The 72,089-nt window shown below is 48.0% G+C and overlaps 2 protein-coding genes across 3 annotated transcripts in view; one reads left to right on the top strand and one right to left on the bottom strand.

The window, feature by feature from the left end:
• Positions 1-23,625: 23,625 nt before the first annotated feature.
• Positions 23,626-67,365, bottom strand: dipk2ab (divergent protein kinase domain 2Ab). Of its 2 annotated transcripts, XM_056299369.1 has the most exons (4): positions 66,848-67,365; positions 59,188-60,061; positions 32,171-32,474; positions 23,626-26,576 (listed from the first exon to the last, which is right to left on the bottom strand). In XM_056299369.1, exons 2-4 carry the CDS (start codon positions 59,839-59,841, stop codon positions 26,227-26,229), a joined length of 1,308 nt encoding a protein of 435 aa, XP_056155344.1. In that variant the 5' UTR covers positions 59,842-60,061; positions 66,848-67,365; the 3' UTR covers positions 23,626-26,226. The 2 variants fall into 2 exon arrangements, with proteins under 2 accessions (XP_056155344.1, XP_056155345.1); XM_056299370.1 differs by lacking the exons at positions 59,188-60,061; positions 66,848-67,365 and adding an exon at positions 37,125-37,315.
• Positions 67,366-68,643: 1,278 nt separating this feature from the next.
• LOC130130154 (sodium/hydrogen exchanger 9-like) overlaps positions 68,644-72,089 on the top strand; it is a 162,885-nt gene continuing 159,439 nt past the window's right edge. The window contains exons 1-2 of the mRNA XM_056299891.1: positions 68,644-68,788; positions 69,027-69,226. Of these exons, the coding sequence (XP_056155866.1) occupies positions 68,644-68,788; positions 69,027-69,226 (345 nt within the window). The remainder of the gene's footprint in view (positions 68,789-69,026; positions 69,227-72,089) is intronic.

The raw sequence follows: 72,089 nt of genomic DNA, 5'->3' as shown, positions 1-72,089 counted from the left end.
GAGAAATTACGGCGCTGCGATATCATCTCCCCCCCACTTTATCTTCTCCCAGCCACGGCGCCTGGATCCCACAACAGCATCCTTTTCAGCAGCATCGTCATCGCATCTGGGAGGACCTGATCTGGAAAAATACAGTAATATCATGTTTGTAAACAATTAAGGCGGGCGTGGGTGCCCCGGTCTTAGTTAGAAGATCCAGCTTTGGTGACAGCCCAAGTAAAGTTTGCGCGACCTGGGAATTTCATCTTGGCAGAACCCTCAGCATTATGATGCAACGGCATGTACACGATGTACCAAAGTCGAAAAAAAATCCAGCAGTGGGGGCGTCCGCATGACGTGGCAGTCTATTCCGTTGCCTACCAACACAGGGATCGCTGGTTCAAATCCCTGTGTTACCTCCAGCTTGGTTGGGCGTCCCTATAGACAGAATTGGCCGTGTCTGCGGGTGGGAAGCCGGATGTGTCTTGGTCGCTGCACTAGCGCCTCCTCTGGTCGGTCAGGGCGTCTGTTCGGGGGATAACTGGATCATCCCACGCGTTACGTCCCCCTGGTGAAACTCCTCACTGTCAGGTGAAAAGAGGCGGCTGGCGACTCCACATTTATCGGAGGAGGCGTGTGGTAGTCTGCAGCCCTCTCTGGATCGGCAGAGGGGGTAGAGCAGCGACTGGGAGGGCTCGGAAGAGTGGGCTAATTGGCTGGATTGTGGAGAAAAAGGGGGATAAAATCCAAAGAAAAAAAAATTCCAACAGTGAATCCCATATTTGGAAGACTACATTCTTTATAGTGGACACCTGGCTAAATATCTAACCTTACAGGTGGACGTAGTAGCGATGGTTGATGCTAGCTAGCTATAAATACACCATCAACCCATGTTCTCGACAGCTGCAGGGACTCTGTCACAGGTATCTGTTAAAGCGTCTCATGATATACTTCGGTCAATGATGCTGTACTGGTCTAACAAGGAGCACAGCGGCATAATCCGTATCTGCTGCTACTCTGGCAGACTTGGCCTCTCGCTGACCTGTCACCAAACGAAGGTCAAAGTCCTCCGTGGAGGAAACGCACTATTCTCCTGTTGACTCGAAGCCCGCACCCCAAGACGGTCACGGCCCGCGGCAAATTTCCTACCAGGCGCGATTTACAAGGGTGTGAAAGTGAGACGCTTGATGGGTTTCACGTTTCCCTGTGCACCGCCGACAGATGGTCCCAGTGAAGGCCGTATGACCCCGCATAACCCCAATGCACACACACCCTCCCCCTCCTTCTCCAGTACATAACCTGCACCATCCCAGACCGTCTGTGATGGATTACACGGAAAGGCCTTCATGCAGAATGACTGGCTGGTTTCACTATTTGCCATGTGTGACCCACATCCTGCTTTCCAGCTAATCCCTTTGTTCCTTGGTTCTCTTAGTACCTAGCCACATCTAATCCCTTGTCCAGCTTTATTTTTTTTACAATCAGCTCTCATCCTCGCCCAAACCCCCCGCTCTTTGGTTTTTCCCCTCCTTCATTCCTCTGACCAGCCTGTCTCGGATGCGCAATGAATCTTTAATTCGCTGCCTCAGAAAGAGAAGTAAAAGATAATGTGAGATGGGTTTTGCTAGAAATGAACTATTGAGAATTCTCTGGACTGTGCATTGAACCAGAAGAGTCGTTTAAATGAAGGAGAAAGAGAAATCTATGGACAACTGATTTACCTCTCTGCGTGGTATATCAAAATGAAAGATATTTTGAGAACGGGGGGGGGGGGGGCGGATTGAGGGGAGAAAACCAGTAAGTCCATCGCCATCTAGCTACGCCATGGTCAGAAACACCTCAAGTAAGTGCATCAGCAAAACGCAGCCAGTTTGTAAGCCTCACATTGCTTTCTCATCCACGCACCGTCATTTCCCGCCAAAATCATTTTCAGATGCTGAATCTCCTCTTTACTTCTCTCCAGTATCAGAGAAGCCACTTTATTTTCTCATTGTATTCTTACAACGAATTTGTTCACTGCATTTAACCCACCCTATTGTATAGGAACAGTGGGCCCGGGGACCAACACCAGTTCTTCTTTCCATTGCCTTGCTTAGGGGGCACAGGCAAGAGTATTAACTCTAACACACGCCCCCCCCCCCCCGAACAGGCGCCCCGACCGACCAAAGGAGGCGCTAATGCAGTGACCAGGACACATACCCACATCCGGCTTCCCACCCGCAGACACGGCCAATTGTGTCTGTAGAGACACCCGACCAAGCCGGAGGTAACACGGGGATTCGAACTGGAGATCCCCGTGTTGGTAGGCAACGGAATAGACTGCTATGCTACCCGGACGCCTCGTGCATGGGAGGAAACCGGAGCACCCGGAGGAAACCCACCGCAGACACAGGGAGAATATGCAAACTCCAAACAGGAAGGACCTGGGACGACCTGGGGTTTCGAACCCAGGACCTTCTTGCTGCGAGGCACCAGTGCTAACCACTGGACCACCGTGCTGCCCTACGTGTCAGTTCCCTGACCATAATGGCGCACTTCTGTTTTATTTTTTGAGTTGGGTCCAACGAATGTAAATGAGTGTGCAGCATTAATACTTCACGCTCCAGTGAGCAGCATCAGTTTATGCACTGGCTCAAACGCAGCATCAAGAGAACGCGTGAGACAACAATGTGACTTTATTCATTATTCTTTTACGTTCCACTGCTGTGCACAGGGCACTCGCCCATTCTTATATACATCTTTTTAATACCTTTCTCTCTCTCCCTCTCTCTCGCTCTCTTCCCCTCTCTCTCTCCCTCTTTCTCGTTCTCCCCCCCCCCCCCCACCTATCTCTCACCCCGTTGGCATGCTTGGTTCAGTGGCTATGTTTAGAGATGGACAGTAAGGGGGGAGGATGAGGAACTCTAATTGTTTCACGCGTCCGATTCCTGTACGTGGACAAAGGACAATGCGGTGATGAAGACTGGCATTGTGTTGACAGTCAACAGGAAACATCATTTCCCGCATAGTTTAAATACTGTAAAGAAAATAGGCCGACTCCCCCGTCATTTGCCCTTTCTTCCTCTCCCTATCCCTCCATCTCCCTTGCACACACTAGGATTAAATTGGTCAAATGCCCCCAAGCTATTTTTAGCCTCAAACTCACCCATCCCGGTATCTGCTGTGAAGATGTTAGAAATGCACTGTTGCCACATCTGCTGTGCATGATACGACGACCATGTGTAGGCGGTATGAATCACCTTCACTTCCGTCAGTGAGGAGTCGGCGGCTTCTACACTGCGGACGAGTTCAGAGTTAGCCGGCATGGATGCTGCGGAAAGGAATGCAAAACAACAGCACAAAATGAATAAGCAGATTCGAAGCCGCCAGGCCATCACACACACAGACAGACAGACAGACACACACACACACACACACCTAGGGACAAATTAGTGTGGCCGATTCACCTGACCTACATATCTCTGGACTGTGGGAGGAAACCGGAGCACCCGGAGGAAACCCACGCAGACACGGGGAGAAGATGCAAACTCCACACAGAACACGACCTGGAATGACCCCCAAGGTTGGACTACGCCGGGGCTCGAACCCAGGACCCTCTTGCTGTCAGGCCACCATGCTAACTACTGCACCACCGTGCCACCTAAGCATCTAAAAATGAAACTGAATATTTGCTATTTCTCTTTTCCTTTCATTTTTTTCCCCCGTTCCTCTTCCTGGCTTTGCTCTCTCAGGATTATTCTTAAACCAAGGAATATCCAAACATCTACCAGCACAGCAGCTTGGCTCTCATGCTTGCAGTCTTCTGTCTGTTGGTCAGGACAGGGGTCAGGGGTCAGGACTTGGTGATGTTGCTGATAAAAGCACATTTATTGTCGCAGCCTTTGTAGGTCACCCCGGATGAAAGGGTGTAGGCAGAATGGTTAAATGAGAAATGTTATGTACAATATGACCACGAAATGCTCTTGCTACACAACGGGGTAGGACACCTTGCCGTGAATTAATCAGCACGGCTTCATTCGCACCATGACAGCGTACGTCCAGGGTTTGCAGTCACCTACGGAATATTTTCCCCTCTCTCTGCCGCCATGCCCCCGGAGGCCGGTTAAAATCCAATCCACAGAGCATGTCCCCTTCAAGGTCAGCCCCGGCCCTCGTTTTAGTTCTTATTATCTCTTATTCCTGCCCATAGACCGGGTAGAGTAATGGAGGTAGACGTCACCCACTGGGTTATGGACTCCCCTTCTGAAGCCTCGAGCTTGGCATTTTCCCGTCGCCAAATTGATTTTTTTGTTTGTTAATAGCTTGTTTGCAGTCACGTGACTCTGATGACGCACTAGATTCAGATGGACGGCAGGAAGTGAAAAGCAGAATGGACGAGGTGGAGCTAGTTTAGCCCGAACTAGTTTAGACGATATTATGGGAGAACGGTATAGACAGAAAGTAAGACATGTTGGACATGATCCTTATGTTATGACGAAGTGGTCACTGCACACACGCGCGTTATCCGAATCCGCTCCTCCCGACCGCAGACGGCGACGGTTCGCAAACCATTTTTTCCGGAGTTTTCGGTCAATTTCTTGCTCCCCCCCCCCAATGAACAACAACCACCTTTGGTGCTCAATAAAAACTCCTTGTGGTTTCTCAGTTAATGACGCCCAACATAGGCATTTCGAAAGTTTGTGATAGTGCTTCCTATGTAGAAAATCACTTCCTGCCCGCCCATCTGTAGTTCGTGACGTCATATGCAAACAACCTATCACACGCGGCCATATATTTGGACATTTCTTTGGACTCCAAGTCACAAGCCGCGCGAACGGAGCATCAGATGCAGATGTGCAACTGTACCAGCTCCTGGCCAGAGATCCCCAATGAGGCAACAACACGTTGTATAGAGAAAAAAACAGCGTGGCCTACCAACACGGTGCTCGCTGGTTCGAATCCCCGTGTTATCTCCGGCTTGGGCGGGCATCCCTACAGACACATTTGGCCGTGTCTGCGGGCTGGAAGCCGGATGTGGATATGCGTCCTGATCGCGGGGGGGGGGGCGGAACTGGGGGGAATGACATGATCCTCCCACGCACTACGTCCACCTGGTGAAACTCCTCACTGTCAGGTGAAAAGAAGCGGCTGGCGACTCCACACGTATCGGAGGAGACATGTGGTAGTCTGCAGCCCCCCCCCCCCCCCCCGGATCAGCAGAGGGGGTGAAGCGATGACCGGAGCGGCTCAAAAGAGTAGGGTAATTGGCCAGATACAATTGGGGGGGGGGGTTACTAGATAAATAAATAAACAACGCTGTACAACAAAAACCTCAAGGAACTGCAAGTGTATATCCAATTCGAACTTTGAGACGACACAAAAGATAAACTCTTCTTTTCCATGGGGGGGTGTTGGCAGGAGGGGGGGGGCTTATGATGTCATATGGGCATGCATATTTCTCTCGTGTTGACAGAGATGGAGGCAACTGAAGAGCCGGTCAGTCATGGCCCCTTGAATCAGCCGAGTAAAGTGCAATGCTCTCACCCAAACACACACACACACACACACACACACACACACACACACACACACACACACTTGTCAGTGAACACAGCTCAACCAATTGCTGCCCTGCCTTGTTGTAGGCCTGTGTGCTTCATGTCTTGGCATTCACAGAACAGCTTGGAATCACTTATTATGCCATTCTCTGGAGTGCTCCGCTCGCACGTGCGAGCCCCAGTCTCAGCGCAGCAGCATCTGAGGGAGGGGAGATGGTGGAAATAATTGTCTGTCGTTTCTCGTTGTGCCGCCTTAACGGCTGGTGAGTCCCCTTTGTGGCACGCTAACAGAGTTGTGTGAAGTCTGTCAGTGTACTGGGGAAGTGGCATGGCTGGAGCATGCGCTATATGTAGCAGGTATATAATAAGCCACACCTTGTAGGGGTAGTAATAGTACTTATTTACCTTGAAAGATGAGGTTAATGAAGGGATCTGGGTCCCCATTGTCAATGCAATTAGTCTCAGTACCTACGTGGGTAAGTATGTGGATGCCTATCCTGCTGAACAGAGTGGTTAGTACGTTACACCCTATCGTGAGGTGGGCTTCAGGCTAAGGTATTTGACACGGCGGTCCCTGACGTGTAGAGTGTATGCTGCGCTATGGGTCCAACTCAGCATAACCCTCCCTCCCCAGAACCAACAGGACAGTTGAGACGCCCCTACTCCAAGTTAAGTACACAACTCCAAAATACTTATTAACCCTCAGGTAAGTATTGTAACAAGCCCTAAACTCCAAACACAGTAAAGATGAATCAATAGCCAACAAGTTTAGTATTAATTGAATGTAATACTATAGGATGACAATAGCAACAAAAAAAAAGAAAATGCAAAAAACATAGAGTTTGACTTTCTTTGTATACAAAGTATCTCTTGGCATACACAATATTGTAGCGAATTCGGGGGGCAGTCCGGGAACCGCCACAGCCGGGACGCGAACCCGTTTCTCCCTATCCGCAAGCGACAATGTTAACCAGTCGACTAAAGGGTCCGACCCGTTAGTCTAGGACCAACGTGTCTATCCATGCACGTTACAATATCAACACAACCTCAAATGAGAAACTCACTCTATATGTTGAGTATCAAAACCAATGAATGTTCAAACATAAACAGTTCAGTTGGTTTTTTAACACAGTCTAGTAATGAGCAATAACGAAACGGACACACATACCAGTCTGATGGATCCTGGACACACGAGATGAGCCGGGGGAGAGACGCCTGCACGGCAAGGCAAACCACGTGACGTGCGTGTAGTCTACGTGACTCACTGTAGAAGTCAGATGGCGCCAACAGCAATGCAACGCGTTCAGTGTTCACACTGTTCTTGAAATAACTTTCACTCAGGCAGCAACCTCCCGCCACAAAACTAAAAAACACCACTGTCCTCCGAGTCCTCTTCTCAGCCTCCAACAGTTCATCCGAACGTATCGAGAACTAACGAGCCACTACGACCAGTGAGCTAGCTAGCTAGCTTCACTGACAAACAGACTAACGTTAGCACTATAGGCTAATCCAGTGCGGTACTAAGCTAGTGCTGGAGAGAGTCCAATCACTAAACACTAATGTCTACTAATGCTGTCTAGAATCCTCTTCGTGCCTCATGCACACTACAACAATGACAAAGGTTCCTCTGAAACTCACGGCACCGACGAAGCACTGACGTCCACGTCCTCAGCCCAGGACCATTTCAAACACCCCACTGCTAGTCGGGGGAATTCATGCTAGCTGGTGGGCACTCGCAGCCTCCAAGCAGGACACCTTCTCCGACGCACCCCAGGAAACTCGAAGTCGTCCCAAAGGATTCTTGTGGACGGTAACACATCCACTCCGCGTACGCTACGTGTCGGTCTCTCTCTAGATTTCGGTTTTTTTTCCATTAGAAAAAAACTTTGTTCAGCGACCCACGCACAGCCGCAAAGCTCTCGCGCACCGCCTCTCTTCTCCCTTTTTCGCTTTTTTTCTTCTCTTTCCCTCGGTGTGTTAGAGAGCCTCGCTCTGATTGGCTACAACGGAGGACGCTTGCCTGATACTAACCCAATCATATACGACTATACTCCGAATAGTTGCATACCCTACATATACAAGCCAGCCGTTCACATTTGCCGACCATTTTCGACATGGAGCCAGACTGGCTGGAGTGCACGTGTAGGAGGGCAAAATTTGGTTTGTGCCAGAGGTGGACGAGGGAAGTTATTTTTCCCCCTTTTTCTCCCCAATTGTATGGCCAATTACCCCAGTCTTCCGAGCCGTCCCGGTCGCTGCAGACTACCACGTGCCTCCTCCGATACATGTGGAGTCGCCAGCCGCTTCTTTTCACCTGACAGTGAGGAGTTTCACCAGGGGGACGTAGTGCATTGGAGGATCATACTATTGCCCCCAGGTCCCCCTCCCCCTCGAACAGGCGCGCCGACCGACCAAAGGAGGCGCTAGTGCAGCGAATAGGACACATACCCACATCCGGCAACGCACCCGCAGACGCCACTATTTTTCCTGGGTTGAATCCGGAAAGATCCCGCCCTCATGCGCGAGGATTGGCCAGATCTGCCTGTCAGTCAACGCCGATGCGGCTGTTCTGGAACGTAACGTTGTTACCGTACACACAGTTAAGTTGGCACAGTTAGCTTGGTTGCAAACGTGGCTAATGGCTAACAGTTAGCTAGCAAACGTGGCTAGGGTTAGGATTGTTGTGCGTTCGCATCGGCCTTGAGTGATAAGCAGATCTAGCCAATCCTAGCGCCTGAGGGCGGGAACTTTCCGGATTCACCCAACATATTCGCCCCCGCAGACACGGCCAATCAGCTCTGTGCATGTGCTTTATGTGTACGTGTATTAGGTCAGGTTAAAAGTTATTATTTCATGGATGCAATTCATTATTTCACTGTATGTCGTCAAGCAAGTTTAAATAAATACTTCAAACGCAAAGGAATAATCACTCTTGGACCAAACAGACAAGTGGAACACGTGTCAGCCATAAGGCTCTTCTCTTTTATTTAGTTCATCAGGATAACTATAGCAGCCCTTACAGTTAAAATTTTAATTTTGCTGTCAGTTAGTTTCGCAACAGGCATTATACAACAGTTAGTTCAAACAAAGTTATTTGATTGGACAAGAGGCATTCCATGAGTGGCAATATTAAGTATAACAGCGCTGGGACTTTTAACTACATTGTAGCGAATTCGGGGGACAACGCAACCACAGAAACTGCCGCGGCCGGGACGCGAACCCGTATCGCCCGCACCGCAGGAGACCGCTAACCGCTCGACGAAAGGGTCAGACCCGCGAGCAAGTTGCCAGCGTGTCTACTTATCCATGCACGTTACAATATGTATCACTCCGCCGCACAGGCGTTCTATTAATAACCATTAATTAGACTACATCAACGGTCGTTAACAATATCAGATTGTAAGAACTTGCACGGAAAAGATGGATATATTTCCACAAATAACATCTGAGTTAGATTATGAATGGTCGTCAGAAGAGGACGGAGGGAAGGACAGCTTAGATAGGCAGGAAAATGTTTGCGTTCAGGTTGCCTGGCAACGGTCCAAGTTCAAGAGCGCAGTTGTGGAACTACTTGTTGGCGGAGCTAAATAAATGATTAAATGAACAAACAAATCATAATCTGTTGTCGCTTATTACTGTTAACTAATAAATGGCGACTGTAGAACTGCTGTATAAAAGCAATATCACACTCGTACCTACGACCGAATCACAGCAGTGCTGATATTCAGTATAACAGCACGACCTCGAGCGTGATATTGCTTAATTAACATATGCAATGCATTAATATCTCAACTAGGTATTTATCTTGACAGAGTAAAGAGTTTAAAAACCGGCGGTCATTTTGACCGGTCGTTTTAGGTAGGCGTGAAATCCCGGTCGTTCTAGTGTTAAAAGACTTAAGATGTTTTTAACCGTCGCGGTTTCCATGTTATGAAAGGAATGTAGGCGAACGACTTTCATTCATTCTAAAGCAATAAAACTGTAAAAACAAAACACAGCTCAGCCATGGGAATTGTTTTATTGCGGCTGCCGAGGTGATTTCCCGCTGTGACTGTGATTAATCCTACTCTTGAAATTGTATTTTATAGCGCAGTTTTAACATAGGAGTCTATAGCACTTCCGAGTCTAATCCCCCCTCGTGATGTCAATTAAACAAACATGGCAGTGGGGTGAATGAAGCAAAATATGTTTTGTTCATCCAGTGTTCCTCCATTTCTCCTGTGCTGAGATCAGAAGTGAATTGTTTGCCGATTTGTGAAATACGGTCGACGTCTTGTTCACTTTCAACACTCATACCCGAATACGTAATGGGCACTATTGCTGCCCAAGCTAAATCAGCTGTGCGCATGCGCGCGGCGAAAGCGAACAGCGTTGGTCGAGCGAGTTAGAGAGTGGATAGAGAGAGGGAGGGGCGATAGCGAGAACAAATCTTGCCTGTGAATGTTCTCATTCATCCAGGTCATGGTTATCCAAAGGAATTGGATCAAGTGCAACTAGACTTGGTATATATCCGTGAAGACGTTTCGCCTCTCATCCATGATGAAGCCTCTTGGATGAGAGGCGAAACGTCTTCACGGATATATACCAAGTCCAGTTGCACTTGATTCAATTCCTTCGGATAGCGAGAACAAACGTTTCCCGAAGTTTTTAATCACCACAACCAGGAGAGGTTCTTGATCCTACAGTCCCGGGCTGACAGGTCCAGTAGTTTGCGAGATTAGCTGCGGACACACACACACACGCGACTAAACGCATACCGCCTGGTGGAGATAACGAACAAGTTTCCACAGCTGATGAAGAGTTTGCCAGTCACTCGCGCAACTCCAACAAATTCAGTAAAGTAGAGCCGCAATAATATCAGTGCACTGCCTTCAATTAAATAAGAAAAATGTGCACACCAACCTGGAGTTGAAGTTCCACCTCGCTCGCGAGACTCGTGTCAGCCTTCTCTCGCAAAAATCACCCTGTTATTTTGGGACAACGTGTAAAGAACTGCAGACATTCCTACCAGATTCGCAAAAAAAACACGAAGTAGATCGGCAGCAAGATCATCGGCAGCTGTGAATGCGTCGGTGTAATGTCTTGAGTTGATGCAGTTGGAGGACAGTAGAGGGAGCTAGAGGGCAACTTAGGATGTAAGCGACTGTAAGAGGGGAGAAGGAATGTGACGTGGGTGGTTGAAGTAAAGAAGCGTATGCTAACAGACGTGTGTCTTCGAGTGGTCCCTTAGCAACACAACAGTCGGCCATTACGCTTAATTCGCTCATCACCCGCCGAAGCCTCAAGCTCAAAGTTGATGATAACGCCTGGGCTGGCACCGACACTTCGCAGGGCCTCTGTGGGCGTTCTCTCACCACACATCAAAATCTGATTGGCTGATGCGGTCACTCAAAGTTGTAATCAGTTTGCAGCTTCAATTTCATTTAAAAACAAAGACGTGCATGTAAGGGTTAATACTTCTGCCTGTGCCCCTGACCAAAGCTGTGGAAAGAAGAACTGGAGTTGGTCCCCGGGCGCTGCAGCTGCCCACTGCTCCTATACAATCGGATGGGTTACATGCAGAAGACAAATTTCATTGTAACCAAAACAACTGTACAATGACAAAAATAAGTTGGCTTTCTTTCTTTCTTTCTTTAGGCTTCAAGGAAATCCTAGCAATACCATTAGTGCTGGTCCAAGGAGCTGTGGTGTGTTTAGATGACATTGGAAATTCCTGCTAGGCCCCACGACAAAACAAGTAATTAAATTCAGACACATTTCAAGCACACTTCAATTATGAAAAACAAATTATGGTTTTGATTTTGACGGGCCAGCAGAGAAGACCCGGATGGCCCTGACAGGTGTTGATCTTGGATTTGCGTTAAAAGTATAGATTTTCTCCCTCGAAGTGGCCGTGTGCTGACTTGCTTTTCGTTGAAATTTTCACCAAGGCAAAAAAGTTCTACCATCCTTGACCCATACCAATATGTTTTCAACTCAAAAAATGTGGAGGAAAAAAAGTTTACAACTCCTATATTAAACTTTAAAAGAACTAAATGGCTCAGCCTTAGAGATAGGTTGAGGAGCTCAGACATCCGGATGGAGGTCGGAGTAGAGCCGCTGCTCCTTCGCATCAAAAGGAGCCGGTTGAGGTGGTTCGGGCATCTGATTAGGATGCCTCCTGGGCGCCTTCCTTTGGAGGTTTACCGAGCATGGCCAACTGGGAGGAGACCCGGGGTAGACCCAGAACTCGCTGGAGGGCCTACGTGTCCAATTTGGCCTGGGAACGTCTTGGGATCCCTCAGGAGGAGCTGGAGGACGTTGCTGGGGAGAGGTACGTCTGGAGTGCCCTACTTAGCTTGCTGCCACTGCGACCCGACTCCGGAGAAGTGGCTGATGATGAATGAATGAATGAATGAATGAATGAATGAATGAACGAACGAATGAACGAACGAACGAATGAATGAATGAATGAATGAATGAATGAATGAATGAATGAATGAATGAATGAATGAATGAATGAATGAATGAAACATGGTTTCTGGTAACCGTCCAACCAAACGTTTGTTCAATGTATTGGGGGCTACATTGCATTTCTCCACAAAGTGTTTGTTTCCACATATAGTTTCTGTTCCGGTGTATTCACGCTAAACGCGAAACCAAACTTGGGCACAGAGTCAATCAATGAAAAGTTAATGGACAGAGACAATATAGTGCGACAAGCTGCTGTTTCCCCTCAAGATACGCAAAAATCAAGGGGACGGTCACTTGCTTTGGGTTGAAAAATGTTTAATTTGAGTGACAACTGCAGTTGTAGGGAACCACTCAGCTTACAACAGGGCCGCTTTAAAGTCCCTCCCTCTCGAAATCAGTTGGGGGCCAAGGGACTCATTGGAGTTCCCATGAAGTTCCATATGTTTACTTGAAAATGTCGACTCGCTGTTGTTTTGTCAACTGCAAGACTAAAACAATACGCAATGCTGTGCTCTAGCATACACCTGGGAAAGATGATAATGTGCTTACTTTAGCATGCTTACATTAGCTCAGTAGCCACTGGTCAAGCAAACCCTCCTGATGGTCATCATACCGCCTTCACGCAGGCCGCGCTGTTTTCTATGTTGTTTGCGCAGCGTTTGGTTTGGTTTGAACGCACCATTAGGACTGGATGTATCATTGCTTGCTTGATTTTTTTTTTCATATACTTATTTTTAACTATTATTATATTAATCCCCTTGGGGAAATTCTTCTGCATTTAACTCATCCCAGCTGTGTAGCTGGGAGCAGTGGGCAGCCGCAGTGTGGCGCCCGGGGACCAACTCCAATTCTTCTTTCCATTGCCTTGCTCAGGGGCACAGACAGGAGTATGAACCCTAACATGCAAGTCTTTGGACTGTGGGAGGAAACCGAAGCACCCTGAGGAAACCCACACAGACACGGGGAGAACATGCAAGCTCCACACAGAAAGGATCTGGGACGGCCTGGGGTTCAAACCCAAGACCATCTTGCTGTGAGAAACAGTGCTAACCACTGGGCCACCGTGCTGCCTGATTGTTTTCTTTCACCAAGGTTCACTGAGCTATTAAGTATGAAGGGACAAAAGGTGCAGCTTGGCCTCCAGTTTCTTAATTGCATGTCAATCAGAGGGGGGAAAAAAGTCACACTCTCCAGTCAAGTGCCATTTAAGTGACGGATGCCTCTGGAGTGAGGAAGGCAGGGCAACAGCTCCATGGTGACCGAGTCGCCTGCAGGGCTGATATGAAGCACGCAGAGGATTTTAGCACCCCTTTTCACAGGCGTGGTGCAGATGCCATTTGAGATCACACGCGGGTAAATATAGCCCAGAGAGAGAGAGTGTCAAGGACCTCGCTCGGGGTCCAGGTATACGACGTCAGAGGTTAATGTCAAGAGACATGCCCCTGCAGAAAACCGGGAAACTAAGCATGTCATTAAGGTGCACCAACTCGAGGAGGACACGTAGAGGACAAGTACTAGGACTCACACCACAGCGAGTTATATCAATTTTTTTTCCGTGCATGCAGTCCATTCTGCTTCGAGGAGAGCTCTATGAGTGGCCTTATCTGTGATGGTGGCGCCTCCCCCTCCTCCAAGGCGACGTCCCCGTCTCTCAAATACGAGCATTAAGTGGAACAGGCTGCACCAATCACTGCGGACACCAACTGGCATCAGGCCTCACTTGCTAAGTTCTCGACTTAACGGTGGGTTGTTCAGAACACCTCACACCCAGTGATAACTGGAAAAAAAAACAAAAAGTGAATGCCCGCTGCAGTGCATTAAGACCAGGTAAATATGCACAACAAACAACCCGTCGTTTTGAACAGATGAGCATAATATGGATACGGTGGGGTGAGTAAATGTGATTTACATTTCCGGCTCTCTCCACCGCCGCCTGCGCCGATCTGTGTGCGCGCGGTGTCTTTAGCTGACGATGAATACAGGCCCAGATAAGCGAGTGTGCTGAATAAATGATATTTATAATCGCAGCTCTGGGTGTCTGCTAATGCGCCCAGGGAAGACTGTGGGTGGTGTGAGGTGGGGGTGGGAGTGTGGAGGGGGGGGTGCTCCGATCATCTGTCCACCCGACACCCCCTCCCCCCCTCCTCCCCAAGGCAGATGATAATGTGGGGCTAAACTGCTGCACGGGTGGGTAATAGGATTGCAAGTGCACTGCTGCCCCACCAGATAAACTCTCCTGATGGTGATGCTGACCTCCTCCCTGACAGCCAGGACAGGGAGTCGGAGCAGAGCTTCGTGGGTGTTGTGGTGGTGGTGGTGGTGGTGGGGGGGGGGGTACTGCCTGGAGCAAAGAGGGGGATGTGAAGCATGTGTGGGGGGGGGGCAGGGAAAGATGGTGGTGCACACAGAGAAGGAAGGAGGAAAATAGCACAGAAGGGGATGGTCTGGGGATATGAGTGGTGGGGGCGGGGGGGGGGGGGGGCGGCGACCGAATACGTTTCCGTGAGATTTCATCCAAGGTCACATCAGGGTCAACAGCAACCAACATTACCGAAGGATCCCCCCCCTCCCTCCCCCGTCTTTTTCACTTCTCTCTTTAAGCTCATTTGTTCCTGCGGCAGATGAGAACTCAAACAGATAAGGTGCTGATGTGAATGTAGTTGGGGGGGGGGGGGCTAGGCGTGAGATACTGGACTGTGGGCAGAGGGATGCAGAGCCCCCATCCCCCTCGTCCTCCCAGGGAAAGAATATGGAAGGGCATTCCTGAGTGGCGAAAGACCCTCAAGAATGGGCTCGGAACGCCCTTGGCCTTCTGCGATGAGATTGTTTTCACATCCTGCTGTTTTCCACACCTTCTCCCAGGTCACCGCGTGGAATTTCAGCACCCCCCTCCCCCACCATCAGCGAGGAAACCCTCTCTTGCCAAACCTTCCTCTAACCCCTTCATCCTCCTCTCTAGCTCGCTTGAAAACATGATCGAAGATCAGTGCCCTCCTCCTACCTTGTATGCAACTCTCATCCCTACTGACCTGGACCTGCTGGAGGTGACCAGATTAGTTACTATACATCCTCAATCAAGGTCATATTTGCTTTTTAGATGCAAAGAGTATCTTGGACTATCAGGAATATCAAATTAAAATGCACCACCTGATTGCAATTTCAAAGCAACTGTCTTAGAACTGTATATTTTTACTCATCCAGCACGTGCTGCATTAAAAAAGTTTAGTTCCACAAGCTGTCACTCAAATGAACGCTTAACACGGTCAATAAATCCCACCATTTTGTGTATACTGTACTGTACATCCAACTTCCTCAGGCTTGTATGTAAGTAACCTGCTAACATCTATTTCAGCATCTCTGAGATATATATATATATACACATACATACATACATACATACATACATACATACATACATACATACATACATACATACATACATACATACATACATACATACATATATGAAGCCGGGGGAATTTCACACGTTCACATTCAAATATAATTTTAGGGGCTTTATTCCAATAGTAAAAATATGGTTAGATAAAAGGGTAAGGGGTTCACAACATCCCACTTTAGCTCTGTGGGTGTGAGAGGGGTTTTTTGGAGGGGACAGCCGTTTCAATTCATGCAGCTCGAAATACAAAACACATACTTGTATAAATACAAATCCAAATACATTAAATACGGCAGTGGCAGCTTCTACGGATGAACATAAACAGTATTATACACCGTGTCTGTGAATGTTCTCATTCATCCGGGTCATGGTTATCCAAAAGAGTTGAATCAAGTGCAACTGGACTTGGTGTATATCCGTGAAGATGTTTCGCCTCTCATCCAAGAGGCTTCATCAGTTCGGGCCTTTCTGACTAGACCAAGCTAGTCTGACTGGCTGGCTGATGATGAGACTCAGAATGTATCCTCTAGGAGTCGTTGTCAGAGCTATAGATGTCCATGGCTCTTTGTGTCCCGATGTTTACCAACGCCCGTCGCTAACAGAGCCATAGATATGAGTGGCTCTTTTGTGTACCGATGTTTGGCCGCGCCCGTCGCCATCGGAGCAGTTGATTTGCATTTGTTTAGCAGCGACGGTCGTTGGGGGTGTTAGATTCGACTTCATTATTCAGTGGGCATGAGAGTTGTTGGAGCCGTTAGTGACCGACTGTTGTTCTTGGAGGCTAGGCTTCTGGAGTCTCCTGGGTAGAGATGAAAGGACGGCATTGTAAGTGGGAGATAGGTGGTGTCGCAGACCTCCTCCTCGGTTGAGGGATGGTTTTTCCAGTTTCACATAGATGGCTTCCTTCACCCCTCTTTCAAACCATCTATCTTCTCTGTCCAAAATGTGTACGTTGCTGTCCTCGAAGGAGTGAGTCTTCTCCTTTAGGTGTAGATCAGGGGTGTCAAACTCCAGGCCTCGAGGGCCGCAGTGTCTGCAGGTATTTGTTGCAACCGTGCACTACACCACCTGATTAAACTAGTTCCTTTCCCTCCTTGATCCAGGAGGTGAGCTAATTAGTTAAATCAGGTGGTGTAGTGCACGGTTGCAACAAATACCTGCAGACACTGCGGCCCTCGAGGCCTGGAGTTTGACATCCCTGGTGTAGATAGACTGCTGAGTCTTGTCCTGAGTCTCATCACCAGCCATTCTGAGTCTCATCACCAGCCAAGTCAGACTAGCTTGGTCTAGTCAGAAAGGCACGACCTGATGAAGCCTCTTGGATGAGAGGCGAAACGTCTTCACGGATATATACCAAGTCCAGTTGCACTTGATTCAACTCCTTTGGAGTATTATACACCACTCTTCGTATTCACAACTGAAAATACAGTGAGAACATTTAAAAATAAAACAATCTCCATTACACTGTTGTATTAGCATTAGCCTACTGTTGTACTAGCATTAGCCTATTGTCTTGAAGTCCACAACAGCGAAGTCAATTAGCTAACTCTTGTTCTTATGCACAAACACACATATGCGACTCAAAGTTATACAAACAAAACTCTAATCATCCGATTCACATTTGTAAACGGTTTTAACAAACCTCAAAGGTTGAAAGCTCTTATGGCGGACACAAAACCCTCGCCATCATCTGCTCTGCAATTGTTCGCCTTCTCTGCTCTGTATGGTCCAAAAAACGTGGCCACAGTGAACATAGTTCACTTCCTGGCAGCGTGATGGCGTCAGCGATACGCATCCCATTCTTAAAGCGACAGTAGCATAAATGTCAATATAAGAGAAATAGGGACTTGAATCGCGGTTTCCGAGTTTATAAGGATTTAAATGAATTTCTTTACATTCTACACTAATACTCCTTTACCACCGGCTTACACACACACACACACACACACACACACACACACACACACACACACACACACACACATATATATATATACACACGCACATATATATGTATATACACACACACACACACGTATATATACGTATATTGTAGCGAATTCAGGGGGCAGTCCAGAAGACCGTCGCCACAGCCGGGGCGCGAACCCATAGAACCCACAACGTTAACCAGTCGACTAAAGGATCCGACTCGTTAGTCAAGGACCAACGTGTCTACTTATCCATGCACGTTACACTACCCCCCACCTTCGGGAAGCGCCATATCAGCTCCCTCACGCCTCTGGGCGCACGTGCTTCCGACGGCCTTATGGTCCCACCACCCACTTCTGACACCAATGTAGCGAATTAGGGGGGCAGTCCGAGAACCGCCACAGCCGGGACGCGAACCCGTATCTCCCGCTCCACAAGCGACAACGTTAACCAGTCGACTAAAGGGTCCGACCCGTTAATCAAGCACCAACATGTCTACTTATCCATGCACGTTACAATATATATATATATATATACACTACCGTTCAAAAGTTTGGGATCACCCAAACAATTTCGTGTTTTCCATGAAAAGTCACACTTATTCACCACCATATGTTGTGAAATGAATAGAAAATAGAGTCAAGACATTGACAAGGTTAGAAATAATGATTTGTATTTGAAATAAGATTTTTTTTACATCAAACTTTGCTTTCGTCAAAGAATCCTCCATTTGCAGCAATTACAGCATTGCAGACCTTTGGCATTCTAGCTGTTAATTTGTTGAGGTAATCTGGAGAAATTGCACCCCACGCTTCCAGAAGCAGCTCCCACAAGTTGGATTGGTTGGATGGGCACTTCTTTGAGCAGATTGAGTTTCTGGAGCATCACATTTGTGGGGTCAATTAAACGCTCAAAATGGCCAGAAAAAGAGAACTTTCATCTGAAACTCGACAGTCTATTCTTGTTCTTAGAAATGAAGGCTATTCCATGCGAGAAATTGCTAAGAAATTGAAGATTTCCTACACCGGTGTGTACTACTCCCTTCAGAGGACAGCACAAACAGGCTCTAACAGGTACTATTTAATGAAGATGCCAGTTGGGGACCTGTGAGGCGTCTGTTTCTCAAACTAGAGACTCTAATGTACTTATCTTCTTGCTCAGTTGTGCAACGCGGCCTCCCACTTCTTTTTCTACTCTGGTTAGAGCCTGTTTGTGCTGTCCTCTGAAGGGAGTAGTACACACCGGTGTAGGAAATCTTCAATTTCTTAGCAATTTCTCGCATGGAATAGCCTTCATTTCTAAGAACAAGAATAGACTGTCGAGTTTCAGATGAAAGTTCTCTTTTTCTGGCCATTTTGAGCGTTTAATTGACCCCACAAATGTGATGCTCCAGAAACTCAATCTGCTCAAAGAAGTGCCCATCCAACCAATCCAACTTGTGGGAGCTGCTTCTGGAAGCGTGGGGTGCAATTTCTCCAGATTACCTCAACAAATTAACAGCTAGAATGCCAAAGGTCTGCAATGCTGTAATTGCTGCAAATGGAGGATTCTTTGACGAAAGCAAAGTTTGATGTAAAAAAAATCTTATTTCAAATACAAATCATTATTTCTAACCTTGTCAATGTCTTGACTCTATTTTCTATTCATTTCACAACATATGGTGGTGAATAAGTGTGACTTTTCATGGAAAACACAAAATTGTTTGGGTGATCCCAAACTTTTGAACGGTAGTGTATATATAAAGCGTTTGGGTGTCTAGAGAAGCGCTATATAAATGTAAGTACTGGGGCGTCCGGGTGGCATAGTGGTCTATTCCGTTGCCTACCAACACGGAGATCTTCGGTTCGAATCCCCGTGTTACCTCCGGCTTGGTCGGGCGTCCCTACAGACACAATTGGCCGTGTCTGCGGGTGGGAACCCGGATGTGGGTATGTATCCTGGTCGCTGCACTAGCGCCTCCTCTGGTCGGTAGGGATGCCTGTTCAGGGGGGAATAGCGTGATCCTCCCACGTGCTACGTCCCTCCTGGCGAAACTCCTCACTGTCAGGTGAAAAGAAGCGGCTGGCGATTTCCACATGTATCGGAGGAGGTATGTGGTAGTCTGCAGCCCTCCCCGGATCAGCAGAGGGGGTGGAGCAGCCACCGGGACGGCTCGGAAAAGTGGGACAATTGACCGGGTACAAATGGGGAGACAACGGGGGGGAGGGGTGTCCCTAAATAAATAAATGTTATTTTTATTATTATTATTATTATATTCTCTGCACAATTGCACCTTATCATCTCTTACAACCCGGTATCACGCCAAAGCGTGTAATACACCCGCTGGTCCAGCGTGTTAGTGTCACGGTTTGCCTTGCTCAGGCGTGAAAAGTACACGCGTGTATGAAGGTGCAATGCCAGCAGGGGGCGATGATTAAGAGGTGAAGGCAGGTTAGTGTTAAGGTTAGGGTTAGGGTTGGGTTAGGGTTAGGGTTCTTGTTAGGGTTGGGTTAGGATTATGGTTACGGTTAGGTTTAGGGTTGGGTTAGGGTTGGGGTTAGGGTTGGGTTAGGTTAGGCGAGGGATTTTGGAAAATGCTGTATGCTTCTTTTCCTCCGTGGGGAGTTGCTGGCGTTGAGTTAATCATCGCCCCCTGCTGGCACTGCACCTTCATACACGCGTGTACTTTTCACGCCTGAGCGAGGCAAATCGTGCTACTGACACGCTAGACCAGGGTGTATATTACACGCTTTGGCGTGATACTGGGCTGCTTATTTGCCTGTATATAGTCAGTCCTTGTGTATCTGAAGACTGTTGTGTTGTAATGTTGTTGTTCTATGTTAAGTTCACTGAGACAGCCACAAAACCGGGGTCACATTCCTTACATGGCCCATAACCATGATTCTGGTTATTCTGCAACCGTATTACCTAACAGTGTATGACATAGAACATACATGTTTTTCCCTTTCTATTCTTCTAGATGAGGTAAGCAGCGGCTCGAGGCCTTCCAACGTGATCTAGAGCGATCAAGCATAATAGAGGTTAAACGTGACATCACCACATTGGGGGGGGTAAGCAGTGTGATAGGAGAATTGCTTTTAGCAACTCTTCACGTTGCATTAGTGATGATTTTCCAGGAGGCGCTCACAAAAGAGTCTTAAGAGCGCTCCTCTCGGTCCCGCTAAGCCCGGAAGAGACCCCAAACAATGGGTCACGTGCACACGGCGAGCGCTAACAGACGCAGTTTCCTGCATTCATAACCCTCCCCACCACACACACACACACACACACACACACACACACACACACACACACACACACACACACACACACACACACACACACACACACACACACACACACACACACACACACACACACCATTTTAAAGGTCTGGAGGAAGGGTTGATGTATCACATATAAACCAATTCTAAAAATGGCTTCCTCTCCCCGGGGCTTGCCAGAGCATGAAATAGACTTTACATCATGTTAGCCGAGCAACGGCAACGAAGAAAACTTCTTCTTTTTTTTTTTTGTCGTTGCTCATTTTTCATCCCCTTTTTGTTGCTGTAATCTGACACAGGGTGGCCCCCTCACCCCCACTCCGTTTATGACCTGAATAAGATGTCTGCGGTTTTGCCGGGCTGGGGGAAATATGGCGGGCGATGCTGAAGTCATGTAGAGATTTAGATAATGTGGGTGCTGAGCACTTTACAGCGGTACCCACCTCTGCCTCTTCCCAGTTGATTTCAAACTGCGGAGGGTTTAGAAAGCGCCCGCTGATATGGCGGCGGTAGTCACGTGACAGACTTCCCACCCGTTTCTGATACTACCTACTCCCTCGACTTCTGACAAAGGGCTTGCAACAATATCCACCCTTCCTTTTGGGTGTAGCGGCTGCCAAGCTGCAAAACACCATATGCATGAAGAGAGCTGCTCTGACACTGGGGTTTATGTAAGCAAATTCACTCCAAACCACATGCCGCTGAAGCGAGTTCTTCCACTTCTTTCTTTGTTTGCTGCACTTTCAAATTTGCATATGTAGCGAATCCAGGGGGCAGCCGGGAACCGCCGCAGCCGGGACGCGAACCCGGGGCGCCCGCACCACGGGCGACTATACACTAACCAGTCGACTAAAGGGTCCGACCCCTTAGCCCACGGCTAGTGAGTCTATGCATATTCTTCCACTCGGGTGTGTTAGAGGTCTGTACAAGCTGGTCATAGCTGATATGTCAAATTTCAGTGTGTGTGTGTGTGTGTGTGTGTACACGTTTAACTATCTGTGTGTGTGTGTGTGTGTGGGTGGGTGGGTGTGTGTGTTTGTTTTTTTTTTGTAAATTTACTTCCACAAATAAACTATGCAAATGATATCACACATAAATGCTATTTTATCTCCTTCATGATATGAAATTTTAGGATCAGATCAACATTATACAATTTTGCCTGATCACTAACAATCAAAACTAGAATTATGAAGAAAGACGCGCGTGTGTGTGTGTGCGTGTGTGTGTGTGGTAGAGACACTGGTTATTCACAGTATGTTAAAGAAGTCTAGTGAAGTAACGCCACATTGAAGATGTCCGGGTTAAGTGAATTATCACGTCTACATCTAATCAGGATTCATTCGTGCTCCTTAGATGCCAGGTTAGAGTTATACGCACTGATTTTCTGTGGACCCCCTGAAGTAGCCTTGGCCACCGGATGAGACCGGCCTCCACCACAAAACGACCCCATATCGTTTGTACAAGCAGCTTACGACCCATAGTTACGTTTTGAAATCAAGCGGCCTCTAGCGGTCGTGTAAATAACGACAATCTTGTGTCTCAGGTGCCTCGTCATCATACGACCTTTGACCTTCGCTACCAATCAAAGTTTACCGACTACTTGTTAGCCTGTCTATGAGGCGTTGTAAAGAGGATGTCAACAAGTAGACAAAAACCCACAACGCGCTGAGGCAAAAAGTATCTGTGGCATATCTCCTGCCGCCGGTGGGGGCGCTACTGTGGATCGTATTAGAAGGTAGGAACAAACGACCCATGTGGTCGTATGGGTTGGAGGACTTGATAAAACTCTGCTCTTGACAAAGCTCTGGTGCCTGGCTCTGGGGGAATTTTAAAAGGGGGGGGGGAATTGAAAGAAAGAAAACAACGCGGACTCCAGTAAGTAGTCCGCGTCCGCTCTGGAGTTTATCCAGGCCCTTACACACGCGTCAGTCCGGCTTTGGGACTACCTCCACTGCCGGCTTAATTCCGTCTTCGTACCCTTTATACAGAACGGCGAGGCGGTTTAACAGCGCCGCGCTGAACAGGGCGGAGTCAAAAGCCTCTCCGGCGCTCTGCTGGTCGGCCGTAACCCCCGGGGGCCCTTCATCAGCAAGGCCGAACAGCTCAACCACAATGAATGTGACATGGACTCCCCGCACAAACCAGAGGGTGTGTTAAAGGGAAACGCAATTACAGAGGACACGGACACGGACACACACACACACACACACACACACACACACACACACACACACACACACACACACACACACACACACACACACACACACGCAGCGAGAGAGAGAGAGAGAGGGGGAGGGAGAGAGGGAGCTTCTAATTTTGGCTAGCTCCATACTTTGTTCCACCCCGGGCTTTCACCGTCGCCAGCGTGAGCCGCTAACGACTGAGCCTGCAGTTAGCCGAGCGCGCGCACACTTCCTCTGCCCCCAGCAGATAACATGCACGATCACGTGCACGCCCCGCCCCCACGCGCGAGCACACGATATAATGAGAGGCTAAAGGAGATAAATGGGACGCTACGTCACAAGCAGAAATAAAAAGAAAACGGGGGGGGGGGGAAATCCCCCAGCAGTCTTCAGCGGTAACGAGTCTTAAAACAAATGTATAAAATTAAATGTTTAGCTTATCCCCCCCCCCTATATCTAACCCCCCCCCTCTTCCCTGGAAGGTGTACCTTTACTACTTCACCGTAGTCTCCAACAGACGTCCTGTAATATTCCGTACACACCCCGCCAGGGTTAAAATAAAAGATATTTCAGCAAATGTGGATGAAAGAGAAGGAATCGTATCCTGGCTGAGAGAACGCACAACAAACAAATAAATAAATAAAAAGAACCTGGGCTTGGGTCCAAATTGGTGGAAAGATTAAAAAAAAATGGAAGACTGGAAAAAAAATAATAGAAAAGGTGCCAGTAAACATTGACATCAAGCTGAGTGACAGGCAAGCAAATGAGTGGAGAGATGCAATACGGACCAGAGTCCTAACACCTGCAACTTCTGTGGAGTATAATGAAAAGAACATTGAGCCAGAATACTAATAAAAAGAAAAGAGTCGACACACACTGGGTAAGTATATAGATATATATAGATATATATATCTTCATTTATTTCAATATTTAAACCCACTAAAAGTTGTAAATACAACATTTGAATGAAAGGCACAGGAAGAATCAGACAATGCTGATATAATACTCAAATGAAAAATTACAGTACAAAAGCGGACAGTTAATTACGCACATACAAACCCCTCCAGCTAGTGAGTCCTCTCCATACAAAGCCCTCCAGCTAGTGAGTCCTCTCCAGGCCGGGGACAACACATGTACCTGATACAACAAAACGGGGATTCAGAACCAGAAATCATCACATGTGTTCGCCAAAGCTTACGGTTTATTGCTTTTCCAAACTGACGAGGTCCATGTGGACTCCCCGGGGTTATAGCAGAAGGACAAATCCCCCCCCCCAAAAAAAGCAAAAATATACCACTGGGTTTTTCCAACTTCCTCAAAGTGGACCAGGTGCTTGCTTCATTTGATTATTGCCAGCCTACTGGCTGTGCTGCACCGTACTCCATTAGGCATTTAGCCTCCGCTTTTAGTTTTTACTACATCAACAGACGACATTGTACAAAAATGAACAAGACCAGAGGGGGGATTTGAGGGTTGGGATCTCCCATAATCCTTTGCCAAATAATATAAGCCTATATTCGTAAGTACGCTGTGATTTATTGGCCCACCGAATGTAAAAATCAACTTAAACATACCAATTTGATGAAGATCGGGGGGGGGGGGCAACAACCCATTTGGAAAAACAGAAGACCAATGACTCAAAGTGATGGTGATTGGTGAGGACATCTTGTTTAAATACTCAATGAAATATCTCAGCAGTCAAATTAACAAAACGTGCGGGTCAGAATTTGGTTCTGTGATGGGTGGAGTTGGCCCTCCGTTTACTCTGGATATCCGGAGTCACTTTGCCAATGTTGATGTGTGCGAGCTTGCGGCCCTCGACAGCAGCAGGGATAAGCCCGATAATGCAGTTAATTTATAAATTACAACCAGTTAAGGAGAACCTGGCACTAGAGGCAACCGCTAGTGAGAATTTTAGTCTGCTCTAAAAAAAAAAAAATTTTTTTTTTTAAAAAATCACTTAATCTCTTTGTTCCTTTCAGTCACGATTCTCTTACCTCAATGAGCAAACGCTAATCTAGAACTATCCTATTATTTCCCCTCCTATCATGAATCAATCAAAATTGCTGGCAAGGGAGGAGGGTGGGGGTCCGGTGGGGGCTGAAATACAGCAATTGCCTATCTTAGTCTGGATTCCTAGATTTGATTTGTACCGATACAAAAAGAAAAACAAGAGAAAAACAAAGCAAAAACAAAATCAGTGCAATGGAGCCACTGGTTTCCTATGTCCATTTCCTAGACAACAAGGGTATCTTTGGACAGCTCTCTGTTGAGAACGACTGAAGGGAGAAGTGCTGTCGCTTTGTACCATTTTCTTTTTTTTTTTTTTTTTTTTCTTTTAGGGGGGCAGTTAGACTACATATACGTATATCCTCTTTGGTGTGTGTGCATATGCATCAATGGAGCATCGTTGTCCACTTACCCCCTTCCTTTTCCAATCCTTATTCCTGTGTACAGCAGTGTTGCTCTTTCCTTATTTACTTTAGACAAAAAAAATCTGTGTGTGTGTGGGGGGAACTAAAAACAACAACAACATCAACAACAACAGCAACAGGAAAAAAAAAATCAAAAACAAACATTGATTGCCGCACTCCAGAGACCTGGAGATCAGGTGAGCGACTGATTGGTAGGGCAGGAAATGGGACTTTCAAGCAAACGGTTTTCTTCTTCTCCTGCCCTGCCTGCTGTGTGGCTTGTACTTCCCCTTTTCTCCCACTGGTGGACTGCGGGCAGAGGGAGGGGGGTTCTAGACAACCTCACCCTCCGCCCCTCACCCTGCCTTTCCTACAGCCTCGCCACTAACGGGAGGCCACAAGACAGTGAGAGGGGAAATGCAACGGTCTGCTCAGAATCAAACCCCTCCGATTAAAACGGCGGGAACAATGGATGATCCTAGGGGAGGGGGAGCGGCGATATAAACAAATGCAGTCTAGCTCAAATGGAGGATGGGTGGGTGGGGGTGGGGTTCAACACAGAGAGCTCAGGGAAGTGAATGTGGTCTGTTATTGTCGCCGTTGTTGCTTCGGACTGTGATGGGCGAGTTCTGGTGGACACCACAAGGCGCCTGAGCCATCCAATAACACCCCCGCCACACACACACTCACCCCTCCCCAGGACGGCACACCCATTTTGAAGGAGGGGAGGTCAACTCTAGTCCCCTCTGTCCTAGTCCCTTCTGTACTTTAATCCTAGCCAGATCGGCTTAGTTCTGCCCTCCTCGTCCCCACGTGACAGTAGATTCAGGAAAAGTTGGCGCTCTGGAGCCTTTGACAGTTTGATTCCTATGCTTCATGGTGAGGGATCTACCCCTGCTCCGGTGCTGAGACAGACGGGTGACATCACGTAGAGGGACTGCGATTTACGAAGCTCAAAAGGTCGGCGGTCAAAGGTCAGGGGTAGGGTATTCGCCACGCCACACCCCCACCAACTATCCCCACCCCCCCCCCCCCGGTGGGACCTCGTATAGATGCCGGCTACATTCATTACCTGGCCAAGGCCGAGGAAGAGGATGCGGCAGCCAGCTGTGTGAGGTACTCGCGCAGTTCCTTGGCAGCCTGGAAGCGACCGTAGCGCTTTTTGGGTTTGGTACACTCGTCAAGCAGGGCGTCGAGCTGTCCGTCTTTGACTACTTGGGCAGGGGGGTCGTGGAGGAGGCCTCCAGTGGTGCCCCGCCACGTGGCGTAGCGCGATAGCAGGTTCTGGCACACGGCGTAGTAGTTGTGATCCACGGTGACCCTGGAGCACAGCGACTCCTTGGAGAAGGACAGGCACGCCTCCTTGTCGCACTCCTCGAAGCGGCTCTCGTACCACACGTCGTAATTTTCTGGCTTGTCTGCAAGGAAGGGGGTGGGGGGGCGGGGCAGAGACAGGGACAGTTAGACGGCAACGTCACAATTGTTAAATCACACTGATTATAAAAAACAAAAAACATCTTGACAGCGTGGAAGAGAACTCCATTCAAATATATGGAAGTATTTATGGGCTGTAAGCAGCCGGGAAAGGTTTCTGTCATGTGACCTTCATCAGATGAATACATAATGACTCCAGCATGTCTGACCCACAACATGAGAAATTAACTAAAGCCCAATACAGTTTTCAGCCACTCACGTTCTCCTCTTTTGTATTTTGTAACCCAGGATGTTAGCAATGTTGCCCCACATCAGGTCCAATTTGTGCGAAAATTCTTAACGATTCACAGCCCTACTACCTAAAACATTAATTTAATTACTTTGATTTTATTATTTATTTGATTGTTGACTGACTTTGTGCCTCTGTGGAGGGGGAAAAAGAAGAAACCCTGCCATTTTGTGTGCATCCTGACTAAACACTGCAGAAGGATATGGGAATGTGAAGGGAAGGAGGGGTTTTTTTTGGGGGGGGGGGGACTTTTCCACCTTTTTTTCCCCTAATTGTACTTGGTCAATTACCCTATTTTCCGAGCCACCCCGTTAGCTGCTCCGCCCCCTCTGCCGATCCGGCGAGGGCTGCAGGCTACCACGTGCCTCCTTCGATACATGTGGAGTCGCCAGCCGCTTCTTTTCACCCGACAGTGAGGAATTTCGCCGGGGGGACGTAGCGCGTGGGAGGATCACGTTATTCCCCGTAGTTCCCCTTCCCCCTCGAAAAAGCGCCCCGACAGACCAGAGGAGACGCTACTGCAGCGACCAGGACACATACGCACATCCAGCTTCCCACCCACAGACACGGCCAATTGCCACTTTAGGGACACCCGACCGAGCCAGGGGTAACACGGGGGTTCGAACCGGCGATCCCCGTGGAAGGGAAGGTTAAGAGTGTTATACTATTTTGAACATCTCACAGGCCATTACAGAGAACTCTTTAAGGAGGCACACTTTCTTTTCTTTTTTTTTAAGGATCAGTAGTTTTTATTTTTCTTTAACACAAATACAGGCCATGACATCACACATGGATTACAGAGGTGGAAGGAACAATTTAACAGGGCCTACTAGACAATATCAAGAGACAGACACATTTGGATTAAGGGTGATCATAAGACGAGTCTTAACAGTATACAAGACAATAGGAACAGAAGAGAAAAAAACCCCCAATAAAAACATAAATTGGCAGATAGACAGTAGTCTATAAATAGATCTTAAGATATAGATTAGTTGTCACAGATTACACGGGGCCTCTAATGAAGGAAATATAGTGCGTCCACTTGGCCTCGTATTTCTCCACCTGGCTGATGAGTCTAAAGGAGAGTCGCTCGTGTGCTGCCACAATTCCCAGATGGGAGAGCCATACATTGGTGTGAGGTAGGGTGGCCGACCTCCACTCTGTTACCATGAGCTTTCTACCCAACATCAGGGCTGTCTGGACCCACTCTGCCCGTGCTCGTGGAAGGGCTTTTAAAGGAGTAGGGTCTCCCAGAACAAAGAGGCTTGGAGAAAATGGGATGTCTGTTGTTAGTATGAGTTTGATATTCTCATATATAGCTGTCCAGAATTCTTGTGCAACACGGCAAGACCACAGCATGTGGATAAGCGTACCCGAGCCCTCCCCCACACCTCCAGCAGTCAGGGCTGTCTCTTAGTTTCGCCCTGTAAAGGAGGCACACTTTCAAAAAAATCAACAACAAAAAAATCAAAAAAGAGGAAAAGGAGCAGTTTTCACATTTAGTGAGCAAGTCAATTTGCTTCTCCAGCTCATTTCACTTTGCTCCCCACCCACCTCCCCCTTTGTGCTGAAGAGGATAGGGAGCTACAGAAATAACTTAGAATGATGAGGGAAGGGAAAAAAAGCCATCAGTTGTTGCATTAAAAAGCAGATCAATAGCTGCGGGGCCGAGGATGCAGACGCATAATCAGTGAATCAGCGTTCCTAATGCACTGCTCTGCTCGCTCCTCGGTACGGCTCAATCAAACACGCAGTACCGCCACACCAGCTCGGGGGGGGGGGCTGTGCGCCCACCCTCCGGCGGAGGAGGAGGGGCCCGTCCACCTTAATCAGACCTGGTGATGAAGATGCACGCATAGAGGTGTGGGCAGTCACGCAAACAGGCGGCAAGATGGGGGGGGGGGGGCAGTTAATGTTTCAGAGGCAGCCATGCATCACGCCGTGGCACTGATTGACAGATGGCATCAGGAGAGCCTCCCAGTCAAGAACACGCACACACACAGACACACACAACCTAGAAGGACTACAAAAAGAAGGAAGTGAGAGTTCCCTCTCAAGGCCAGCGCTGAGCAGAGCAGAAACACAATTTAAAAAAAGAAATAAAAAGGGAAGTAGGAGTCAACTAAAGTGAGAGAGAAGGCTGAGGTCCATTTACTCGCACCTCCACCTTCCCCCTTTCCAGCCTGACCAGCCACACGCCGGGGCTATAACGAAGCCAGAACATTTCCAAAGCAAATCCAGTCATCTGCAATTCAGATGAAATCCAGGAGCTGAAGTGGGCCGGTGTCAGTCCGTCTCCCACGTACCCTTGTTTCCACGTTAGAGAAGGAGAGAGCGGCGGGATCTTTTGTTTTTATGCATTCCCCTCACTCCGCTGCCTTGGCAAGGCCACACAGACAGGGGTCTCGGGCCCCGGGACGCTTGTTAGCGTAGCCTTAGCGGGGGGCATTCAAAAGGTGTGAGATTACTTTCAAAGATGCACGTGTCAGTGTTCATTAGGCATATCGGTGTGTGTGCGTATGTAAATGTGGGAGCAACGGGTGAGGAAAAAGGGAGACAGAGTGAGATGTGTGTGTGTGTTGAATTATACAGTGTGTGTCTGCAGAAGCCGGGGGGGGGGGTATTCTTCAAGAGCAACAAATGTGATGGAGGAGAGTGATTTGTTTTGCACTGTTGGATTAAACGAAGGCCGGCACGGCGGCGCAGTGGTTAGCGCGATCAACTCACAGCAAGACCCGTCCCAATCGCTGCTGCGCCCCCTCTGCCGATCCGGGGAGGGCTGCAGACTACCACGTGCCTCCTCCGGTACGCGTGGAGGCGCCAGCCGCTTCCCGCCCCCATGGCCGTCTTGGGGCGCGGGAATAGGGGAATGGCACGTCGTTTCCTCCACGGAGGACTTCGACCGTCGTTTGGTGACAGTTCAGTGAGAGGCGGAGTCTGCCGGAGTAGCAGCAGATGCGGATTATGCCGCTGAGCTCCTTGTTAGACCAGTACGGCACGAAACCGACCTAAGTGTTGCATGAGACGCTTTAATGGATACCTGCAACATCTCTGCAGCTGTCCAGAATGTGGGTGGATGGTGTATTTATAGCTAGCTAGCATCAACCATCCCTGCTACGTCCCCCTGTAAGGTTAGATAGTTAGCCAGGTGTTCACTATAAAGAATGTACTCTTCCCAAAGATGGGATCCACTGCTGGATTTCTTCTTTTTTTTTGGTGGATTTTATCCCCGTTTTCCTCTCCAGTTGCACCCGTCCAATTACCCCACTCTTCTGAGCCGTCCCAGTCGCTGCTCCACCCCCTCTGCCGATCCGGGGAGGGCTGCAGACTACCACATATCTCCTCCGATACATGTGGAGTCCGATACATGTGGAGGATCACACTATTCCCCCCAGTCCCCCCCCCGAACAGGCGCCCCGACTGCCCAGAAGAGGCGCTAGTGCAGCGACCAGGACACATACCCACATTCGGCTTCCCAGACATGGCCAATTGTGTCTGTAGGGACGCCCGACCAAGCCGGGAGGTAACGCGGGGATTCGAACCGCCAATCTCCGTGTTGGTAGGCAACGGAAGGTCAGGGGCCAATTCTAATTGTTTGGATTGAGCTCTATGGGGTGGGGGGGATGGGTGGAAGGTTAGGTCACCCAGTCCCTACAGTTGCCCGACACATTGCCCGTGACCTCGAAATTTCTCATTACTGTCTTTATCCCTTGTTTTCCTGCTGTGTCCTGGCATTTAAGAAATACACCGATGCGTGTGCGCGCACACACGCACACGCACACGCACACGCACACACACACACACACACACACACACACACACACACACACACACACACACACACATTCTTGAGGCTTACACTCTGAATGGCCATGGGTAAGCAGCTTGAGATGTCAAGCTCAGAATGTGTCGGCTGTACAAAGAGAGTCTCTGCTTTGCTGGATCATGCTCCAGGAACTGAAAAGGACTACTGTCGCAGAGTAGGAAACTGCGCTTACTGGCAATTACGCACTTACACACAAGCGCACAATATACACAAAGACACACGTGGGCGCGCACACATGCACAAGAGGACACAGTTGTCACATTGCAGACGGTGTATTGAGGGGAGAAACTCCTGCTGTGGATGCTGGCATACTTAAAAACACAAGGCACCAGCAGCGACTCACAAACCCAGAAACCAACACATCAACGTGTCCACACAGACCTGCTCGCTCACTCAGTCATGCAGCACACACACATGTGGACCCGTTGTGCACCTATTTGTGTTTTTTCTCGTGTTGGACCTTGTAATTTGGACGAGTGGCTTTTTATCTCAGTAGGAGTTTGTCATGTTACCTGCTTTCTACCTCACACACACACGCACACACACACCTATCTATCACAGAGCACAGTGTAGAACCTCCACACCTTGTGGTACACCAGTTTATCACTCTAATGGGATTTCTGCAGGAAGGGGCATATCTAAGGGCCAGGCCGGGCGGTCCGCCCCTTCTCCGTAGGAGCCCCGAGAAGCCGAGCGAGGTGCTTGGAAACTGAGGAGAGTCGACACCGCGGGCGCGTGACACACAGCTCTCCCTAGCCTCGTTACGGGTTTAGTCTAAAAGAAGAAGAAGAAAAAAGATCTAGGACAGGCAGCAGAGATAGCTTGTTATCCGGAACGATCTGCACTTTGATGGGGACACGCATGTTAATGGCCGGGGGAAGGGGGGCGGGGTATAAGGACAATGTACTTGTCTAGACTTTACTAAGCAAGACTCCGGCCACGTTCACATCGTCAACAGTCAGTGTCCGCCTTTACAACCTTTCCCTGACCCCCCCCCCCCCTCGCTGCCGAATCAAAGAGTAGCGGCTGGCGGCTGCCGTTCTTGACATAAAACGTTTTTTTTCGAAGGAGGAAGTTATGACGGACATGATGGCCGTTAACGACTGCCAGTCCACAGGAAGTGTGGTGCGAAGTGGCAGAGCAAGTTGTTCCCGAAAGACCGAGCGACATTCCATCATCAAAGATTTAAGAGGAAAAAAAAAGAAAAAAGGAAAAATACGAGGCAGTAAAGATGGGAAACTTGTGTGGCTAATCACATGCACATCCACTCACAAAGGGGAATCGTCATGGCAACTGGAGGATAAAAAAGCAATATGGATGCTCCTGTTATACACGGATAAATACACTCATACTTGTGCTCACTCTCACACACAGTGTGTGTGTGTGTTTATGTGTGTGTGTGTGTGTGTGTGTGTGTGTGTGTGTGTGTGTGTGTGGATGGCTATCGACGTATGGCCACTCACTCTGTTTGATCAGCCTCTTGTCGGCCACCAGGACGTTCTCGGCATCCACCACGATGACCTTGCCGTCACGCGGGCCAACGGCGAAGTTGTCGAAGCTGACGTCCAGCAGGTAGAGAGCGAACTCGAAGTCGTTGTTGGTCAGCTGCTCGGCGATGTCCATCAGCTGGCGCGCCAGGTCCACCCGCTTCTCCCACGGCGCGTTGTAGAAGCTCCACAGCTCCTCGCCCACGTAGTTGACGGCCACCATGCGCCCACAGGCGCCCAGGTACTTGGCGAACGGCCAGCCTTCATCGGATGGAAAACTCTGGAGTAAGGGATGGAGAATGGGGCAGAGAGAGAGAGAGAGAGAGAGAGAGAGAGAGAGACTGTTAGAGAAGAGATAGGAAAAGGTATTGGACCATAATGTGAGGAAGAAGAAAAAAACCCAAAACAAGCCTGCACGGACTGCTCTGGTGGCTTTGAAAGGAGCAGGTTATAGATTGGACCCAGAGAACCCCCAGACTGTTGAAGCCTATTTGTTAAACCTGCACCGGAGTCACGATTTGCAACCACAGAAAGAAAAATAGAAAAGACCCCAGTGACTCACACAGGCTCAGCTAAGGGCCGTTGTGCGCACGCCCCGCCTCGGGTATTCTTCATACACCATTTTGAGCATCGCGGTTGGAAAAACTGTCGAAGCATTGTGTGAGAAGGAGCCAGCCGGAGGTATAAAGGATTGGATTTAATAAAAAAAAAGAGGAGCAGAGCCAGTTTGTGTTACAGCCCTACAGCTGATGTACGATGTGCACCGCGCTCGGCGGTTCTGCAGAACTGATAGGAGGTGATTTGTGGTGGCGGTAGTTAGCAGCAGAGCCTAATGTGTTTTGAAGCAGCAGCAGCAGGGAGATTCAAACTACCGCATGACGTTACTGGCTAACCGGGTCCCTGGCTGTGGTTTGGAAAGCTGACAAAGAAAGGCCACAAGGTCAAGGTGGGGTGAGGCCACTTGACGTAACCAGTCTTTTATTGGGGGGGGGGGGGGTTCCCCCTTTTTCTCCCCAAATGCACTTGGCCAATTACCCTACTGCTGCTCCACCCGCTCTGCTGATCCGGGGAGGGCTGCAGACTACCACGTGTCTCCTCCGAATACATGTGGAGTCGCCAGCCGCCTCTTTTCACCTGACAGTGAGGCGTTCCGCCAGGGGGATGTAGCGCGTGGGAGGATCACGCTATTCCCCCCAGTTCCACACCCCCTACTGACCAGAGGAGGCGCTAGTGCAGCGACCAGGACACGTACCCACATCCAGCTTCCCACCCGCAGACACGGCCAATTGTGCCTGTAGGGACTCCCGACCGAGCCGGAGGTAACACGGGGATTCGAACCGGCGATCCCCATGTTGGTAGGCAACGGAATAGACCGCCGCGCCAGCCGGACGCCCCGATGTAACTAGTCTGACCATAGTAAACCAATACTTCTGTCAGATTGTTCCGCTGTGCCGGGTTCTTGCGAGGCTGTGTGAGCCGGTGGCGTTTTCCACCTGTGAAGCCGAAGGCGAGGAGGAGGCATGGCAGACAACCGCCAAGGTTCATGTGTATGCGTACGTTCACACGCCCGCCCTCATCACAAGTCACCCGGAGACGAGAGTTAGTCCTCTACAATGGTAGAACACGCAAGCAGACCCAACACTCGCACTCACACACACACAAACACACACACACTCTCTGAGACCGGCACACATGTATAGACAGCTCAAATGAGGCGAGCGCCAGGCAGATGTAGTCAGTGCATGGGCCGAGCCTCAGAGGGACTGGATTCTGAATGTCTCATTACCGCAATCTATCGCTCTCCTTCAGCCTCAGTGTCTCTGGCTTTCCCTCTCTCTCTCTCGCCTATCTCCTTTCTCCCGGTCCATTTCATAACCGAGGGAATTACAGATGCAGAGGGGATGAATCAATGGAAAATAATAGAGCCACCTTTAAAAAAGAGGGGGGGGGGGGCCCACCTGAGCAGTGCCGTGAGTGATACGCCTCCCGTCTGTTGCGATAAACCCCACCACCATCCCACCTCCCACCACCATATGCTGACTAAATGATAGCTCACAATCCCAAAGTAACAAATCTCGGGGCTGGCAGGCGGCCCGCACCGACAGACACGGACGGAAAAGACGACGAAGGTGAGACGAAGAGAGACAGACACGGCCGCTCGTGTTTCACAGCGGCCCGGCTCTCCTCCCCGAGAGCCGATGGGCTCGGAGATAAGGCGGGGAAGGAGACCGTGTCACCGCAGGTGAGGTGTGAAACGAGCGAGACGGCCGCCTCTCACCTTACACAAGCTGTAACTCGATACTCGCCCACATTTCAATTTCTGTGGGGTAGGGTCTTAAAATATGCATGCTCGCTCTTGGCTCCCTTTAAAACTTTAATTAGATACAAATTAGAAAAAAATATATATATTTTAACCTCGGACAGCCATGCGGCCGCTGTATCCCAAAACATTACCGCTGGACTCCTGCCAGACCGGTGAATCATGGGATTGAGCTGGTAGACATATCAAGCAAGCGATGCCTCAGTGAACGGACAGCTACCGGGGGGGTGTGGGGTCACTAGTTCACTGCTCTCCTCCACCGAGGAGTGTTTGCCTCCGATACTCAGCAATTTATGCTGCTCTCTGGTCCCCCCCCCCCCAACCCTTGTCTAGCCGATAGCCTAACTTGCCAAGTGTAGAGAGGACCAAACGGCGTCGGTCTGTCTGTCTTAGACCACAACGCAGACAGCTGAACCTTACCTTCACATGTCCGGCATTGGAACGGGAGCTTGAATGTAAGGCTGACCAATTTGTACTACTCAAGGTGTGACTAAACACTACACAATTTAGTGAGTTTGCTGACATCTACGGGTTAAAAACCTCCTAAAACTGCTCCTTAAACGCTTCTGGAGAGCCACCATCCTGCCGGTTTTCACTCCAACCCTGATTTAACACACACGGTTCTACTAATAACCTACTTACCAAGACCTTGATTAATTGAATCAGATGTGTTGGGGGGGGGGGGGGTCTGGGTAGCATAGAGGTCTATTCCGTTGCCTACCAACACGGATCGCTGGTTCAAATCCCCGTGTTACCTCCGGCTTGGTCGGGCATCCCTACAGACGCAACTGGCTGTGTCTGCCGGTCGGAAGCCGGAAGTGGGTATGTGTCCTGGTCGCTGCACTAGCACCTCCTCTGGTCGGCCGGTCGGGGGCACCTGTTCGGGGGGGGGGGGGATAGCTTGATCCTCCCATGTGCCACATCCCCCGGTGAAACTCCTCACTGTCAGGTGAAAAGAAGCAGCTGGCAACTCCACATGTATCAGAGGAGACATGTGGTAGTCTGCAGCCCTCCCCGGATTAGCAGAGGGGTGGGTGGAGCAGCGACCGGGACGGCTCAGAAGGGTGGGGTAATTAGCCGAGTACAATTGGGGCGAAAAAAATAATAATTGAATCAGATGTGTATAATTAGGGTTGGAGTGAAAACCAGCAGGACGGGCACACTCCAGAAGCAGGGTTGGTGACCACTGATGTAAAGTTTAAAAACATGGCAGGCTTGGAACTCTGATGTTGGCATAGCAGGATAAACACAGCAGCACATAGTATCATTAAACAGTGGCTCTGTTGGATTTAGGTGTACCAGCACACTAGTGACGCGTGGGTCGACCCACAACCCACGGGGACCCACGGGTTGAGCGGGTTCGGGTAAGCTTACTAGAAAATATCACGGGTTACGGCAGGCGGGTCAAAAAGTGATGATGCAGCATTCCAAGTAAGTTATAATTAATTTACAGAAACATTGTGTACAATAAGCCAGGCAGTGCATTACTAGTCTACTTTCTCTTCCCCCCTCTCTGTCACCCCCTCTCTCCCACACACAAACATAAATCCCAGTGGGGACATGACCCCCCCCCATCCTGGGAAAAATATTCGAACGTTTATTTGGGAAGGGACAATGTACATTAATCAACATTTGCAACAAATGAAAATGTACCCGAGTTAGCCAATAGGCTCGTTTCCATCGGCGGTCCCTTTGCCTGATGTTGTTCAGCAATAAACATGATTTGTCCTCTTCAATATATCACCGTAAACACAACTATGTAATTTCATCAATAATAATATGCAACGAAAGCACTTATGCTGATTATACACACTTAAAAGTGCGTTTTTAAGTTTCAAAAAATTGCGACCCCCCCCACACACTTGCCAAACAATGGTTTAGTGCACCGTCTCCCCTCCCCCCAGCAGAGGTCCATGGTGGAGGTACAGTGCATGTGTGGGGAAACTGACAAGTCTGTTGTTGGTGGCCGACCTCCAGTAAGTAGTTCAAACTAGTGTTAATTTCGTAAATGAAAACTACGACTAAATATGTTCGTCAACAACCTTTTTTTTGCATGACTAAGACGAGATGAAGACGAGACGACACCAACGTCATCAAACACTATGACCATATCCATCCATCCAGCCATTATCAAAGCCGCTTATCCCAACCGGGGTCACGAGATGCTGGAGCCTATCCCAGCAGTCACTGGGCGACAGGTGGGGAGACACCTTGGACAGGCTACCAGTCTGTCACAGGGCCGACACACATTCACACCTAGGGACACTTCAGTACGACCTATTCACCTGACCTACATGTCTTTGGAATGTGGGAGGAAACCGGAGCACCCGCAGGAAACCCATGCAGACACAGGGAGAACACGCAAACTCCACACAGAGGACGACCCGGGACGACCCCCAAGGTTGGACTACCCCAGGGCTCAAACCCAGGACCCTCCGGCTGCGACATGCAATATTGTTGACGAAAAAAGACGAGACTAAAATGTAGTAAATAAAATAAAAACCTTACCAATAGCTCTATTTTCATTGATTAAATGAGGAGACAAAATATTGTAGACTGGTTTTCTTTCTAAGTTTACTTCCAGTCACTTAACAGCCGTTAGTAGCTCACCCTGTGCTCACACCAGCAGTGACTTGTCGCTGTATGTTGTCGGCTCGCTGTGTCGCTGTCGCCTGGCTGTGCCTGGCAGCCAGCTTGTGGGCGTTGCTAGCGTAGTGTTGAGGAAGAGGGCAATGCTGCAAGGGTACTGAAGGCATTCACAGTCTTGCTGTCTTGTGGGGTGCCTGGTTTGGGATTTTGCCTTATCAGATCCAAATGAACTACAGTGCCGATTGGAGTAAGGGATAAATAGAGTGAGAAATAGAGACACACACACACACACAAACAATTATTAGTGCCACATCTCACGGCAACATATGCTGTCCTGTGGAAACCATTATTGGGCTTTTCTTCTGGTGGAAATTAACTTAAAAAAACCCCACACGCACACATGTTCATGCAATGCTGATTAGTAGCCTATTCTTGAAAATATTGTTGCGAACTCAGGGAGCAGCCGGGAACCGCCGCAGCCAGGATGCGAACCCGGGTCACCCGCACCAAGGGGCGACTGCGCCAGTCAACTAAAGGGTCTGACCCGTTAGCCAAGGACTAGCAAATCTACTCATCCGTGGTCATTACAATATGCCCCCCCCCAATCAGGAAGAGCATCCCTGCGCTTCAGCAAACCAACTCCCTCACGCCTCTGGGCGCACGCACTTCTGATGGCCTCACGGTCTCACCATCCCACTTCTGACACCAATATAGCGAATTCAGGGAGCAACCAGGAACCGCCACAGCCGGGACGTGAACCTGGGTCACCCGTACCACGGGCGACTGCGCTAACCAGTCAACTAAAGTGTCCGACCTATTAGCCAAGGGCTAGCGAGTCTACACATCCATGGTCATTACAATATCTTACTTTTTTTTTTAATAAAAAAAAAATGTAAAAAAAAAAAATCACACTTTGATACACATATTTCCAATTAAAACATTTCAGGCGATCCAACTTGTGGATGAAAAGGTTCATGTTCAACATATTCAGCCAGAAATGGCTGCAATCCGTTTCTTCATGTTGGCTATGGGAAGGAACTAAAATGCTAATAGAGGAACTAAAGTTTACGAATGTCTTGATGCATGCTCAATAATCCAGGTAAGGAAATCCCACAAAGTTGAATCAGTTCGTCTGGACACAACGTTTATTCAGAGACCCGTTTCACCACTCATCTAATGCCCGGTACCGGCTCAACTCGACGAGTGTCATTTTCATTACCGTAATAGTACCCCCTCAGTGTAGCTGGTCTGCATCGGTTTTGGTACCCGCTCCAGTTTTTTTTGGAACCTCGACAAAGGTGGTACCAGAAAAGTGGTAACAGTTACCAAAATGCTGGTACTTCCCAGTAATGGAAAATGAAAAAGATGAGTAGAGTTTATAGTTTGAAGTCAAATGACCAGAGGCTTTGAGATTTGAAAAACTTATGAAATGAATCCTCCACTGATAGGTCTTTATGCAAGCTCAATAATCCAGGTTAAGAAGCACAGGAAGTCGAATCAGTTCATCCAGACACGGCACCCACTGGGAGAAAACCAAAGCCCAAGAGACAGAGAATCACAATGATTCACCCTTATCGCTATGAATATGCTCTTACATACCAAGGCACAAGCACCGCCACTGGCAAGGTCACAGTCTTATTCTGGATCTGGACTGATGGTTGGCAAACGGACAGTTGCTAAAAACGAGTTGACTTCTGCTAGAATCAGTTTGCACAAACCCCCAGTGTTAAGATATCTGATTCATACCTGAACTCATATTTGTAATGGTAAACGCTGACTCTAATAGACAGATGGATAGACAGATGGATAGACAGATAGACAGATAGATAGATAGATAGATAGATAGATAGATAGATAGATCACCTTGTGTCGTTCCTCATAAAAGCGAAGAAATTTTGAAATTAGTGGAGTTCAGCATTGAAAATGTATTTTTAGACTGTTAGGCTTTGTGATGGCCTGGCGGCCTGTCCAGAGTGTCTCCCTGCCTGCCGCCCAATGACTGCTGGGATAGGCTCCAGCATCCCCGCGACCCTCAGAGCAGGATAAGCGGTTTGGATAATGGATGGATGAATTCAAGTCAATGAGATAAGCTGGCAATGCAATGTAGTGTTCCTTAGCTGACGGTGTGAGGGTCTGGTAGAGTTACAGCACCACTTATGGTGTCCCCTCAGGATTTGCTCTTGAGAACATTTCATGTAATTGTCATCTCTAAAGTTTATCAGATTTTTGCCCCTGCAAGCGCACGCACGCAAGCTTTATCATCAATTTACAATTGCGGTTTAGAGTGCTGGGGCTTCACCTACAGGTTTTTCCCTAAGTGGTATCTGTAGCTTTTGTTCATAAAGAAGATTATTGTGTGTGTCTGTGTGCGGAATAAAGAGACAGAGTTCATGTCTTTAAATAAAGGATTACTTATTTTGCTGATATTCAACAATAAAGATCACCATTTAGAACAATTCATCTGTTTCCAAGAAAGTTGAATCGCTTCATCTGGACACAAGGTTTGTTGGCAAAAATGTTTCATCATTCATCATTTCATCATGAAACATATCTGTCAATAAACATTGTATCCAGATGAACTGATTCAACCTTCTTTGATTGATCACTCATCTAAGTGACCTCTTCAGTCTCAACTGACTGCAGGTATCCCAACCCTTATAAACACTACAGCTGCATAATGACCGCAACCAATGACTGGTGTCATATGCAAATTGCCATGACCATTAACTAGAGTTACAATGGCCATGTGTACTATTCACAGGGGACTGGGGAATAGCTGCAATCACAGCATTGTAAGATGACGACAGATGTGTCGCCCAAACAGTGCACCAGGCGATCGAAGAGAGGAGAAGGACAACAGCTGTGTAAACCACTGGTGATTTTGTACGTGGCGGGAGTGTCCTAACAGTTGAGACGCATATTTTCCAAACTCCAGTCTCAGTTGCTTTCAAACTCCAAAACACGCTGCACCAGAAATTGGTCCACCCCAAGGATCGGGTCCCCCGGCACAAACAGAGCAATCCGTGACTTGTACATTGGGGGAACCAAACAGACGTTGGCCAAGAGGATGGCACAACACAGGAGAGCTAACACGTCAGGCCAGGAATCCACAGTCTACACACCATCTACAGTCCAGTGGCCACTCTTTCAAGGACGAGGATGTACACATCCTTGATAGGGAGGAACGCTGGTTTGAATGGGAAGTCAAAGAGGTCATCTATGTGAAGAGGGAACGACCATCCCTGAACCGAGGGGGGCCTAAAAGTACATCTGTCACCATCTTACAATGCTGTGATGGCAACTATTACCAAATCCCCTGTGAATAGTACACATGGCCATTGTAACTCTAGTTAATGGTCACAGTAATTTGCATATGAAACTGGTCATTGTTTTCAGTCATTATGCCACTGTATTGTTTGTAAGGGTGGGGATAGCTGCAGTCAGTTGAGACTGTAGAAGTCACTTAGATGAATAATGAAATATTTCTACCAATAAACCTTGTGTCCAGATGAAGTGATTCAACTTTCTTGGAAACGGATGAATTGTTTCAAATGGTGATCTTTATTTTTGAATATCAGCAAAATAAGTAATCCTTCATTAAAGGAATGAACTCTTGTCTCTTTCTTCCTCACACACAGTGAGTGAAATGTTTCTCCCAATAAACCTTGTGTCCAGATGAACTGATTCAGCTTTCTTGGATTTCCTTATCTGGATTTTATTGAGCATGCATGAAGACAATTCGTTTATTTATTTAGTAGCCCAGACCCAAATGCTATTAGGCTAAGATACAACAGGCTATGCCTTGCAATCAGTGCTGAATGCTGGTCAAACAGCCCAAAACCGAAATAGCACAACACTGCTCACTTTGCTACAGCCTGGGCTAAGTTTGGAGGTTTATGGGTCGGGTTCGGGTGGTTATGCAACACATATTTTAGCGGGTCAGGTGATGCGGATTGGCTCTCATAACATGTCGGGTGGGTGCAAGTATCCCACTCATCACACCTAACAGCACTGACAGACAGACAGACAGAGCCAGCACTAAAAATTGCCAATAGTACTGACAGTGCTGCTTCTTTGGCATAACTACATCCAACAGCAAAGAGAGGATATATTTTAGCATGCATCTCAGGCTGATCAGCTGGGGCAGATCTATACCCCAGGCTTATTTCTCGTTTTCATCAGCTTAAAAAAAAAAAAAAAAAAAAAGTCCACCAAGAGAGTCGGACACAGATAAATGGTATGGGGGGCAGCTAGGTCAAGGCAGCCTGATCAATCACAGGCCAGACGCGAGTCTGTCTCAGGCAGCACCATTCGCTTCCAGCAGTCAGTCTATCTATGTCTGTGTCATCCAAATCTAATACTCTCCGCAATGTCCCCAAAGTCTCTTAACGGACTCCTGGCCGAATCGTCTCCCTCTAGTGTTTCTGAGATGCTAGACTTGACAACAAAGAGGAATTTAATTAAAGAGAGACATGCCTAAAAGAGTGGTAAACAAACTGAATAGGGTGAAACAAAAGGACTGTGATGGCCGACTGAAACAATCTCAGGGTATTGAGATGTAGCCAACGAACAGAGATTTCCATATTAGAGATCTCGGGGATTAGAGGCTTAACGGGCTAAATATCTAAAACGGCTTCCCAGTTCTGAAGTTCATATAGAAAGATTAAGTTGAAGCTGGATGGAGACATGGCACATCCCTATTAGGCCTGCTTCCCTCTGACCCGGATACAGAGCCCAGAACTCCTTATTTTGCTGCAAATCCGAGCGGCTCATAGCTTTGTTGATAGAAGTTAGCCCTGTCCAATGCCATGGCTAAACCCGCTTTGTACAACACCCAGCTCCCACCCCAAGGCAGAGAGAGAGCGAGAGAGAGAGCGAGAGCATACAAGAGACAACAAATAGAAGAGACAAAGAGCGTCTTGCGCTTCTCCGCCCCAGTGGTCAGGGCAAATAAACCAGCAAAGACCTGCCATCTAAACATCTCTTGCTCTCTCTCTTTGTTGTCAGGTTGTGGTGAACGGGTGCAAAAGCAGAGGGACAGCAGATGGAGGGATGTCTGTTGGGAGGAGTGGGAGGGGCTGGGGGTCTGGAGGATGCCCTAAGGCTCTTCTCAGACACCGTTAGCGGAAGTTACCAGAACACCTTCACGGCCGTCTGGCACTCATCTGCGGCTCCTAAAATGGAGACGTTGCTCACTTACAGCACTGATGGGCCATCTAGAAAAGGTCTTAAAAGAAAAAAATAATAAAAATTAAAAACACAGAACAAATGAAACAACATCAGAGCACAAATTTTGAAGTTTGCAGGCCACCTCGGGCAGCAGACAACCGAGCTTTTGATTCGAATTGTGCCCTATTGCCGAAGTTGATAAATACGCGGCGTGTCCCACCAATCATTTTCCCTCGGAGCTCTTTAAACGGTTACCCTGCTGAAGCCATTAGCGTCTGCAATGAGGCGTTAAGGGGGACGCAAGTAAATTGGAAAGTGGAGCCCAATATTACATCCGCTGCACTTAATCTCCGGGTAGATTTAGGTGGTAGGTGCGTGTGCGTATTGCAAAAGGTAGTAAATCTAAGCCATTGTCTTCCAGCGAGGGTCTCGGCATTCAGATATGCTGAAAATGCAAAATTGCCATCGACACGACCGAGGAACTTTTACAGCTTCAAAGGGTCTTACAGTCCCTCGTTCTAGTCAAAGGATATGAACCCTTTATCTGCAACTTGGGCAAATTTCTCAGCTCGTAGCAACCTATTGACAAACTCACCCAATGCCTTAATTACCCGTATGCTAAGGATGTCCTATTCACTGTGTGAGGTTCTGTTTGAACTCGGAGCGGTGCGGAAAAGGATGACTCAGGGTGGATTCACAGCAAGGAAGAGCATAAGATCTGATAGATGGACCAAAAAAGGTCTAGATAAAACGAATGGGGAAAAAATGCAAACAAACAACCTCTCCATCAAAATACGATGCAGCGAACTGCACCCCCCGCCCCCCATCCATCTAATCCAACCTCAAGAGTGTGTGTGAGCGAGAGAGGGAGGAGAGAGGGGGGGGACTGGAGTAGACTGAAATGAAACAGGGCCACAGACAATCGGGCATCCTCTTGGGGAGGAGGATGAAACGAACTGAGCGAGAGGCACAGGAACACACACCTGCGTCCTGACATCTGCTGACAAAGGCATGCCCTTCTACTGCGCCACTCAGGGGAAGGTTTGGGCAGTTTTTTGTACGCGAGTGCGTTTGAACGAGCTTCCTTTGTACACGTGGATGTGCACGTGGGTGTGCGTGAAACACGACGCGAGCGCGCGTGAATGAGAGCGTGCAACGTGACCAAGCCTGATAACAACCTCTATTGAGGGGCTGAGCAAACATGAGCGGCTCCAGAGACGTCGCCTTGGCTGGCCTGCAAAGAACAGTAGTCCATCACACACACACACACACACACACACACACACACACACACACACACACAGGTGTTTACAGTTGCAAAGTTAAAAAGAAACCAGTTGCCTTCATCCCCGATTGCGAGCACTTCTCCATCATTACAGACAATGGAAATTAGCAGGGAGCATCGAGTGCGTTTCATGTGTGCAGCCTCGGCTTCCCTCCCCAAAAAGCCCCCGAGCAGGGTGTGGCGAAAATTCTCTGGATTTTCCATCCTGGTAATAAGCCCTCTGCTTCGTGGCGAGCAAGTCCGGACAGGAGGAGTCGATGAGAGGCGACGATCACAGAGTAAGTGTGGACTGACGTGCTCAGCAAGACACAACAATCAACAAAACGGACCGACAGGAAAACCTTTTTGACCCCTGGCCGCTCAACAAAAATAAGAGCACAGCTTGTTCACTCAAACGGGCTTAGCGTCGAGAAGTCACAGCTGCTCTGTTGGGCCAACGCTGCCAGACCGGACTCCCAACTCTGCCTTTTGCTTTTCTTTCTGATGCTCAGTTCTCCAGCTGACCTCGTGTGTCTGCAGCCAGTGTGACTGGCCCGGTCCGATATTTTGCTGGACATGAAAGTTTAAAGCCAAGTCAGTCAGTCCGTCAGTCAAGTCAAGTCAGTTCACAGGGAGAGCTTGGCCCCCCCACCCGGTAGAGAGTGAACGCTAACTCCTCATCCTGGTACACATGGCACCACCCCCTCGTTTCTTCTCCCTCCCTCTCCCCTGCTCCTCCTCCTGCTGTGTCTCCTTCTAACCCCTGCATTTCTCTCTTCCTTTCTTCCACCCCCCAAAACCCACAGGACAGGGCAATGGGGCTCACTGTTCCAGACATGCGAGCCAGGAAATGCCTAGTCACAGGACCCAACAGGGGTGTCTGTGTGTGTATAGAACAGAATAATAGGTAGGGAGCGAGAGAGAGAGAGAGAGAGAGAGAGAGAGAGAGAGAGAGAGAGAGAGAGATTCTGTGAAGCATATGTCTGAATATGGAATAGGCCCTGCCTTCTCTCTGTAGCAGACGAGCGATGCGAAGAGGGGAAAGTCGCCGCGTGCACAGCTGGTGGCAGGACTGGGGGAGGAGGGCAAAAGGTCTGGGCTTGGTAAGAACACGACTGGAAGACGACTTGTGAGAACGTGAGTAAGAGCGCGTCTGTGTGTCTGTTAAAAGACCGACGATGACAGGTTGTCAGAGCGGAGCTAAGGTAGCATAAGAAAATCAAAACGGAGATCTAAAAACAAAACTCGATGCACAAAAGGGGAAAGGCGGACCTGGGAAACCGGGCCCGATGAGATGGGTGTGCGGAGAGCACCCCCCCCCCCCCGCAGCACAGAAAAGTAGCGCCTAGGCCCGTGATTCAGTGGGCGCCGCCGGCCAGCCCAGCGACAGAAGTGGGTTAGCTGGGTCACGAGGCGGCGCAGGATTCTGCTCTGCAAAGGGGAAAGAATGGGAGCGGGATGAGGGATGAGTGCACGGAAAGCTGCCGCGGTTCGGGGTCGGCCGGTCTGCACCCTGTCACCGGCTGATAGCTGAAACCCCTGCTGACCTGGATCTGAGCTGCGGCACGCGGGGCCCGTCTCATAAATCCCCACCCACCCACCCCCTCCGCTGGAAGGAGGGAGGAATGTATTAAGTCGCAGGCGGCGCTGGTGTTGACTCAAGCCAGGGCAGTACTGGCCACCCGTGCTGGCAGGGAGAAAAGTCCGGGCCTACCAGCCTGAGGGTTGTGTGGGTTTGAGGTCCTGGTCAAGGGTTGAATGTTTGAAGTTAGCTGCAAAATGTACAATAAAAAAAAAGAAAGAAAAAAAAAGTACTCAACAAGTAAGGAGGCATAGCGGCGTAGTGAAGGAGCTGAGCTAAACGAGTCCCCGTGTAAGAGAGGATCACGCAACACAACCTCGTGCCACAACGGCGAGCGTTAAACACGTGATACACTGTGCATTATTCGATGAAGACGGTTACTAGAGGGTCCCCGTGACCCTGCTTTGGGTAACGCCGCCAAAATACACTCACTGGCCACTTTATTAGGTACACCTTGCTATTACCGGGTTGGACCCCCTTTTGCCTTCAGAACTGCCTTAATCCTTCGTGGCATAGATTCAACAAGGTACTGGAAACATTCCTCAGAGAGTTTGGTCCATATTGACATGATAGCATCACGCAGTTGCTGCAGATTTGTCAGCTGCACATCCATGATGCGAATCTCCCGGTCCACCACATCCCAAAGGTGCTCTATTGGATTGAGATCTGGTGACTGTGGAGGCCATTTGAGTACAGTGCACTCATTGTCATGTTCAAGAAACCAGTCTGAGATGATTCGAGCTTTATGACATGGCGCGTTATCCTGCTGGAAGTAGCCATCAGAAGATGGGAACACTGTGGTCATAAAGGGATGGACATGGTCAGCAACAATACTCCGGTAGGCTGTGGTGTTGACACGATGCTCAATTGGTACTAAGGGGCCCAAAGTGTGCCAAGAAAATATCCCCCACACCATTACACCACCACCACCAGCCTGAACCGTTGATACAAGGCAGGATAGATCCATGCTTTCATGTTGTTGACGCCAAATTCTGACCCTACCATCCGAATGTCGCAGCAGAAATCGAGACTCATCAGACCAGGCAACGTTTTCCAATCTTCTATTGTCCAATTTTGGTGAGCCTGTGCGAATTGTAGCCTCAGTTTCCTGTTCTTAGCTGACAGGAGTGGCACCCGGTGTGGTCTTCTGCTGCTGTGGCCCATCTGCCTCAAGGTTCGACGTGTTGTGCGTTCAGAGATGCTCTTCTGCATACCTCGGTTGTAATGAGTGGTTATTTGAGTTACTGTTGCCTTTCTATCAGCTCGAACCAGTCTGGCCATTCTCCTCTGACCTCTGGCATCAACAAGGCATTTTCGCCCACAGAACTGCCGCTCACTGGATATTTTCTCTTTTTCGGACCATTCTCTGTAAACCCTAGAGATGGTTGTGCGTGAAAATCCCAGTAGATCAGCAGTTTCTGAAATACTCAGACCAGCCCGTCTGGCACCAACAACCATGCCACGTTCAAAGTCACTTAAATCACCTTTCTTCCCCATTCTGATGCTCGGTTTGAACTGCAGCAGATCGTCTTGACCATGTCTACAGGCCTAAATGCATTGAGTTGCTGCCATGTGATTGGCTGATTAGAAATTTGCGTTAACGAGCAGTTGGACAGGTGTGCCTAATAAAGTGGCCGGTGAGTGTATTAATCAACCACCACACATCGCAGGCAAGGGCTGTCAAACCGTCAAGGTTTGTGCGCCGTTTAAAGACGGGAGCGGTCTCCCCTAACATACACTTGGCTGAACGAGGCTTGTCTGATCGGAAGGAAGTCTTGCTTCTCGCAGAGCGGGGAGGGCTGACTGCTGCCGCCGCAACAGAAACTCGCCGAGCCATCGAGGAGCGCGGCTACCGCTCCTCCCTCTCCTACCTCTCCCTCGTTTCCTTTGACAGGAGCCAGGTGCGGGGCACTTTAATGCAATAGTAAATTATGTTAATGCGGGCTGACGGATGTGATGAGAGGCACGTTCTTCGTCCGACATTACACACCGAGCTCTCTAGAGGACAGTGTTGTTAAGAGGCAGTTGTTAGCAGCGATGTAGTGGATGTGGCTTTCTAAAAAAGGAGCCCAGGGGGAGAATTATGGCTGACAGCAAGCCTCCGTTGGTGTTGCTGGGTGTGTTTTGTGCGTCTGGGTCTAAAGAAGACCGGGTGCAAGGTGGGCTTGGAGGTCACAGGTGGGCTGTGATGTGTAGGGAAGAAGGGGGTGAGGGGGAGGGCAGCTAGGTGCAAGGGACTGGGGGGGGGGGTTTAGCCACTGGCATTTACCTAACCAAACACAGCTGTCGCGTATACAGGCAGAGAGACAGAGAGAGAGAGAGAGAGAGAGAGAGAGAGAGAGAGAGAGAGAGAGAGAGAGACACAGAGAGAGTACAAGAGAGATTATAGTAACACGAGCAGTCTGGCTCATTTAAATAGAGAACACCACAAGGCTGTGGCCACACACACACACACACACACACACACACACACACACACACACACACACACACACACCCTTCTCCCCTTTCCACCAGGGCCTCCATCCAGGGAGGGCAGCCAAAAGAGGGGAGTCAGGGTCTAGATAACTCCCTGTCTTATCCTAACAGGATTCAGTCGGTACACAAAGGCCTAAAAGAATAATGAAAGGGGGTTTGGGAGCACTTGTGGCTGGGTTAAGCGCCGTACACAGGACCCCCCCCCTCATTTGTTAAGACCACCTCAATCCCCCAGAAACCCAAAAAACACAAAACGTTCTAATCAGACTTTGCAACACGAGTGGACATCGGCCGCCGATCCCGGCCTCGGAGAAGGAGGGATGTTGCGTAAGCGTGCATTGCATGTAGTGCCTGGTTAAGTGTGTGTGGGGGGTGGGGGGGGTGGGAGACTATGGTCCATTGCCATGAATAGACAAGAACCAGAAAGCCTTGCACTGTGATTTACAGCGTTTACTTTGGGCTAGTTTCCTAAAGTGGATGATCGTCATTAGATTAGTCAGAGGCTCATTAAATCAATGGCATAACGAAGAGGCTTCCCCCTTCTCTCTCTTGCTCAAAAAAAAAAAAAAACAGTCCGGGTAGCGTAGCGGTCTATTCCATTGCCTACCAACACGGTGATCGCCGGTTCGAATCCCCCATGTTACCTCCGGATTGGTCAGGCATCCCTACAGACACAACTGGCCGTGCTTGCGGCTGGGAAGCCGGATGTGGGTATGTGTCCTGGTTGCTGCACTAGCGCCTCCTCTGGTTGGTTGGGGCGCCTGTTTGGGGATGAGGGAGAACTGGGGGGGGGGGGGGTAATAGCGTGATCCTCCCACACGCCCCCCTGGTGAAACTCCTCACTGTCAGGTGAAAAGAAATGGCTGGCGACTCCACGTGTACTGGCGGAGGCATGTGGTGGTCTGCAGCCCTCCCCAGATCGGCGGAGGGGGTGGAGCAGCGACCGGGACGGCTCGGAAGAGCGGGCTAATTGGCCAAGTACAATTAGGGAGAAGGGGGGGGGGACGCCCCCGTGGCTCACCTGGTAGAGCGTGTACCACATAACCGCATAAGGCTGAGTCCTTACTGCAGCGGCCTGGGTTCAAATCCTGCCCAGGCATTTGCCGAATGTCATCCCCTCTCTCTCCCCTGCCTTTCCTATCTCTGTACTGTCACTGTCAAAAAAAGGCAGGAAATGCCAAGAAAAAAACCTTTAGAAAAAAAAAAGCACACAAGCTGATAGTGCTCAAAGCTCCATCAATGTTTGCTTTTACATTTGTGTGAAAATGCTGACGGGAAGGACGAGGTGGGTCATCCACCTCCCCTATTCCCATCTGTCTCGAGGCTGACGACGGCCCTGCCATCCTCCTCCCAAGTTCTTGGGAAATGTACGGCGTTGAAAAGAACGGCGTCTGGTCATCAGGTGAGACCGGGGTGTTGAACAGAGTCGTCGGTCTGCTTGAAAAAAAGAATTAAAATTAAAAAGTGGCAATGAGACGGTAATAGACACAGGGCATCTGGGAGAGCGTGGATTTGAGTCTGGAAGAGATGAGAGTATCCTTCACCGGGTTAACCCCAAGGGCCTGTCACATCCTATTCTCAGCTTGAATGAACAAGACCAAAAAAAAAGGGGGAGGGGGGGGCGGCACAGTCACATGCGCCTGGCGAACTCACCCGAGCTTAATGATTTGTGAGGCGAGGGCTAAAGCAAACTTGTGCCTGATTCGAGGCTGGTCCGGTTCATCAGATGTAAGAGCAAGTCCATCATATGCTATCACCTGATGAACGGGTGAATTTCACCTGATGAATGGGCGAGTTTCACCTGATGAATGGGTGAGTTTCACCGGCAAGTTTCACCTGATGAACGGGCAAGTTTTACCTGATGAATGGGCAAGTTTCACCTGATAAACGGGCAAGTTTCACCTGATGAATGGTTGAGTTTCACCTGATAAACGGGCAAGTTTCACCTGATGAATGGTTGAGTTTCACCTGATAAACGGGCAAGTTTCACCTGATGAACGGGCGAGTTTCACCTGATGAATGGGTGAGTTTCACCTGATAAACGGGCAAGTTTCACCTGATGAATGGTTGAGTTTCACCTGATAAACGGGCAAGTTTCACCTGATGAATGGGCGAGTTTCACCTGATGAATGGGTGAGTTTCACCTGATAAACGGGCAAGTTTCACCTGATGAATGGTTGAGTTTCACCTGATAAACGGGCAAGTTTCACCTGATGAACGGGCGAGTTTCACCTGATGAATGGGTGAGTTTCACCTGATAAATGGGCGAGTTTCACCGGATGAATGGGTGAGTTTCACCTGATGAACGGGCGAGTTTCACCTGATGAATAGGCGAGTCATTGAGGCGCAGGAGGGGAGAAGAAGAGATGGCTGAATTAGACCTGTGTGCCAGGTGAAACTCAGAGAAAGTTGGGGGGGGGGGACTCCAAAAACATGATGATTTTACTGAGATCCAAGTTGTTATAAAAAGACAGGATTAAATTAGCACTAAACACATGCATGGTTATAATTAACATAGTCATTTGCATAGCATGAGAGAAGCCCCAGCAAAACACAAAAAAAGCTCTGCTGTAAAAAAATAAAAAAGGAAAAAAAGCAAACTCCGGTGCTAATAGTAACACTTGGAGGAAAGGAAGGAGATAGAGTTACATCGGGGCCTCCCGCTTCACAAGAATATTCGTGTTCGGCTGCCTTTCGTTTTGTCTTCCAAAAATATTTATTCCCCAAAGCCAAATCGTCTTCCACGTGATGGGGGTGGGGGGTGGGGCGTGCGACCGAGAGGGGAAAAGTGCTCTTGTATTCCACAGAGCCCACAGAAAAAAAATGCATCGCGGTCCAAACCCTGAAACAAAACGTCAGATTGTTTTCCCACTGACAAAGAGGGTCTGGTTTCTCGTGGAGGAACAGGGCCGATTTACTGCCCGTGGCTTCAAAAGACTGGAAACAGAGAGCGTTCTAGAAAACAGCACAGCTCGCTGAGCAGACAACAGCAATGTTAGTCACATTATTCAACCGGGTAAACCCAGAGGTGGGAGAGAGTGAGAGAGGGAGAGAGAGATGGGGGGGGTGCAGAACCCACACCACCAGCGACCACTGACAGTTGGGAAACATCCAGTCTAAGTATAGCGCCGCTGAATTATAGAGGGACCATTTCTTGCCCTCGCAACTTGCTAAACAATTGGGGAACTTGAAGGCATTATTATGTCTTCTTCTTCCGGCTTGTTCCCCGTTTCCCAGGGGTCGCCACAGCGGATTTGATAGTTTCCATCGGTACCCTGTGAGGACCGCAGCACCGATGGCGGTCTTGTCAAGCCGCAGAATGATTTTGCAAAATTTCACGTCGGATGCCCTTCCTGACACAACCACTGACCCTGTGGACGGGGGCACAGGTAAAGCGCTGGGTGCCACTCCAGTATTCATGGACTTGTCATGTCTGTCGCCATATATCGTCGATGAGTCGCCATTGCAACTCATTGACAGTAGTTTGTGGGAGAAAAAAAAACTCAAAATGGAGACATGTAAGAACTTATCTATATTTCATTTCGAGGTCAGTAAAGAGACATGATGTTGCCTACCAACACAGGAATCGCTGGTTCGAATCACCATGTTATCGTCGGCTTGGTCAGGTATCCCTACAGACACAACTGGCCATGTCTGTGGGTGGGAAGTCGGATGTGGGTAAGTGTCCTGGTCGGTGCACTAGCATCTCCTCTAGTCGGTCGGGGTGCCTGTTCAGGGGGGGGGGGGGGATAGCGTGATCCTCCCATGTGCCACATCCCCCTGGCGAAACTCCTCACGGTCAGGTGAAAAGAAGCAGCTGGCGACTCCACATGTATCGGAGAAGGTATGTGGTAGTCTGCAGCCCTCCCCGGATCGGCAGAGGGGGTGGAGCAACAACCGAGAAGGCTCAAGAGTGGGGTAATTGGCTACTAATTGGATACAATTGGGCAGAAAAGGGGGGGGTGGAGACATGTAAGAAACTATCTACATTTAATTTCAAGGTCAGTAAATAGGCATTATCTCCCTTCCTAAAAACGTCTTCTTTAAGAACCAGGTGCCGTATATTAGCACTTACTCCTGGGATGTAAAGAGGAACATGAGCACGGTGACGTAGTATACCACATCCTTTGAGCAACCACTATGGACACTATAAATTCTTTATGGTTCCTTTTCTGTTTAACCTTGTAGATGGGATTTCGGCCAATTTTCTCGTCATTTGAGGTGATTATGAGGAATTATGTACCAATGCGCCTATGATTATGTGCCAATTTGTGCTCTTGGTATTAGGGGTGGGCCGCCGGTTAGAGTTTTTTTTCCCCAATATATTGTGATAAAATTCCTGAAGGTTATCACGCCATGTCAAATTTTCATAATAGAATTTACCATGGTTTTTGAGTCCGCGGTGGTGTAGCGGTCTAAGCATCGGCTTTGTCTCGATGCAGTTGCCCACTGGGGACCGGGGTTCGCGCCCCGGTCTCGTCAGATCCGACTATGGCCGGACTCGATGAAGCAGCAATATTGGCAACGCTGTCTTCGGGAGGGGGGGCGGAGTCGGCTTGTGTTCGTCACATGAATGCGTCTCTGGGTGTGTCGGAAAAAACAGTGGTTCGGCCTGGAGTCGCCTTGTCACGAAAGTGGCGAGGCGTCTCCTTCGAGACTGCCGGCCGGAGAGATGCAGTTGGCGAACGCACGTAGTACGAGGGTGGGTGTTTGAATTAAAATAGGGATCGATTGGCCACTATATTGGGAGAAAAAGGGAAAAATCAGAAATACATTTTAAAAAAGAATTTACCATGGTTTTATTATCACTTCAACGTAATTCACGTCACTACACAGTCCATATTGCTAGCTGAACGTGCTACACTGACTAGCTAGTTTTTTGGGTTTTTTTCCCCCAAAACAACGGCTGAAGGAAGTGATATGGGTGCTCAGATTTTTTACCTGTCTAAAAAGAGTCTGAAGTCTGGGTGTATTTGGTTATTCAATGCGATGACTGTATAACAAAACACACAGAAAATAATAGACTGTGTGTGCTTGCATAAACATGTTGAACACATTTTAACAATACCGAAAACAGTGATATCTGTGGTCACGACATTTTCATACGTCCCACTCCTAACTTGGTACTAATCTCTACCGGAATGCAGGACCACGGCTACGCTCAGACCGAGGCTCAAATCCTGCAAAACTCTTCAAATGTGACACAGATCAGATTTTTATAGAGCAAAGTGTGCTTAAAAGCTCACACGGAAACACAGCTTTCAAAATTCAGAGTCGAGCTACTTTCATGGAGTCCTAGATCAGATCCATGTTCAATATGCAGAAAATGAGTGTGCCGATTTTATGTCATGCAGCGGTCATAGATCATTTCCTCATCACTCCGAGCCGGTGGGCTTGGGCCGAGTACATTCTAGAGTATAATTGGACCGATTTTAGGCATGATTTGCAGTCCTGGGGCCACGTGCATAAAACTCTGTAGATTCATGACTAAACTAAAACTGTGTGTACGCACTGAGACAGAAATATGCATAGGCATTTTTTCCCATCAGATTTATAAAGCACATGCATGGTTCTGTACTATAAATCTCATTGTGTGAATGTACGCACATGCACGAGCCCGATTTCCACTCCCGCCGTAAGCCATAAACGGATGTAGACACTCTCTTAATCAATCGCTTGTATATAAAATCGCTGTTTGCACCACAAGTTATCATGCATGGCAATGAAAATAACCTCAAAGAAGAAGCGCAAGTTCACTGATTGTGAAATTGAGGCGCTTGTCGGAGAAGCTGAAAAAAAGAAAAAGGTGTTTTACCCTGGCAGAAGTGGGGGGGGGGGGATATTCGGATTATAAATGGGAGGGAAAAAAGGATATCAATCTACACAAAGAAAAGCGTGAAGGCAACAGGAAGTGGGCAGGTGACCCCTGCTTTACATAGTGTGGATCAACGCATCGCTTCCGTTTTGGGCTGCACAGATTTGCGTGGAAATGTTGACGACCAGGAATCTCCATCGGCATCGATGTCTCAGAAATGTAATCAATGGCTAGTTGTCGCGGTCATATCCAAACCGACTTTATAAGGTGTATCACAACACAACCGAGGAAAAAATGAAAAATAATTAACAGTAAAATGTTGATTGACTTACTGTGAAGCAAAAGAATGATAAAAGTAATCACACAAAAGTAATCGTTACCTTAAGTGAGCCTTTGATTGGCGTTTTACAAATCTCTGTGTAAACTACACTCACGCACAATCAGTGCAGCTAGTTATCGACCTAAACAACGTTTTAATAAAAGACCGTCTCTCACCATATAGTTCACCTCCACCTCATCACATCACCCTCACAACGCTCTAGAAAACACGTGTACGCATAGTCTACAGCAGGGGTTGGCAATCTATGGCACGCGTGCCCATAGTGGTACGCGTGTGCCGTTAACACGGGCATGAGGAGCAAGTTGGATTTATTTCGTGAAAGGACGGAGCTGTGTGCACTCACTGCTGTGAAAATGTTGTGTCTCGAACTTCAAGTGTAAAACATGATTTTGAAACAAAGCCCAAGAAAAATGTCAGCTAAATAAATCCAGAGGGCAGCGGCTCAGTTCGGGAAGCAAAGCAGCATGTTTACAGCCCGATGTGCCGCCCAAAACCAAGCTACAGAGGGCAGCTATAAAGTCGTACAGCGCATCGCTTAACACGGGAAGCCATTCTGTGATTGAGAGAATATAAAGGGGGCTTTCCTCAGCAGTTTGCAGGTCATATTCGATGGGTTACCAAACAAAGACACGAACATCAACAGGACCAAAGAAACGCCTGTTTCTGTGAGAAATGCAGAGAGGAACATTACACACATGGCTGAAAACATAAGACACCAGCAAACTCCTGCACAGAAAGATGTGTCGGTATTCAGCGTGGCTCTTGACCAGTGTGGATGTAAACAACGCTCTACATCTAGCAGTGGTTACCAGATGTTGTTACAAACAAGGGTCACACTACATTGGTACAATTTAATTAATTTTCTTTTGTGCCCTGGTAATTTTCATACATTTGCACAAATAATAAAGTGTGTGTGTGTGTGGAGCGCAGATCTTTTGGCATGTGGAATCTAGATGGGGAGACAAGCAGCAGCAGTGAATAAATAAATGAATTAATGCTCATTATGGTTATGAACTGGCACTCGGGTCCGGGATTTTTTTTTTTTTACTTTGTAAAGCGGGCAACCGGGTAGCGTAGCGGTCTATTCCGTTGCCTAGCAACACGGGAATCGCCAGTTTGAATCCCCGTGTTACCTCCTCTGGTGGGTCAGGGTGCCTGTTCTGGGGGGGGGGGGGGATTAGCGTGATCCTCCCATGTGCTAAGGCCCCCTGGTGAAACTCCTCACTGTCAGGTGAAAAGAAGCAGCTGACGACTCCACATGTATCGGAGGAGGCATGTGGTAGTCTGCAGCCCTCCCCGGATCGGCAGAGAGGGTGAAGCAGCGACCGGCACAGTTCGGAAGAGTGGGGTAATTGGCAAAGTACAACTGAGGAGAAAAAGAGGGAACCCCCCCCCCCAAAAAAAAAAACTTTGTAAAGGGACACAGGACATCCAAAAGGTTGCTGACCTCTGGTGTATAGAATGCATGAGGTGCACCCTCTCACCACACATTGTTTTTATAAATACCACTTTATGTGCAGGAAATTATGTTTGCATGATTTTTGTGCATACGTATTGTTTATGCACGTGCCCTTGATCTGAGGCTGAGCGCAACCAATTGTGGGCCCAGACTATCCGGTAGTTTGAAATGGTCACAGATTGAGTTTTAAGCATCGAGAGCTACTCGCAAGCCAGCTGGGGCCATCCTGATAATAACTTGTGTATTTTTACAACTTGAAATTGATCGGTCATGTAGTGTCAGCTAAAAACAGACCCACAATAATAACTTGCTGTATTTTTACGACTTGAAATTTATCGGTCATGTAGGGTCAGCTGAAAATAGACCCGCAATATCTACTGAGACCCAACTGATGGGAAGTGGACAAGACAAAGCATCAGGGGAAATGCAACATGGTGGACCCAAAGAAAACTTCAAGCTCACACTGCAAAGAATACAGGTAATGCTGACCCCATCACAGTGAGAAGGGTCCTGGGTTCAAACCCCGGGGCTGTCCAACCTTGAGGGTCATCCCAGGTTGTCCTCTGTGTGGAGTTTGCATGTTCTCCCCGTGTCGGTGGTGGATTTTCTCTGGTGTCCCTGTTTCCTCCCATCATCAAAAAGACATGCATGTTAGGGTTAACACTCCTGTCTGTGTCCCTGACTGAGGCAGGGCAAGACGAACTGGAGTTTGTCCCCGGGTGCTGCACGGCGGCTGCCCACTGCTCCAAGCGACACAGCTAGGATGGATTAAATGCAGAGCAGAATTTACCCACGGTGATTAATAAAGTATACCAAAATCAAAAAATTCTTGTCAGCCATGGCTTCGGATTTTTTGATTTTTCTGTGCAAAATAATGCACAAACAAGTACAGCGAGTTGGGTGACCGTCCGTCTCCATGGATGGCATGGTCAAGAGTCCTGCGGAATCGGGATAGTTTCTGCATGACTCAACATTATGAGTCAGGAATTTGATTGATCAAGACTTTAATCATTCAGTGTGTGATTCGCTGTCTTGGCCTAATCATCTAGCGTTTGCCTTTTGGTAACTGAAACATTAAAAAAAAAAAAAAAAAAAAACTATAATTTCATCTGTCACGTTGTGTGTGACCTACGATGTTTTCAGTATTGTAGGATTGGGTATTGGCGGTTCGAGTCCCCGTGTTGCCTCCGGCTTGGTCAGGCGTCCCTACAGACACAATTGGCCATCTCTGCAGGTGGGAAGCCGGATGTGGGTGTGTGTCCTGGTTGCTGCACTAGTGCCTCCTCTGGTCGGCCGGGGCGCCTGTTTTTTTTGGGGGGGGGGGGGGGGGACTGGGGAAAATAGCGTTATCCTCCCACGTGCTATGTCCCTCTGGCGAAACTCCTCACTGTCAGGTGAAAAGAAGTGGCTGGCGACTCCACATGTATCGGAGGAGGCATGTGCTAGTCTGCAGCCCTCCCCGGATCAGCAAAGGAGGTGGAGCATCGACCGGGATGGCTTGGAAGAGCTGGGTAATTGGCCGGATGCAATTGGGGAGAGAAATGGGGGAAAATAGCTAAAAAAAAAAATTGGTAAAGATGTGATAATGCCTCGTGTGTACCCAACCTTTGTGTATAGTTCAGGGACTTGACCCGAAAGTATGTAGGAACTCACTGGAACGATCATGAACTGAAATGTAATTGGTTTCATACCTATCTGGGGAGATGTCTCACCTGCAGCTAAACTCAGGGGCACATACTGCAAATACTGAATTCGACAACATTTGTAGTTAAATAAGTGTGGTCACAAGACATCAGTTCCTGTTGCTTGTTAGCACAAGCGAGTCCTTTTCAGAATGGATATACATGTTCTCACTGATGCTGAATGTGGGTCACTTACAAAGGCGAATATGAACAATGGGGGGGGGGGGGATCAAAGCGAGCACTAGGCCCTGCAGTGTGAAAGTGGACCACTTCCTCTTGCACCTCCCCCATGTGCACATTGAACCCTGGGGTTCTGCCTTATACCCGCAGTTCACATGTTCAGGACCAGACGAGCAATTGAGGGGGGCCCCTGTAAACATGCGGCGGCCATTCAGCAAAGGCTTTTGTAAAACTGTGTCAAATGTGTAGCTTATGTGTGCACGTGTGCAGCTGTGTATGTAATGTGTACAGCCATGTGCAAGACAGGGCCAGGGGATGAGTCACTGAACCTTTGAACTGGGGCATAATGGCATTAAAACACTGATGGAATTATCTTGCCAGATTTGGCGGCGCGTACACTTGAAAATGGGCCGCAGAGGGGGAGGATGAGATAGACATAACAAGGGAGCATGATAGACATAAAAAAAAAAAGAAGAAGAAGAAGGAGGGGAAAAAAACGGGGGGGAGAGCACAAAAAGCTAATCAGATTTTATAGATTGACTGGACTAAAAGGGGCTGATCTCGCCTTTTGTCCTTCCAAATGCCTGGAGGTATGTGGGCCTGTGAGGGAGATTCGAGGTCACTGCGAGTTATTGGATGTCTGCAGAGGCCGTGACCATTGTTGTTGTTGTGACCCCCCCCCCCGGGAGACGCGGTCAATGCTGGATTGAAATTGCAATTGATTGGCTGCTTGTAAATCAGGAAGAGAAAGGGGACAAGGGTCCGTTTGCTTCTATGATATAAAGTGCAACTGCCTTGACAGCAAGGTTGATAGAATTGGGGCCGCTTTAGTACAGGACCACTAACCCTAGGGTCAAAGGAAGACATGTGTGTGAGATGATACATCAGACACACACACGCGCGCGCGCGCGCGCACGCGCACACACACACACACACACACACGCAGGTTGTTAATACAAATAAGGGATTGAAAACGACAGGATGATGTCACCAGCACAAAGGACTTGAACAAGTATCAAACCTGGATCGCTTTAATACCATAAAAATGTATAAAATTCAAGGGTTATTTGATTTTTTTTGATTCACATTTTATTACACAATGCTCATGCCGACTTCTACTAGACCTAACACTTTTACAAATAAATTTCAAATTCCATTGATTATTCAAACCATGGCATGAGTGTGTGATATGGAGGGTCTTATCACTAACCGCACAGAACATACTTTTCACTTTTTCTCTAATCATACCGGGTTTTTTTTTTGTTGGTTTTTTTTTGGTTTGTAATCCTCAAAGTGGAAGTAATGAAATATTAAAATTATAGACTTTCATTATTTAAGAAATCTCTTAATATCGAATCTCATAGCCTCTCCCCCTCAGTAATTGAAATCAATGCCAAAATATAATTGTGCTAATGATACACTACTATTTTGAGAGATTCCTGAAAGCATCAAGATTCACAGCCGCAGACATCCAACGGATAGACATGTGTTAAAAATAAATACAACTCGGACCATTTACAGATGTGATGCTGAATAATTCAAAACTGCCCTACATATAGTGTTAAATATGCAGTACTGCCGCTAGCCAAATTCTCTCATCTTTTGGGAGGCCGTAGCACTTAAAACCCTTCTCAATGCTCAGCAGGGGCAATACTTGGTCTCTAGATGGGGGAGATGTAGTCTCCACAGTGCCCTGACTTTAGGGAGGGTCTGATGGCTCATTTCAGATCAATGGCAGAGGAGGGAAATGGAGAATTCCCACCCTGTAATTTCCTTGGGGGTTTGGCCGGCCAACACCCTGACCTGCTTTATATCAACACTCCTATTTCCCTGAACCCTGTCCCTCTACCACGGGCAAACCAAGAACCAAGCCTTATTATATCCACTTTAACACCTGGTGCTGTGAATCAGCTGACAATTTGTTCCCCGTTAAGGCCCTTTCAACATGGTTTTGAATGCCAACGAGAAAAAAATAACCCAATGACTTTCCTTTTGCTTCCGCTGTGGACGAATGGATGTTGCTGTGAAAAAGTAAACTGTATTGTGACTTTGTGGTTACCTTTGCAGGAAAGGAGAAAAATATAAATAGAAAAGACACTAAAAAGACCAATTCACCTGTAGGACAAGTGGCTCCGGGTTGAAAGCCAAGGTCATGAGCAGCTGCATTCTCTCTGTGTCCTTGAGGTTCTTGAGCAGGAAGCTGCCTGAGTCTTTGGTCTCAGCATACCTGCGGACCAGGCGGTCAAGCAGCCTCTGGGAGGGGCAGTGCACGAGATCTGACCAGCCTTCTACCACTTCTGGAGTGAGCAGACGAACGTCCCCATTTAGCCGGGCAAATTCTGTCTTATACATGGCCTGGATGAGGTCGCAGCGTGGCCGACCTGTAGCCCTCTTGCAGATTTTCTGGTCTATGTCCATTAACTCCTGGTTGGAGCCGAGCCGTTTGAGCACCACACGGCGTGTGCCCTCCCGGGGCTCGCCATATTGGGCAAAGTAGACGTTCTTGACGTTGAAGACGTCCAGGAACCGCAGGCGTTCCCATTTCTCAAACGACACCTGGCCGTTCATGAACTTGCGGCACCAACTGGTGCCAAAACAGGCGGGGCACTTGTTGAGGTTGATGAAGCGTCTGTCAGTAAGCTCATTCTTCTGGAAGGACGCAAACAGATTGTGGGTGTTCATCAGCAAGATGACGAACAAGCCCACCACCAACAAAAGCTTCAGACAGCGGTAGAGGCGGCCAAGCTTGAGGGGCAGAAAACGCAGCATGATTTGGCAGTATTGGCAGGGAGCGGGGGGGAAGGGACAGGGGGGCAGGATGGGGGATAGGGCGTTGAGATGATCGTCAGGGGCCTAGCCTAAATGGCTCTCCGTCATGGTGTTTGGAGGTAACCATCTAAAGCGGTAGGCTGATGCTAGGTTGGCCCAGTTCTGGGAGAGGCCAGTGAGTCATGTTCTCCCTTCTTGGTGCAAACTCGAACCAGCAGGCCTGAAATCAAACACAAAAAAACAGGGAAACGTTATTTCTGGGCAAATGAAAAGGCTACATTTCAAAACAGTTGAGACATTTAATATGACCCTTTTGGTCATGGATAACTAGTGAAAAAGGGCTCATTTGATGTTTCTACCACACTGGGCCTGCAACGTCAACCTTCAAGTACTACCATGCATACCTACCATAAAACAAAGAACCACTTTCTGGGGCATATGAAATTGTTTCACAAATTGGAATTGCTTGGGTCATTTGAGAGGATTCATTGCTTTTTGAGCAGAAACGAGATGGCCCAAAGCCAATGCAATAAACCTGCCTCTGCCAGTTTGCGTTCGCTCTGGTAAATCGGCCCTTAAATTCCCAGACAAAAAAATAGAAAATAAAACAAGTGTCAGGGGGGAAAAGGGAGAAATAAGGCGTTACTGGTCAAATTAAGAGGCAACGTACAACATCTTCTCCCAGTATCAATGAAGTGATCGGGACTCCACAGATTGCTGTAGAATTCTGGAGAAGATTCGTCTGAGGAACTCGGCCCGCAGCAATAGGAGCATCCATCACTTTGGCCCCTGACGCACCACAAAATAATAAGCCCTTTTAGCTCTGTAGCGGTAACAGTGCTCACAGATCTAGTCATACTCTCTCTCCCCCACAGATTGAAGAATCTCTTTGCCTTGTGTGGAGAGTCACGCTGAGTGCAGTTTAACCTTTGATCGGCGATGCCCTGCTTGGTTTTAATCAAGCTTTGAAGTCGTCTCTTTGAAAATGGCTGGTGTCACTGAAATAAAGCCGGGGGGTTGTGCAGATGCATTGCTTTGTGTGGACGCGTCAGGCGGACAGGTTAACAGTAGGAGAATGTGACGAGACAAAAGCGCGGGCTCACAATACAAGGATGGAACAATGCTCTCACAAAGCCTCAAAGCCTCCCCCCCTCCCCCAGTCTACCCATGATAAAGCTATGTTACACCCCTGATCAGCAGTTTAGCATGGAGGGTTTGGAAGTCTTTGAGGAAGAGACAATGGCCTCGACCATGCAAATTGGCCATCCCCAATTAGAGCTCATTAGGCCATGCCCATTAGAGTGGCTGACTTGAGAGGGCATAGCTAACGAGCAGGCACATCGGTGTGATTAGTGTGCGCCTCGATGGCTTCCTTGCGTTTTTCAGTCGAGATCGAAGCAGCTCAGATCTGCGAAGGCGCAGGACCAGAGGCTGCTGAGACAAGAGTGGCAATGAGAGACGTGTGGCAGGGGCCAAGATAAGAAGCTGACTCCGCGTTAGTTATTAGCTGTACAGCTCCGTCTTGAACTCCTCCCACTAGGTCAGGCTGGCGTCGCTATTGCAAAACCCAATTTCCCCTCGGGGATGAATAAAGTATTCTGATACCACCAATCTCAGAGAGGGAAATACTAACTCTACTAGTTAGTTTTAGTGGGGATTATTAATCACTTTGGCACTTACCAATGATTCTTTTAATTACTGCTAAAATATATGAATCAGTATTACGTTTGCAATTGTTTTTCCATTTGCAGAGTAAATAAAATAGGTATACGGAGTAGGCAAAGGCAAAAAGTTACTTTCTTGCTTGAAAAAGCAATCCAGTTTTTACCTGTGAATACTTATTAAAGCCTTTTTTTTCTTGTTTCTGCATATATTCAGCTCCCTCACATGATAGTTTTTCTCAAAGTAAGGAACATTTCCTCTCCGCTGCATACGGATTAGTGTCTTGGTCAAGCAAAATTTGTGTCTGCTGAAAGTTATTTCAGGCTTTAACTAAAGAGTTACGTGAAAATTTTGAATTTGATACAAATGAGCAATCACCATCTTTTTGACCTCCCAATTCCTTGGAAGAAGCAGAAAAGGCACAGTAAGCCATTTCTTACTCGCAAATTGTCTGCAGTGCCTTTAACTGAGCAAACTAACTGAAAGAATTCCAGGTCTAGGTGAGATCACTTGATATAGTACGCTACAGGCTTATATCCATCAACAACACAATATTTGGCCGAATCAAATTACACCCCATGCCTCAAACTATCTAAAAATTACGTCCAATATATGAAGAATTCATTCTATTATAGGAGACTTGCGTTCAAATTCAGTGGGGAAAAGGCAGAGACTGCAGGAGAATAACTGCAACCAAACAAGTCAGTGTGAAAAGGTGAAAACAAAGAATAACTAACAGTCAGAAAGCATGTCTGCATTCTATTACAGGGAATCAGAGAAGTATCCGATTGCTTGGGAGAACAATTGGAACATTCCCGGCACGATATAATCTTTATTCAAGTGCCATTTAGCATCTGACACGGGCAATGACAGCACAGCCCTGGTAACTAAGACCTAGATCAGGAGGACTGGAGATGGTAGGGGTGAAGATGGCAGGCCATAATCGTGGGACAGCCCGAGAAGAGGTTCGAAAGCCACCACTTGATCCTTTAGGGCGCACATCTGAGAGTCGGGGCAGGCTAGAACAAGCCCTGAACCAGACCCCTACGCTGCAGAGTAATGAGATGCATCAGCTGGCAGATAATACCGGGACAAAGCGTCTTGCTCCTCCAGAGAAAGTGTTAGGCCTCAATTACATGTGGAGCATTACCTGGATTATATGAATGACCTCACTAATTACTGGAGTGGCATGGAGGATGATCTACGCGAGACCCTTCCCCTCTATTAAATGAGAAAGATTGGAAGGTGTTGAGGTGCTTGAAATAATGTCAAGAAATGTGTGAAACTCCTGATAAATGCAAATTGATTGATTGATCGATCTTTGACAATGAACAGTCTAAAGGGAATAATATGAATGCTACGTGGCCAATAAAAGATGCTAAATGCTACCAGATTTGAGTTATTGTAAAATGAATCTACAAACCTAATTGTCTGTGCCCTTGACCGAGGCATGGCAAGATTAAATGGAGTTGGTGCCTGGGTGCTGCACAGCGGCTGCCCACTACTCCTAGCTCCACAACTAGGATGGGTTAAATGCAGAGCGTAATTTCCCTACGGGGATCAATAAAGTATACAAAAATAAAAACTACAAAAAAACAAAAAAAAACACCATCGGCTGTTTTGAAAGGATGGCAGGGTAATTTACCACGGAATAGATTCCTCCAGTATGACCACAACACAGAAACTTAAAACCTTCAGTGGTCATCTTACTTTTGCACTGTTGACTGCTCTAAACTACCCTGAACACCAATTATTTATCTAAAACATGGATATGCACTTAAAAACAAAAGGAATTTAGATTGTACACACAGATTCACAAGAGGGTTGCCGACTCAGGGTTTCTGACAAGGGCAAAGTTCACTCTTTGCACCAAATCAAAGCCAGCTGCAGCTAATTCTAACACAGATGTAACCCATCCTAACAGAGGGGCAGTGAAACTTAAAGCAATGTTTTCTTTCTGGACCAACCTCGTTGTGCCCACAGAAACTTGTGTTTTAAATTATCCCACCCCTCCACGGTGTCTCTGCTCCAGCAGGCAGTGAGGGGTGGAGAGACGAGGCTGCGGAAGGTACAGCGCCTCAGCCTGCGGTTCAGGGCCCTCACATTAGACTGCAATACAGAGGGATGTCGGGGGAGGCTGTTTGGAATGAACGCCTAATTACCACTCACCATACGGGAACTGCTGCCAAAAGTGGGGGGGAAGAAAGTTTCTGAGCATACTCGTCTCCGAAAATATGGTGGTGATTGCTTCGAACAGAGAGGCAAAGAAAAAGAGGGCAAATCAAAGGACGGCTCACTCCTCATGCATGAGAGATGAGTCTTGCATTCAGACTGTTCCAAGTTTGGCAGATGTTAAGAGCCGCAAAACGGCTCATTACTGGGACAGAAACAGCGCAAGATGAAGCAACATGCCCCATGTTAGCTTGAAACAGAATGACAAAGGTCGAGACAGAAGAACTTGACATCCCAATACCCCAATACTTCAACTTTTATAACTCGGATTTGGATAAAGTCAGTCGGATAAAGGCGGCTGAAAAAGGAAATCCTTTTTCTGAATAACCTTTCGCAATGCTCTTTGTCTAAGACCATAGTTTTCAGATAATGGTGTGCGAGGGCAAGGCTACTCTCATACTAACCCATTTCCCTCACGACACCTGAGGCTAAAACTTCATTATGATACAATGAAGTCATGCCAGACGTGAACACGCTTGATTAATTTCAGTGGTAGTGCAAAGGAGAGGGTGGAAAGAGCAAGTTAAGAGGGGAACGGGGTTGAAATGTAATCAAAAAATTAGTAAAATGAAGAGCGGTGAGAGAAAAGAGAGACCATCAGATAGAGTGAGGGATAAATTAAATGCCAATCAATATACCCAAGGTAGAGCAAGGGGATATAGGGACAAGAATAACTTGAGAGATATTAGCCTCTGTACTACCCATATAGACGTTCGATTTTCTTTTAAATTTTCTATTCCTTCTTTTTTTTGCAACGCTCACATTCCCTCACAGATTTATTTCTATCCGTCTATCAGAAGAAAGGACTAGTTTATCCAGTAAGCTTTTTCAGGGTACAAGCTCATTTTTTATTATCGTTTGCAATGAGTTCCGACATAAATTCGAACGCCTTGCATCGCTGTATCAAACCCCGGCGACGTTACCTCCTGGTCCAACTGAAAGCCAGGGAGAATCCAGCCTCCTGACGCCCTCCCCCCTCCCATTGTAATGCCCCCCCTTCCATTGTAATGCCTATCTCGAGTGGAGAGAAGAACTACCGTTGCCAAGGTTGTCGACTGGGGGAGTCAATAATGTTTGATCACGAAAACATTCATCCACAGCCGGGTTGCCTCAGCGCTGCAAACACAGAGATGGTGACGGATACGTACAAGTGACAGGAACAGTCGCACGCCTAATGGAAAATTGAGTCCTCGGAATATAAGCACCAATTAGTGGCATCGCCTCACAAACATATTTCCATTCATCTGTGGCCCACACCAAATGCTCGCAGTTTTAATGAGAATATCAATTCTATCAGTTATTGTGGCAAATTGCCACAGTCGTGGGGAGGAAGATGTGCTCTGGCCTCTACATCGCCCCCCCCCAATCCAAATAGTTGCAAATTCCAGGGGACCAGATGTGGTGCTGATAGCATTTTATATTATGCTTCTAAAACTAATGTTAGTGCTATCGCAAAACATATGTCATCTGTGCTCAGCAACACTTCCACTGAAGAAAAAAAAAACCTCTCTAAAACAGGCTTTATTTAAAGCAAACAGGCCTTATGTTTACAAGAGGGGGAAATATAGCTGACTGGCCCACCGTCACGTTTATTGTATTGCTCCAATTCTGCTCTTAACATGGCTCAATTTGTCATGATTACACATCAAGTTGTGTAACACCACCATCACTTGTTGAATAGATAATGCTCCTGCGGAAGCTTTTCGGGTAGCATTAGGCGATATCTCCACTCCTACAAATACAAACACACACACACACACACACACACACACACACACACACACACACACACCTGATAACCATTCAAATAAGCCACCACAGGAACTCTGCAAGCACAGCGGTCTATTTTCATACTTCCCTTGCCTGCCACCCTGGTAGAAAAAAGGCCCCATTTTTAGTCTCTTGCAATGGAAGAATTAATACTAAGTAGCCCGTTCTTTTAATTACACTATACAGGCAAATCTCCTAAGACTGATTACAGGCCGTTTCAGGACCAAACAGCAGGGCTGTTGGTGGTAATGCCTCTTCCCCTCGAAGAAAGAACCCAGACTGCAGGAATTTTGCACTGAGGAGGCAATTGTTGGGCTCAGAGCCACATCAGTGTGGCTATTAATGCGAATTACCTTTTCATTTTCAACGGCCGAGTCATCCAGTCTGATGGCTGCAAGATACACCGCCATGCCGTTAGAAAGATAAACTGAAATAGCTCAAGTGCAAGTGGTCCCAGCACAGACTTGCTGAGCTCTATTGTTTTTGGGTGTTGATCACACTGTGAGAACAATGCGAGGTCACTTCTGAGGACAGATCGGCAACAAATGTGAGTTCCATCATTATGACCAATGCAAATGACTGCCCCCCGAGCACCAACAGCATAATGTCGAGTTAACTTGCGAAATATCACAGCCCGCAAAAATAAGTATGATTAAAGTCAACACATTGTCCCTGATAAAATCTTACCCACGTAGGCTTAAAAGAAAAATAAAGAAAACGTGCCCGCAATGTGTGCCCACCACAACAGTAAGTACATCCGTGCTCTTCAGATCTTTTCCACAAAGGTGGATTTTGGGTGAATTACATAAACGCGGCACGTGCGCGTCCTGTGATCCGGGGAAGGTTTGGAGAAACGACGCGCGCGTTAGTGCGGGGCAAGTGGCCGACGATGTGAGAGGGAGGGGAGGGAGGGGAATCCTTTTCAGAGTTAAAATCAAAAAGTTTAGACTACTGTTAAACCGCGCAAGTGACTTAAAACCCGCGGCAGTGCGCGATCGTTGAAAGAATATGCGCATTTACGACCGCCCCGTATCGAGCTCCCGTGGAGATCTCGTACTTCCTCCCGCATTATCGCACAGTACATTCTGTCATTTAGCCATTGTTGCCTTACGGACCGGAGCTTGACACCAGCGTGCTGGGGGGTGGGGGAGTGAAACACCTTTACTGTTACAAGTCTTTCCGTGTATTTAAGCACAGCGATACGCTTTAACACGCCAAAAATGAATGCAACCCTCCTGGACTTGACGTTACCGATCACACAGCCCCCCCCCCCAACCCCCGACCCCCGGTGTAAACGGCGAGCCGGGTCACGGGCAGAGAGAGAAGAGCCATCAAAACAAACCTGTGCGACTTTTCCCCACTTCCCGAGCGCTCGGCGGCGACGCGTCTCGGCGCTGGGCTCCCGCAGCCGTCTCCAAAGTTGCCGTCTCCTCCCGGGCTGCCGCCGGCGGACAGCCGCGCGTTTCGGTCGACAAATTTTTCAAAATGGGCGATTTGCCCCTACTGGGATTTTTGCTCCGTCGGCGAGCGACAAAGACCTCGATGGGGGCGAAAACTCGCACCGGCTTCCCATTCCCAGCTCTCCTCGGTGTCTAGCCGAGCTAGCCTGCTAGCCGAAGAAGCAAACACTTCGCGATGTCTCCTCTTAACTCTTCCCGCACCGGACGTTTCCGCCCGGACGCCGCGGCTCCTTTTTCACGAAGGACGACGCCGCCGCCCGCGTCCCGTGTTAACGTCCATGTCTGCCGGCTCTTCGCGGGTCCCTTCGCGCGCAGAGGACGGTTCCCGTGTCTTTATCTCCCCGAGCCGCGGCTCAAACGCCACAACGGCGCTCTGTTTCCACTCTTTTCAACACCAGCGTCTCCCGCCTTTACGACAGCCGCCGTCGGTTTACGATGGGGGTTGCTAAGCGACCATCCCAACACGATCTTGCGTGAAACCCTGCCCCCAGTGTAAACTTTGCCAAGATTTCTATTTCTCCCGTCGCTTTTTTTATTTTTATTTATTAAAGGGAGTTTATGATGAAGTTTTCTGCCCCCCCCCACACACTCAACGTTTGAATAATCCAACTATCTTTAAGATGTCCGACTGTTTCTTTTGTCATTACAAGTTTGCCAAGTGTGTCAACATGTATCTCCCTTTACCCGTGAGGAGACGCTCAGTTTCATGCCTACGCAAGACATCAAGATACAAAGACAGTTTCTGTGGTCTCGTTTTAAAGGCTTTTTTTTTTACACCAGCGATTTTTTATTGTATTTGTTTTAATTTTTGCATATCTTTCATGGCTGGTGTGGATACGAGGTCACATCTCTTAAGTGTGAAACTGGACCAAGGAGGGACAAGGTAGGACCCGGTAGCAGTGGCAGAATCTTATAGAATCCGTAATGATGAAGGGACCAACGTGCAAAAATAGAAATGTTGCGGAACCAGGGAAATGCGATGAGAACCGGCTATGAATATTAGATTGAATTTTGAGCCCCAAGGCTAGTTTGATCCCGGTGCTTTTTGGAAGGTGGCATTAATTTAACAGAAAAACTCATTAGCAGCACCGCATATGGCCATACAGCCAAATGCACAAAACCAGATACTGGCTAATGGCTACCTCTCCAGGCCAGAACAGAGCCCATGTTAGCCTGATCGATGACGACTCAGTTTGTAATAACATGACACGAGGAAGAATCTCTGTTCGAATGTCCATAGGCAATTTGATCAATAGACCTACTGCTGTCTTCCGAACAAAGCTGTTTGTTTTACCGGCCGCAAATACAAACTTATAAACAGCAGTCCGCAAGTCATAGAATGCAAATGAACTTGATTTATTTTTTTTCATATAAAAATTAAGATAGGTAGAAATGACTAAAAAGCCTTATTTAATACAACCTGTTACTTAATACTCTTTGACGTCATAAATTAGACCTATAAAATAAGCGGGGAATCGAAATTGGTGGAGAGCGACACGGCTCTCCCCAGGCGGGAGCGTCTGGGAGCCAGCATCTATTATTGTGCAGATGGCGCCACCTGGTGGCGGCTTATGAGACGCTGACGGCTGAGAGACGCGGATGTTGCTGCTGAGGAGATGAGTGACAAGTGAGACGGGGGAACTAATTCCGAAAGTTACAAGTGCTCTGAGGCTGCGACATGCCGGAGCCCGGTAAGCGCAGGCGAGACGGCGCTGCGCTGCTCACCGTCGTCGGGCTGATCATCATAACCATCCTGAGCATGTGGCGGTTAAAGCGGATGAGATTTAAGTTTATTCATGTAACCGGAGGGGCAATGTTGTACGGTAAGTTACAGGCGCCGACGACGGCCGGAAGCCGTGCATGAATACTTCCTGAACATCGATCATGACGTGTGGTGAAGATGATTTTGTTTCAAAATAGCACGTTAGAATCCCGTCTGAGTAGGTCTCGTATTAACGACGCCAATGTTTCCATCGACGTCCGATTTTGATATTTTCAAGACGTTAGCGTCACCCGCACACGTTTATGTTCTGATGAGACTTTCTTTCTGCACCTCGTCAGGTGCGCTTTTGGGATTGGCGGTGAAGTGCTTGTCATCCGCAAGAGGGGAAGACTTGGAGGGTGTGCGTGTTTGCCTGAACGGCACCCACCTCCCCGCGACCACCAACGTCACAACACAGGCGCGCTGCTACAGGTGTACGGAGGAGGGACTCAGCCCTCACACAAGCCAAGGATGCCCCCTCTTCCCGATGCTTGACGAGGTAAACGCTGACATTTTCGACCCACGCGATAGATCCATTTAAAATGGCTACTTCTGTGTATGAGCCTTGACACCCCAGATAGCAACATTGCTGTGGCCCGGACCCGTCCCACACCCGACACTTGCATCCGGCCCACATACCGCACTTAGGCGGTCCGCTGCTGTTTGCCAGATCTGGGCCAGAACCCAGCCATAGCAATGCCGCATGTGCCACATATTTGCCAAAGGTGGCCCGTATTTGTGTTGTGATATTTGGGCCATATTCACCGTTTACCACACAGGCCACTTCAGGGTCACATCCAGATCACATGTTGCCGAGAGCACCGCATCTTTGCCAAAAAAGATTTGGCCATATTTGCTATGTGGGCCACTTCAGGCTCACATTTTGTCAGGGCCAGAAGAAGGCCTTCAGTGCTTTCTTCTGGCCAGGGGCGTAGCCAGGAGTTTTTTTTACTGGGGGGGGCAGCTGGGGCCAGCCATTTAATTAGGGTGGCACTTGTCAAAACTACTATTTTAACACTACTTTGGAAGACTATGATAGCCCTTTTAACAATGCCATGGATTGTGTATAGCCAAAGGGTACGGAATGGTATCATTCATCTAATCTACATGTCCCATGCACGGGTGTTAATGCAGTGGGTATGGCTTAAGTGTTTTTAAGTGTAAAGACTGCAGACAGAAATGTCATTTAGTATTTCAATTGCAATTTCAATTGTATGAAGGGAAAATGTACACAGTGAAGCCAACATTTCCATATTGGGGGCGGGGGCTTCTGGCCCTGACAAAATGACCTTTGTTTGTGCTGCTTGTTGTGTGCTGCGGTAGTGCAGTATAGATCGGGTGTTATGTGCACCATGCTTGTTGATGTATTTTGTTCTTATTTCTATTTCTTATTTCTCTTTTATTTCTGTTTGTCTCTGTTTCTATTTTCTTATCTTGTATCTTGTTAGTTTTTAGTTATTAGAGCGTGAGTGTCTGTAATAGAACTCAATTTCCCCTCAGGGATAAATAAAGTATCCTGATTCTGAGTGCTGCATCATTGCCTGAAGTGGCCCACATCCGGATGCTATCTGGGACAGAGTGCACTATGTGGGACTGAGAGTCTGAATGAATCCAGAAGGTCGCTGGTTCGATCCCCGGACCAGCAGGAAAATGTGGGTGGGGGGAGTGAATGAGTGGCACTGCCCCCCCCCCCAATACCCATGGCTTTTAGGTGACCTTGAGCAAGGCACTTAAACTCCCTCCACCCCCAATCAACTGCTCCAGTGGAGCTGCTCAGTGTCTCCCAGTGAAGAATGTGGTTGTACTGGGCAGTGAATGTGTGAACGAGAGCACATGTGCTCAGCGTGCTACCCTGGGTAGGAAAAAAAAAGCTGTGTGGCTTTTGAGATAGGAGTGTTTGAAAACAAATAGCATTACGTGTGCTTTTCCTGCTATAGGCTTTGATTTAGAATTAAAAATTCCTTTTATTGCCCTGTATTTTACCATTTACCCGTCTTGTGCGGAGGATCTGGTTTCTTTGCTGAGTCTTTCCAGGCACGTTTCATGTAATCGCGTACTCTTTCACATGACTTTGATGGATATTTGTTATGCATGCTAGTCATCTAAAGGAATCTCATTACCTCTCCCAAGAAGGTTATGTTTTTGATAGCTATAGAGCAAAAGTTGTAGAGCGAGCATATTTGAATATTGTTTTTTCCATGTGAGTGTAATATTTTGGATGTACGAGAGAGAGACACACACACACACACACACACACACACACACACACACACACACACACACACACGCACACACACACACAAAGGGGGATATCGATGGAGAATGATCCTGGCATACTCCTTGAGGTACCATGCAACCCCTTTCTAATGGTTTGCATTTTTGGTCCCTTTGAATGGTTGGGTCTTATTAGCACCCCAGAAGAGGCTACTATAAAGGCCATTACAGGAGCTGGAGCATTTTGTGTGGCTTTCATGCCATTAAGTCCAATACATATGGGGCCCTAGCAGGGAGAGATAAGGATTTAATTGCATTGCCGAGTCCATTATGTGTCATTGGGGAGCGAGGCATTAAAGGTTGTGGTCTGATTAAATTTAGTGCCATTCAGTTGAAAAGGCAATTAGTGTATACAACACATCTCAGCCCTAGACTCTGTGGTGCTGGCGGCCCTCACAATGAAGCCACCGCAATATGCATAATTCAGTGATTATTGTCTCCTTATTAGTTCCGGTCATTCCGGTTCGCATTTGTCATGCAGAGGCATGGCAAATATATATCGTGTTCTATGTGGGTAATTGCAGCTGCAAGAAATAAAAAATAAAAAAAGAATAATTTGTGTTGAGCCTGAAAGCCTGAATGGCATTACGAGTTTGTAGCTCTGGTATCTATTCAGGTATTATACGGAAAATAGGTTGCCTTCTACACTCTACATTAGGCCGTAGAGCCTGAAGTTGTATTGGGATTAAATCTCGTGTTGCAGAAATGATATTTAGACACAGATAAACACACATACGTAGACAGTAAGTTCAGATGAATCTTCACCTAAATGCACTGCATCCTTGGAAGAGTGTTAATATCGCATAGCGAACAGGGCATCTGTCTGTCATTCTACATATCTCTTCCACCTGCTAAATTGTTACTGAGTTAATGGTCATCCCTGCAGGGCCCTGCCCACTGTTTGCAAAAGGTTGACCATGTCTAACCTTTTGTGAGGGATAGAAATTTCACAGTGTAATGAGATATTTTTGAGATGTATAGCAGCGTTCACAGAGATGGAGGTATAATGATGGGTTATGGGTCATATCACCATCTCAGCTGGATATCTTCCCATGATGATCTGCAGAACACACCTGACAAACACCTGA

The sequence above is a fragment of the Lampris incognitus genome, chromosome 19, assembly GCF_029633865.1.
Source record: "Lampris incognitus isolate fLamInc1 chromosome 19, fLamInc1.hap2, whole genome shotgun sequence".
NCBI lineage: Eukaryota > Metazoa > Chordata > Actinopteri > Lampriformes > Lampridae > Lampris > Lampris incognitus.
Note: the sequence above shows the minus strand (reverse complement) of the source record. Positions and strands in the feature narration are given on the sequence as shown.

Excerpts from the sequence above, each read along its gene's own strand:
- dipk2ab (XM_056299369.1), bottom strand. The coding sequence starts at position 59,841 with ATGCTGCGTTTTCTGCCCCTCAAGCTTGGCCGCCTCTACCGCTGTCTG. Across the intron at positions 32,475-59,187 it reads CGGAGCCACTTGTCCTACAG|AGTTTTCCATCCGATGAAGG; the intron begins GTGAATTGGTCT and ends CCCTTACTCCAG. Across the intron at positions 26,577-32,170 it reads CAAGAGGCTGATCAAACAGA|ACAAGCCAGAAAATTACGAC; the intron begins GTGAGTGGCCAT and ends CCTTCCTTGCAG.